This window comes from Haliotis rufescens, unplaced genomic scaffold, assembly GCF_023055435.1.
Source record: "Haliotis rufescens isolate VD_foot unplaced genomic scaffold, xgHalRufe1.0.p SCAF_4, whole genome shotgun sequence".
NCBI classification, from domain to species: domain Eukaryota; kingdom Metazoa; phylum Mollusca; class Gastropoda; order Lepetellida; family Haliotidae; genus Haliotis; species Haliotis rufescens.
In genome coordinates this window covers 59,780,853-59,852,941 of record NW_025964112.1, presented here as the reverse complement: position 1 = coordinate 59,852,941, position 72,089 = coordinate 59,780,853, and the positions used below count along the sequence as shown (strand labels likewise).

Genomic DNA, 72,089 nt, shown 5'->3' with positions numbered 1-72,089 from the left:
ATGTACCCATTATGTTCAGTATTGTGCAAAACACTTACAACAACCACCTTAACACTGTTCAGAGGCTACCTTAAGCTTTCCAAACACAGGGTCTGTATTTGTCGTGAATAAAGTCAACAATGTCAAACAAGTACTAGTATTCCAGTTATATTTTGGTGTGAAGATTACTCTCTCGATCTTATGCACACAACAATGCGTTTAATAACACACTAGAGCTAGTAAGCGGTCAAACAGAATATCCAGTCTTACTAAGGTTAATTCTGTACACATCTAAATACGTTTTCTGTGTTGACCTAAATGTTCAAACTGTAGCTCATGTTACTGTACGGTAACTTATATATAGTAAGACCTTTACACATATGGGAAACGGCTGACATCTAGTTCACACAGGAAAACTTTGGTTGCGGTAAGGGTAGAATTTGGTGTCTCCACACAGAAACAACTTTGCCATATATATATGGGTAATAATTACATTTATTTTTTTGTGAATTTTAATTTTGCAACTTAAATGTTATTTGACACAAGATTCAAATGTCTTAACAAATGCATTTTTTATTTGGTGAATAGTATATTTTGAAAAAAATCATATATTATAACCGTTCCCCCCTCGTCCCACTCGATTTTAGATATAAATATGTATGGTTTTGCTCTTCAACTTATACGGCGTATACAAAGGGAGACCACTCACATCTAGAGTATTAACTTAGATTACCAGCCCTTGAGTTATCCAAAAGGTCACGGGCGTCAGTATTTGCTTGCAGACAACTTACGTTTTTATCCATCACTATATCTTGCTACCAAAACCAATTAAAGTGCCACCACCCTGTTGGCCAATGTCTTTCTGAGTGTGTAAGTGCATGCTGTTTTCATTGGTAGAATACACAAACTGAAAAATAGGAAACAGAATTGGAATAAACTTAACGACACATGTAAGTTTGGAGCTGCGTGTAGTTACTAACAAGGCTTCAAATAACAAGAACATTACATGTTGGCAAAACAACATTATTGTTTGATCATAGAACTTGGTACAAGTGACAAATCTGATAATGTCACATAATTGGCCAGAATGTAACTGAGAAAGGAAATCGATGAAACTACGCATCAGTCCTATCAGCGCTTGGCCTGGATTTCTAAAGTCCAGAGAAGTCTGTACAAAAAGAGAACCGTGTCTCCCGCATTAACAATAATCCATAATGCAATCAAGGAACGGCTCTGTCAATATTCACAGAAGGTAAGTGTAATTAATACCATGTGGATTCTTAAACACTCAAAGGATTTGTTTGCATTTGCGCCATCTATCTTCAATGATCAGGACAACATATCCAAAAACTAATGTCATCTGATGTTTACTGAGAAAACAAGCTGATAACATCTCTGTAAAATCTTGGTGCAAGACATATAGGCAAGAAGTAGGCATCCTCGTGGGAACCAAATGTGCTCTGCTTCTTGCTGATCTATCTAAGATCTCAGGGAGTGTCAAACGACTCTTGTTCAAAATTAGTTTCATCCAGGTTTCACAATTTAAGGCCTCTATAAAGCTTTCAAAAAGTTGTATGGTTGACATCTGCAGGATGTTTTTTGTTCCTTTGTTTTTCAGGCGGTCAGTTGACTTGCCTGTCACGTGTTTGTGACGGGTGCCACCGGTGGGACAGGATATGCTCACCTTTATGCCAACGCCTAGTGTCATCATATTTAATACTGATAGATAGACACATGATCTTGATACAGTCGGAATCGTAAAATCGCCTCTGCTTTTGACAGATATTTCTGATGAATATAGAAAGGGCATGACGGCCTAGAGGGGACACCGCTTATCGCCTTTGATCACGGCCGCGATAAAGCGAGAACACGAGACGAGAAAGCGATAACACAAAACGAAAAAGCGTTATCACGAGACAAAAACAGCGACAACAAGAGATGAGAAAGCGATAGCACCAGACGAGAAAGCAATAGAGCACCTGACCAGAAAGCGGTAGCAACAGACGAGAAAGCGATAGAGAGATACGAGAAAGCGATGGAGCGATAATGGCCATAATGCCGTCCATTAAAAAGATTTTGCTGGTATTCAGTGATCCACTCCTATAATTTTCACAGGTATGTTGCCTTTTGTCCCAGAAAGTTTCAACTTTTTGTAGTAGATATATTTGTCAGATGTAGATACAGAATGCTATCTAGTTTGCATAAATTCACGTCTTTACGTTGTTGTATTGCAGTACAATAGCAAGAATCACACATACTACAAGGAAAAAAGTCTTCCACTTTTATGTGATTATACAAAAACTCCATAGAAAGTCTACGGATAATTTGCGATTTGTTGTTGAACCCAGTTGCCCATTTGATGGGAGTTACTAGCTTTTTTACTAGTCTTTTTGTTTATTAAACTGTCTGGTTGATCTGATTTGAGATGTGTAAATATCTACTACATACATACATACACACACAGTCGATGGAAACACACCCACGCACGCACACGCACACACACACACACACACACACACACACACACACATACACACACACACACACACATTGGAAGACTTTATTTTGCAACACCTACCAGCTGGGACAGATTAACCATCGTCATGTGAAAGAATCGGGTGTTCTTTTATTTCTTTTGAGGAGTATATATTTACATTTTAACCTCATCTATTTCGAGAGAATCCCATGACCCGCCACGCGCCATTCCTTTAACAATCAATTTCTTTTCGATTAAATCCATGGATTGTTTTAAAACCACATTCATCTGTGCAGTTGTTATGTTTAAGTGAATAGAGAGACAATTACAACATTCTGTCCATATGTAGAATTTGAAATGTGACTGGAAAATCAGAAAGAAAAGCACCCCAGACCCTGAAATAATAACATGACCCCCACCCCCCCCCACCCCCCACCCCCACACACATACACCACCAATAGAAACATCGACCCTGTAAATTTAAAAAACGTCAACGCCTGAGCATAACCCATCTCCATTATCAACAAAAAAGCAATTGATCCAGTAGCTCATTAACTATTGCTGAAAGTTGATATGGTTTGTAGATATAAAAAGGTAAAAACATGAAGGCTGCCATGTTGCCTGGATAATATATAACAATAAAAGATACACTTATATTTTTAACTCTTGATCAGTTGAGACATCTATTTTTCACATTGCCTGATGTTTGCTTTCAAAACCCTGTGCACACATCCTATTTCCGACATGAAGTTAAATGGACTCTCAGCGAAAACGGCATTTATCTCGTTAATGGAAACACAAATATAGTCAATATCAAGCTGTGTGACGTACTTTACTAGTTAGGCCAAAGCATATGAGAACCCTAAGTCGTTGCTGCACAGGACACCGCCATGTTGACATTCTCCTTGTTCTTCACTGGGTACATCGTGGCTAACATTGGCCCATTCTTGCCTGGTGTCACCCTCAAAGAAGGATGCGCACACGCCTGTGGAAACCATCCAAACTGCTCCTCATTCTTTTATGACGTCAACACTCATGAGTGCTACCTGGAGAAGTATGTGTACGTTGCAAGTCACCAGCTCGAGGGTCGGAGTGGTGTTCAATACTATTCTCTGAGGAACAGTAAGTGTGTTATCTTCCAAAATTGTATTCTTTTACTTCACAATTGTTAACATTTTCTACTGAAACGTACACATCAAACTGTTGGAAAAAAGGTGAAGCTAAACTACGTCACTGAAAGTACTTTTTTAATAACTCATTTCATTTCTACCTCTCATTTCTCCCTGTCCTCTTCACGTGGCCTTGAAACGCAGTATCTGAATGAACACCTGTGGTCTATGTTGGTCTTAATCAACAAGGGAAAGATACATGGAGGGTATTTTTCAAACCATTGAAAATGGACTGAAGCTTTAATATGACTTTTTAAACTTCTATTGTCATTATCGCGTTCATCAACAACACTGTCTAGCATGTTTTCTTAATGCCCGAAGTAGCCTTTGCAACGCCCTGTTGATACAGGATGACGGGTGGTTGTTGTAACCTTCTGGATACGAGACATAAACACGCTTGATTTAATTTCTCTATAGAAATAAAAAATAAGTATTTCTGACCATATTTAATCATTTGTAGCTTATGATTCAACTTAGCAACACTTCATCAGATATACGACAAGTTTTAGTGACCTCCCACAGATGCGTTCTGTCAAATATGCAAAAGGTTTAAGTGTGTTATCCGTCCTCTCTCCTTCAATCCGTCCGTTAGTTAACGTCTTCCCTTGCAGTCCTGCTGAAGAAATATTAGCGACACTTTGTGAAAATATCCTGCCAAGAAACCAGAAGGTCCAGGAATGTTAGCCATTGATATGGTGATCTGCAGCAGCTTTGGTTTCAGATTTGTTCATGCCAGTAAAATTCAAATAGAATAATGTAACTTAGAAAATATTTAAGAATCGTCTTATTATAAGAAACAACAATTCTATCATTTTTAGCAAAAAATGAAGACGTTTTCTTCAATTTTGGAAAATTTAAAGCATTATCTCCTCAGACACAAAGAGGCTCATCAAAATGATTTTAAGAGTTCAGATGTAATCCTGATTATTAGATCACGATTCTCATGAACAGATCCTGTACTTTTCAATACAGCACACTTTCCAAGATTGTTTATCAAGTCTAGACTAAAACAAGTTTAAAAGAACAAACCGAATTCTAATATGTCTTGCGAAGTTAAAACGTACATTTATGTTCCAATAAAGGATTTTCATCGTTTCAGGCATCTGGCGCACACGCAAATGACAGACCCATGATAATCAGTATTAAATGTCTGGACTTTGTTAACTCGTATTGCCGTCCAGCCATTCAATAAATGAAACATACCATTCGTAACAATATGTTCGTTTTGCATTGTGTTTCTAAAATGCGTCTAAAATACACATCTGTGCCTTACTTAAATGAATGAAACTTATTAATCTAGCGTTTATAAACTATATGGGGTTTCCTCGATATACAGTCAGCCAGTGCCAACTGTCTTCTTCCAGATGCTTGTCCCGCCACCTACATCTACAGTCGTTTCACAAACCAGTGTCTCAGGGGGCATACATCTTCAAGCATGCGTTTTCCAGACGCCAAGAAACTGTGTATGGAGAACTCAGGACATCTCGCCTTCATAAGATCTGAGGAGGACAACAAACAAGCTTCCATTGTTGCAAACGGTAAGTGCAACTCTTAATATCACCTGATCTCAATGTCGGTGTTGATTTTGTTCATGATTCTGTTCTGCTGGACGGTACAGAAATGATTGTCCACTAAGCGAAGTGCCATATCAAGTCGGCCCAGACTCAAGGAGAGGCTATCACGACCACTGCATCGAGATAATGTGCACTGTGTTGAGAAGATCACTTTGATGAAGTCGTCTGGCCTGAAAAATCAAACAGAAGGCTTTCTGTTTGCTGCTCAGGACCAGTCACTTCCTACTCGAAACCGTCAATGTGTGATTTTGCATCAAAATGTAAATATGAAATGTAGATTAAGTAATGATTTTAATGAGACTGTCCAACACATTGTCAGTGGATGCCCAGCTTTGGCACAAACACAGTATCTTAAACGACATGATGGTGTAGCTCGATCATTTTATTACCGTCTTCGCCATGCTTGTGGTTTTGACACAGAGGTCCGCCCATGGTACGACCCGGAATATGTAGAAGGCGTCATGGAAAATGATAAATACAAAATTCTTTGGAATAGGCCGATTTACAGTCTCAGACGTATCCAGGTCAAAAACCTGCTCTTGTCCTTTTTGATAAATCCAATGAAATCATATATATCATTGAATTTTCTGTCCCTTTGACACTAATGGGATTGACAGGATTGAGGAAAAACTTGGCAAATATGCGGACCTCGCTTTCGAAATGTCACGCTTGCATCCGAAGTACCACGTTGCCGGACTCTCCATTGTTCTCGGTGCCTTAGGTTTGGTACCTCCCAATCTGTTGACTTACATTGGGAGAGTACTCGGGTTTGCTACCAGGAATACAGGCCTTCTGACAATCTTGGTAATACAGAAGGCTGTAGTGTTGGGGAGTCTTCACATTCTCCGAAAAGTTTTGGGTGGGTTTGACAACACAACGCTGGGAGAAGTCCCATTCGCTGTCTGGGCTGCGTGTAGAGGGGGCAAGGGCCCTGAGCTGATGACGAGCCTAACCTGCCTGACTGTGCCAACATCACCCAAACCCTCTTTGCTGCATTTTTACAAATTGTAATCTGTAAGTAATAATGATAATAATATATGCAGTTGTATAGTGCAGCATTCCCTGTGCATAAGTGCTCTGTGCGCTGACATGGAATATACATACGGGACTCAATGGGACAATCCTGAGGCACTTTGTTTTTCTGTCACAGAGAATGGTTGTCAATACCCTCGTGACACGTGCTCATGTTTTGACTTATTATGTCACGTCATGTTAATCTACAAGGTGCACGTGTGTCACAAATGTAATTACCAAGTAGACCTTGTTCATTATGACGTTGCTGACTGTGGCGAAAAACAAAATCTTACATTATGTTTCTATCTGGTATGAGTGTACGATTACTAAGGTGAGCGATTTGCGATAATTCACTTCATTCAATTGTTACCTGGTACCATGACATGGATTTCATGCATGTTGCTTTATATGTACAACACAATATGGGCATTAAATCACAAATTCACAGCACGACTGTTTTTTTATGTCTACAGACAGAACTGTATGGATCGGTCTGGAGCGCGCTAACATCCATGTTGCTTGGCGCTGGACAAACGGACAGGCCCTTTGGTCATACAGCAACTGGAATCCCGAAATGGAGAATGCAACTGATCAGATTTATGGCAGGATGTTTGTTTCTGGCATATGGGGTGCCTATGGAATTATTGGGAAGTTACATGCTCTCTGTGAGATTGACGTTGAGGTGAATGACGATGCACCTTGGTGCATATAGATGCTCATGTATTATGTATGTATTGAATATAATATATCAACTACCAACCATGTCTGAAGATGGAGCGTTACAATTCTGTTTCTACAAACAGGGTAGTGATATATTATATAGCACAGAAAGCGTGATAACGAGTCTCGTACCCATTATGTTCAGTATTGTGCAAAACACTTACAACAACCACCTTAACACTGTTCAGAGGCTACCTTTAGCTTTCCAAACACAGTGTCTGTATTTGTCGTGAATAAAGTCAACAATGTCAAACAAGTACTAGTATTCCAGTTATGTTTTGGTGTGAAGATTACTCTCTCGATCTTATGCACACAACAATGCGTTCAATAACACACTAGAGCTAGTAAGAGGTCAAACAGAATATCCAGTCTTACGAAGGTTAATTCTGTTCGCATCTAAATTCGTTTTCTGTGTTGGTAAGAAGCATAACAATTGAAAAAAACATTTCTCACAGAACACACCACAGCGTACCTAACCCGATGTTGCTGTAGCAATGTATAGAACCCAACAGCGAATAGAACCCAAGTACAAAAGTGATGTAGGTTTCCTGATAATGGGATAGAATTGTTTGTAGTACCTGAAGTTGACCTAAATGTTCAAACCGTAGTACATGTTACTGTCACTTATATACAGTTAGACCTCTAACACATATAGGGAACGCCTGACATCTTGTTCACACACGAGAACATTGATAACGGTAAGGGTAAAATTTGGTGTCTCCACACAGAAACAACTTTGCTTGTGAGTGAGGTAGGGTAAATTCCGCTTTTTAAAACTATTCCATCCGTATCTCGTGGATCGAATGAAAAGGCTTCACACTTTGTGCCAACGTGGGGAATCAAATCAGGGCCTGGAGTGTGACTCCACTAGGCTGTTTCATCTCCCTGAAATACTCCCTGGGCATTCAGTATAAATTCAGTGTAAATTGAAGACCTCCTGGCCGAAGTTGTGAGAGAGTAGCCAATATATATATATATATATGGGTAATAATTACATTTATCTTTTTTTGTGAATTTTAATTGTGCTACTTAAATGTTATTTTACACAGGATTTAAATGTCTTAACAAATGCATTTCTTGTTTGGTGAATAGTATGTTTAAAAAAAATCATATATTATAACCGTTCGTCCCTCGTCCCACTCGATTTTAGACATAGAAAGGTATGTTTTGCTCTTCAACTAATACGGCGTATACAAAGGGAAACCACTCCAACGTAGAGTATTAACTAAGATTACCTGCCCTTGAGGTATCCAAAGGTCACGGGCGTTAGTAATCGCTTGCAGACAACTTACGTTTTTATCCATCACTTGATTAGTTGTTTCACACTTCTTTCAGCATTGAGTCAGTTGAGATTGATACTTTTAGCAATCGACTCAATAGTTATGTGGTTCACTATCGTAATAAACGGTATTTCTTTCGTTAATCTGTGGTGCATTCTTCGTTTTGTTGAAGTGTCGATTCGAATCATACAGTTTAACAAAATAATGAGGCAATATTTGAACGTAAAGAAGATCATTTGTGTCAAACAGACCATATCTAGCACGCCATTTAGTCAAGTTTATTCAGGAACGACAACGATCTTAGTGAGTAAAGATTGGTCCTGACCAATTGTAAATTTCGATTGTAGCTTACAATGTTCTCAGCCTACAACTGCTTTGTGCAAGAGGATGGTGATTGTAGCCGAAGCCTAAGATCGCGATTGTAAGGATTTACAATAATTGTAGCGCTAAGTTTGTTCTGTGCAGGTGGACCCTGGATTCCCTGGCTTTAATAGATTGCAAAACTGATACCATGCCTCAAGAAGCCATGCCTTAAGAGTTTCTACAGGGTCCTAGGACAACATGGATGCCCGTTGCCTGACGTGTGTGTGGCTTGACATAACATCTTAGTGCACGTGTGATGCCTTAACATCATCTGGAGCTTTCTGACTGGCTGAACCCAACTATATTAGGCGTGGATCTTCAGCTGTGTTTCTATTGAGACAACACCCCTATACGTAGCAATGTAATCAGCGCAGAGGCTTCTCATGGTGTTACCACTATATATTCCTACCAAGACCAATTAAAGTGCCCCCAACCTGTTGGCCAATGTATTTCTGAGTGTGTCAGCGCATGCTGTTTTCATTGGTAGAATACACAAACTGAAAAATAGGAAACGGAATTGGAATAAACTAAATGATACATGTAAGTTTGTAGCTGCGTGTAGTTACTAACAAGGCTTCAAATAACAAGAACATTACATGTTCGCAACACAACATTATTGTTTGATCATAGAACTTGGTAAAAGTGACAAATCTGGTCATGTCACATATATGGCCAGAATGTAACTGAGAAAGGAAATCGATGAAACTACGCATCAGTACTATCAGCGCTTGGCCTGGATTTCTAAAGTTCAGAGAAGTCTGTACAAAAAGAGAACCGTGTCTCCCGCATTAACAATAATCCATAATGCAATCAAGGAACGGCTCTGTCAATATTCACAGAAGGTAAGTGTAATTAATACCATGTGGATTCTTAAACACTCAAAGGATTTGTTTGCATTTGCGCCATCTATCTTCAATGATCAGGACAACCTATCGAAAAACTAATGTCATCTTATGTTTACTGAGAAAACAAGCTGATAACATCTATGTAAAATCTTGGTGCAAGACATATAGGCAAGCAGTAGGCATCCTCGTGGGAACCAGTTGTGCTCTGCTTCTTGCTGATCTATCTAAGATCTCAGGGAGTGTCAAACGACTCTTGTTCAAAATTAGTTTGATCAAGGTTTCACAATTTAAGGCCTCTATAAAGCTTTCAAAACGTTGCATGGTTGACATCTGCAGGATTTTTTTTGTTCCTTTGTTTTTCAGGCGGTCAGTTGACTTTATGCCAATGCCTAGTGTCATCATATTTAATACTGATAGATGGTACATGATCTTGATATAGTCGGAATCGTAAAATCGCCTCTGCGTTTCACAGATGTTTATGATGAATATGGAAAGGGCATGGCGGCCTAGAGGGGACACCGCTTTATCGCCTTTAATCAAGGCCGCGATAAAGCGAGAAAGCGAGAACATGAAACGAAAAAGCGTTATCACGAGACAAAAACAGTGACAACATGAGATGAGAAAGTGATAGCACCGGACGAGGAAGGGATAGCACTAGACGAGAAAGCGATAGCATCAGACGAGAAAGCGATAGAAAGATACGAGAAAGCGATGGAGCGATAATGCCCATAATGCCGTCCATCAAAAAGATTTGCTGGTATTCAGTGATCCTCTCCTATAATTTTCACAGGTATGTTGCCTTTTGTCCCAGAAAGTTTCAACTTTTTGTAGTAGATATATTTCTCAGACATAGATACAGAATACTATCTAGTTTCTCATGTCTTTACTTTGTTGTATTGCAGTACAATAGCAAGAATCACACATACTACAAGGGAAAAGTCTTCCACTTTTACGTGATTATGCAAAAACTCCATAGAAAGTCTACGGATAATTTCCGATTTGTTGTTGAACCCAATTGCCCATTTAATGGGAGTTACTAGTTTTTTTACTAGTTTTTTTGTTTATTAAACTGTCTGGTTGTTCTGATTTGAGATGTGTAAATATCTACTACATACATACACAGACAGATGGAAACACACACACACACACATTTGAAGACTGTATTTTACCACACCTACCAATTGGGACAGATCTATTTGGAGAGAATCCCATGACCCGCCACGCGCCATTCCTTTAACAATGAATTTGTTTTCGATTAAATCCATGGATTGTTTTAAAATCACATTCCTCCGTGCAGTTGTTATGTTTCAGTGAATAGAGAGACAATTACAACATTCTGTCCATATGTAGAATTTGAAATGTGACTGGAAAGTCAGAAAGAAAAAACACCCCAGACCCTGAAATAATAACATGCCCCCCACCACACACACACACACACACGCACACCACCACCCAACCCCACACACACCAATAGAAACATCGACCCGGTTCAAGTTAATTTAAAAAACGTCAACGCCTGAGCATAACCCATCTCCATTATCAACAACAACAAAAAATTGATCCAGTATAAGCACATTTATAAGCTATTTATGACGGTCCTAAGTCATTTCAAGCTCATTAACTATTGCTGAAAGTTGATATGGTTTGTTGATATAAAAAGGTAAAAACATGGAGGCTGTCATGTTGCCTGGATAATATATAACAATAAAAAATACATGTAACTCTTGATCAATTGAGACATCTATTTTTCACTTGCCTGATGTTTTCTTTCAAAACCCTGTGCACACATCCTATTTCCGACATGAAGTTAAATGGACTCTCAGCGAAAACGGCATTTATCTCGTTAATGGAAACACAAATATAGTCAATATCAAGCTGTGTGACGTACTTTACTACTTAGGCCACAGCATATGAGAACCTTAAGTCGTTGCTGCACAGGACACCGCCATGTTCACATTCTCCTTGTTCTTCATTGGGTACATCGTGGCTAACATTGGCCCATTCTTGCCTGGTGTCACCCTCAAAGAAGGATGCGCACAAGCCTGTGTAAACCATCCAAACTGCTCCTCATTCTTTTATGACGTCAACACTCATGAGTGCTACCTGGAGAAGTTTGTGTACGGTGCAAGTCACCAACTCCAGGGTCGGAGTGGTATTCTATACTATTCTCTGAGAAACAGTAAGTGTGTTATCTTCCAAAATTGTATTCTTTTACTTCACAATTGTTAACATTTTCTACTGAAACGTAAACATCAAACTGTTGGAAAAAAGGTGAAGCTAAACTACGTCACTGAAAGTACTTTTTTAATAACTCATTTCATTTCTACCTCTCATTTCTCCCTGTCTTCTTCACGTGGCCTTGAAACGCAGTATCTGAATGAACACCTGTAGTCTATGTTGGTCTTAATCAACAAGGGAAAGATACATGGAGGTTGTTTTTTTAAACCATTGAAAATGGACTGAAGCTTTAATATGACTTTTTAAACTTCTATTGTCATTATCGCGTTCATCAACAACACTGTCTAGCATGTTTTCTTAATGCCCGAAGTAGCCTTTGCAACGCCCTGTTGATACAGGATGACGGGTGGTTGTTGTAACCTTCTGGATACGAGACATAAACACGCTTGATTTAATTTCTCTATAGAAATAAAAAATAAGTATGTCTGACCATATTTCATCAATTGTAGCTTATGATTCAACTTAGCAACACTTCATCAGATATACGACAAGTTTTAGTGACCTCCAACAGATGCGTTCTGTCAAATATGCAAAAGGTTTAAGTGTGTTATCCGTCCTCTCTCCTTCAATCCGTCCGTTAGTTAACGTCTTCACTTGCACTCCTGCTGAAGAAATATTAGCGACACTTTGTGAAAATATCCTGCCAAGAAACCGGAAGGTCCAGGAATGTTAGCCATTGATATGGTGATCTGCAGCAGCTTTGGTTTCAGATTTATTCATGCCAGTAAAATTTAAAAAGAATAATGTAACTTTGAAAATATTTAAGAATCGTCTTATTATAAGAAACAACAATTCTATCATTTTTAGCAAAAAATGAAGACGTTTTCTTCAATTTTGGAAAATTTAAAGCATTATCTCCTCAGACACAAAGAGGCTCATCAAAATGATTTTAAGAGTTCAGATGTAATCCTGATTATTAGATCATGATTCTCATGAACAGAACCTGTACTTTTCAATACAGCACACTTTCCAAGATTGTTTATCAAGTCTAGACTAAAACAAGTTTAAAAGAACAAACCGAATTCTAATATGTCTTGCGAAGTTAAAACGTACATTTATGTTCCAATAAAGGATTTTCATCGTTTCAGGCATCTGGCGCACACGCAAATGACAGACCCATGATAATCAGTATTAAATGTCTGGACTTTGTTAACTCGTATTGCCGTCCAGCCATTCAATAAATGAAACATACCATTCGTAACAATCTGTTCGTTTTGCATTGTGTGTCTAAAATGCGTCTAAAATACACATCTGTGCCTTACTTAAATGAATGAAACTTATTAATCTAGCGTTTATAAACTATATGGGGTTTCCCCGATATACAGTCAGCCAGTGCCAACTGTCTTCTTCCAGATGCTTGTCCCGCCACCTACATCTACAGTCGTTTCACAAACCAGTGTCTCAGAGGGCATACATCTTCAAGCATGCGTTTTCCAGACGCCAAGAAACTGTGTATGGAGAACTCAGGACATCTCGCCTTCATAAGATCTGAGGAGGACAACAAACAAGCTTCCATTGTTGCAAACGGTAAGTGCAACTCTTAATATCACCTGATCTCAATGTCGGTGTTGATTTTGTTGATGATTCTGTTCTGCTGGACGGTACAGAAATGATTGTCCACTAAGCGAAGTGCCATATCAAGGACTCAAGGAGAGGCTATCACGACCACTGCATCGAGTTAATGTGCACTGTGTTGAGAAGATCAGCAATCCTGCAGAGTCCTTTGCTTGGATGAAGTCGTCTGGCATGAAAAGTGAAACAGAAGGCCTTCTGTTTGCTGCTCAGGACCAGTCACTTCCTACTCGAAACCGTCAATGTGTGATTTTGCATCAAAATGTAAATATGAAATGTAGATTAAGTAATGATTTTAATGAGACTGCCACATTCTTGGTGGATGCCCAGGTTTGGCACAAACACAGTATCTTAAACGACATGATGGAGTTGTTCGATCATTTTATTACCGTCTTCGCCATGCTTGTGGTTTTGACACAGAGGTCCGCCCATGGTACGACCCGGAATATGTAGAAGGCGTCATGGAAAATGATAAATACAAAATTCTTTGGAATAGGCCGATTTACAGTCTCAGACGTATCCAGGTCAAAACCCAGCTCTTGTCCTTTTTGATATATCCAATGAAATCATTTATATTATTGACTTGAATTCTGTCCCATTTGACACTAATGTGATTGACAAGATTGAGGAAAAACATGGCAAATATGTGGACCTCGCTTTCGAAATGTCACGCTTGCATCACCACGTTGCCCGACTCCCCATTGTTCTCGGGGCCTTAGGTTTGGTACCTCCCAATCTGTTGACTTACATTGGGAGAGTACCCGGGTTTGCTACCAGGAATACAGCCCTTCTGACAATCTGGGTAATGCAGAAGGCTGTAGTGTTGGGGAGTCTTCACATTCTCCGAAAAGTTCTGGGTGGGTTTGAAAACACAACGCTGGGAGAAGTCCCATTCGCTGTCTGGGCTGCGTGTAGAGGGGGCAAGGGCCCTGAGCTGATGACGAGCCAAACCTGCCTGACCGTGCCAGGATCACCCGAACCCTCTTTGCTGCATTTAAAAAAAGTTTAATCTGTAAGTAATGATGATAATAATATATTCAGTTGTATAGCGCAGCATTCCCTGTGCATGAGTGCTCTGTGCGCTGATATTTAAATACATACGGGACTCAATGTGACAATCCTGAGGCACTTTGTTTTTCTCTCACAGAGAATGGTTGTCAATACCCTCGTGACACGTGCTCATGTTTTGACTTATTATGTCACGTCATGTTAATCTACAAGGTGCACGTGTGTCACAAATGTAATTACCAAGCAGCCCTTGTTCGTTATGATGTTGCGGACTGTGACGAAAAACAAAATCTTACATTATTTTGTGGTATGAGTGTACGATTACTAAGGTGAGCGATTTGCATTAATTCATTCAATGGTTACCTGGTATCATGGCATGGATTTCATGCATGCTGCTTTATATGTACAACACAATATGGGCATTAAATCACAAATTCACAGCACGACTTTTTTATGTCTACAGACAGAACTGTATGGATCGGTCTGGAGCGCGCTAACATCGATGTTGCTTGGCGCTGGACAAACGGACAGGCCCTTTGGTCCTACAGCAACTGGAATCCCGCAATGGAGAATGCAACTGATCAGATTTATGGCAAGATGTTTGTTTCTGGCTTATGGGGTGCCTATGGCGTAAATGGGAAGTTAAATGCTCTCTGTGAGATTGACGTTGAGGTGAATGACGATGCACCTTGGTGCATATAGATGCTCATGTATTATGTATGTATTGAATATAATATATCAACTACCAACCATGTCTGAAGATGGAGCGTTACAATTCTGTTTCTACAAACAGGGTAGTGATATATATAGCACAGAAAGCGTGATAACGAGTCATGTACCCATTATGTTCAGTATTGTGCAAAACACTTACAACAACCACCTTAACACTGTTCAGAGGCTACCTTTAGCTTTCCAAACACAGTGTCTGTATTTGTCGTGAATAAAGTCAACAATGTCAAACAAGTATTAGTATTCCAGTTATGTTTTGGTGTGAAGATTACTCTCTCGATCTTATGCACACAACAATGCGTTCAATAACACACAAGAGCTAGTAAGAGGTCAAACTTCTGTACACATCTAAATTCGTTTTCTGTGTTGGTAAGAAGCATAACAATTGGGACACGCCTGACATCTAGTTCACACACGAGAACATTGATAACGGTAAGGGTAGAATTTTGTGTCTCCACACAGAAACAACTTTGCTTGTGAGTGAGGTAGGGTAAATTCGGCTTTTTTAAACTATTCCATCCGTATCTCGTGGATCCAATGAAAAGGTTTCACACTTTGTGACTCCACTAGGCTGTTTCATCTCCCTGAAATACTCTGGGCATTCAGTTTAAATTCAGTGTAAATTGGAGACCTCCTGACCGAAGTTGTGAGAGAGTAGCCAATATATATAAATTATATGGGTAATAATTACGGCTCTGTCAATATTCACAGAAGGTAAGTGTAATTAATACCATGTGGATTCTTAAACACTCAAAGGATTTGTTTGCATTTGCGCCATCTATCTTCAATGATCAAGACAACATATCCAAAAACTAATGTCATCTTATGTTTACTGAGAAAACAAGCTGATAACATCTCTGTAAAATCTTGGTGCAAGACATATAGGCAAGAAGTAGGCATCCTCGTGGGAACCAATTGTGCTCTGCTTCTTGCTGATCTATCTAAGATCTCAGGGAGTGTCAAACGACTCTTATCAAAAATTAGTTTGACCCAGGTTTCACAATTTAAGGCCTCTATAAAGCTGTCAAAACGTTGTATGGTTGACATCTGCAGGATTTGTTTTGTTCCTTTGTTTTTCAGGCGGTCAGTTGACTTGCCTGTGCACGTGTTTGTGACGGGTGCCACCGGTGGGACAGGATATGCTCACCTTTATGCCAACGCCTAGTGTCATCATATTTAATACCGATAGAAAGACACATGATCTTGATTATAGTTGGAATCGTAAAATCGCCTCTGCTTTTGACAGATGTTTCTGATGAATATAGAAAGGGTATGGTGGCCTAGAGGGGACATTGCTTTATCGCCTTTAATCACGGCCGCGATAAAGCGAGAACACGAGATGAGAAAGCGATAGCACCAGACGAGAATGCGATAGCACCTGACCAGAAAGCGATAGCACCTGACCAGAAAGCGATAGCACCAGACGAGAAAGCGATAAAAAATATACGAGAAAGCGATTGAGCGATAATGGCCATAATGCCGTCCATTAAAAAGATTTGCTGGTATTCAGTGATCCACTCCTATAACTTTCACAGGTGTGTTGCCTTTTGTCCCAGAAAGTTTCAACTTTTTGTAGTAGATATATTTCTCAGATATAGATACAGAATGCTATCTAGTTTGCATAAATTCATGTCTTGCATGTACAATAGCAAGAATCACACATACTACAAGGGAAAAGTCTCCCACTTTTACGTGATTATGCAAAAACTCCATAGAAAGTCTACGGATAATTTCCGATTTGTTGTTGAACCCAATTGCCCATTTGATGGGAGTTACTAGCTTTTTTACTAGTCTTTTTGTTTATTAAACTGTCTGGTTGTTCTGATTTGAGATGTGTAAATATCTACTACATACATACATACACAGACAGATGGAAACACACGCACGCACGCACGCACGCACGCACACACATTTGAAGACTGTATTTTACAACACCTACCAGCTGGGACAGATTAACCATCGTCATGTGAAAGAATCGGGTGTTCTTTTATTTCTTTTGAGGAGTATATATTTACATTTTAACCTCATCCATTTGGAGAGAATCCTATGACCCGCCACGCCCCATTCCTTTAACAATCAATTTGTTTCCGATTAAATCCATGGATTGTTTTAAAATCACATTCATCTGTGCAGTTGTTATGTTTAAGTGAATAGAGAGACAATTACAACATTCTGTCCATATGTAGAATTTGAAATGTGACTGGACCCTGAAATAATAACATGCCCCCCACCACACACACACACACACACGCACACCACCACCCAACCCCACACACACCAATAGAAACATCGACCCGGTTCAAGTTAATTTAAAAAACGTCAACGCCTGAGCATAACCCATCTCCATTATCAACAAAAAAACCAATTGATCCAGTATAAGCACACTTATAAGCTATTGATGACGGTCCTAAGTCATTTCAAGCTCATTAACTATTGCTGAAAGTTGATATGGTTTGTTGATATAAAAAGGTAAAAAAATGGAGGCTGTCATGTTGCCTGGATAATATATAACAATAAAAAATACACTTAACTCTTGATCAATTGAGACATCTATTTTTCACTTGCCTGATGTTTTCTTTCAAAACCCTGTGCACACATCCTATTTCCGACATGAAGTTAAATGGACTCTCAGCGAAAACGGCATTTATCTCGTTAATGGAAACACAAATATAGTCAATATCAAGCTGTGTGACGTACTTACTTAGGCCACAGCATATGAGAACCTTAAGTCGTTGCTGCACAGGACACCGCCATGTTCACATTCTCCTTGTTCTTCACTGGGTACATCGTGGCTAACATTGGCCCATTCTTGCCTCGTGTAACCGTCAAAGAAGGATGCGCACAAGCCTGTGTAAACCATCCAAACTGCTCCTCATTCTTTTATGACGTCAACACTCATGATTGCTACCTGGAGAAGTATGTGTACGGTGCAAGTCACCGGCTCCAGGGTCGGAGTGGTGTTCAATACTATTCCCTGAGAAACAGTAAGTGTGTTATCATCCAAAATTGTATTCTTTTACTTCACAATTGTTAACATTTTCTACTGAAACGTACACATCAAACTTGGAAGAAGATGAAGCTAAACTGCGTCACTGAAAGTACTTTTTTAATAACTCATTTCATTTCTACCTCTAATTTCTCCCTTTCCTGCCATTGAAAATGGACTGAATCTTTAATTAGACGTTTTAAAGTTTTAATGTCATTATCTCTTTCATCAAAAACACTTTCTAGCATGTTTACCTAATGTCAAATATAGCCTCTGCAACGCCCTGTTGATACAGGATGACGGGTGGTTGTTGTAACCTTCTGGATACGAGACATAAACACGCTTGATTTAGTATATCTATAAAAATAAAAAGGGTATTTCTGACCATATTTAATCAATTGTAGATTATGATTCAACTTAGCAACACTTCATCAGATATACGACAAGTATAAGTGACCTCCCACAGATGCATTCTGTCAAATATACAAAAGGTTTAAGTGCGTTATCCGTCCTCTTTCCTTCAATCTGTCCGTAAGTTAACGTCTTCACTTGCACACCCGCTGAAGAAATAATACTGACACTTTGTGAAAAGATCCAGCTTCATTTTCTGCGAAAAAACTGCAAGGTTCAGGAATGTTAGACATTGATATGATTTGCAGCAGCTTTGGTTTCAGATTTGTTCATGCCAGTAAAATTTAAATAGAATAATGTAACATTGAAAATATTTGAGAATCGTCTTATAAATAAACACAATTCTATTATTCTAAAAAAAATTTGAAAACGTCTTCTTCAGTTTTGGAAAATTTAAAGCCTTATCTCCTCATACACAAAGAGGCTAATTAAAATGATTTTTAGAGTTCAGATGTAATCCTGATTTTAGATCATGACTCTCATGAACAGAACCTGCACTTTTCAATACAGCACACTTTCCAAGATTGTTTATCAAGTCTAGACTAAAAACAAGTTTAAAAGAACATACCGAATTCTAATATGTCTTGCGAAGTTAAAACGTACAACTGTCTTCTTCCAGGTGCTTGTCCCGCCACCTACATCTACAGTCGTTTCACAAACCAGTGTCTCAGGGGGCATACATCTTCAAGCATGCGTTTTCCAGACGCCAAGAAACTGTGTATGGAGAACTCAGGACATCTCGCCTTCATAAGATCTGAGGAGGACAACAAACAAGCTTCCATTGTTGCAAACGGTAAGTGCAACTCTTAATATCACCTGATATATGTCAGTGAGTGAGTATGGTTTTACCCCCATTTTAGCAATATTCCAGCAATATCACGGCGGGGGACACCAGAAATGGGCTTCACACATTGTACCCATGTCGGGAATCGAACCCAGGTATTTGACGTGTCGAGCGAACGCTTTAACCAACAGGCTACGCCACCGCCCCCCTGATATATGTAATATACAGACGGGACTCAATGGGACAATCCTAAGGCACGTTGTTTTTCTCTCACAGAGAATGGTTGTCAATACCCTCGTGACACGTACTCATGTTTTGACTTATTATGTCACGTCATGTTAATCTACATGTGTCACAAATGTATTTACAAAGCAGCCCAGGTTCGTTATGATGTTGCTGAGTGTGGCGAAAAACAAATTCTTCTGGCATTATTTTTCTTTGTGGTATTGGTGAACGATTACTAAGGTGAGCGATTCGCGATAATTCACTTCATTCAATGGTAACCTGTTATCATGGCCTGGATTTCATGCATGTTGCTTTATATGTACAACACAATATGGGCATTAAATCACAAATTCACAGCACGACTTTTTTAATGTCTACAGACAGAACTGTGTGGATCGGTCTCGAACGTGCTAACATCGATGTTGCTTGGCGCTGGACAAACGGACAGTATCTTGGGCTCTACACCAACTGGAATCCCGCAATGGAGAATGCAACTGGTCAGATTTATGGCAAGATGTTTTTTTCTGGCGTATGGGGTGCCTATGCCGTAAAGGGGAAGTTACATGCTCTCTGTGAGATTGACGTTTAGGGGATTGACTAGGCGCTTTGGTGTCAAGATATATCGATGTTCATTATTCTGTATCTCTTCAATAGAATGTATACACTACTAAATATATCGTGTGAGTGAGTTGGGTTTAACGCCACTTTTAACAGTATTCCAGTTATATCACGGCGTGTCAGCTAAATGTGGGAGGAGAGTCCGAAGTGATGCAGGTCTCAAACGTTTATCACTTCGGTAAAACCCACCAGCACGGGTATGGTGCTGACAAACCTAGAAACATAATCGGGCCAAACAGGGATTCGAACCCACAATCATAGGTTTCTGGCGTGCATCTCTGCACAGGGAATCGCGGCGCCTTAGACGACTGGGCCACCTGTGCCCCCTAAATATATCTAAAGAAGGAAAGTTACAATTTTGTATCTACAAAGATGGTAGTGATAATATATTGTACAGAAGGCACGTGAGTCTCAAGAGTGTTGTATTTTCCTACTGTACTGGCCGGACTCACTCATTATGTTTAGTTTTGTGTAAAACACCTCAGCGAGCACAGTAACATTGTCCAGAGGCTGTCTTAGACATTCCAAATATCGTATTTGTAATTGTCTTCATTAAAGTGAACAATGTTGAAAACACATCACCTATTTCAGTTATGATTTTATGTGATAATCACTCTCTGGATCCCATGCACACATTAGAAATGCTGAAGTCTATAACACAAGAGCTGGTAAGATGCCAAACAGAACATTCAGTCTTAACGCCGGTTAATTCTGTACACAGCTAAATACCGTTTCTATGTTGGTTAAATGCTTAACAATTAAAAAACATTTCTCACAGAACACATCATTGCGCACCCAACCCGATATTGCTGAAGTAATGTATAGAACCCTTCAATCTACACAAGTGATGTACGTTTCATGATGGGATAGAACTGTTTGTAGTGCCTAAATTTTACCTAACTGTTCTAGCCGTAACTCATGTAACATAGCGATTGTCATACAAGCATGTTTGTCATACTGATTTTACGAAATTTGTGTCAGAATTCTTGTATTTTCCCAGCGAGAGCGGGGGTAATACATGAATTCTTAAACGAGTTTCCTTAAAGTTAGATCTGGCACATATGCGAGTGTAATAATTTCTTTATTACTCATTATTTCTGAATAAAGCTCCCCTTTAGAAAAAATTCACTGATCACGACCGCCGTCTTAGAAAACCACTATCTTCGAATGACGTATTATCCATGACGCCGTTTCTCGTGTGACGTTATTCCGACCTTTCGTCGCAATAAAATTCGAATGACGTCGGCAATGCCGCCCGGATGACGTCGACAATACACTCATGTACGTGAATTGATATTTACTCTAGCGCACATACGGTTTTATTTACTCGGTTATTTCTAACCTACATGTATGTGAAAAATGTAACTTATTAGATATTACAGACTTAATAAAAATCGTATGTGCACCAGCGCAAATATCAATTCATGTGCAGTACACTTTAGCTGATAGGTTAATACACTCTCCTACCCAGAGTTCCATGCGGCCGGCAGCCAGCTAGCATAGTACCTCTGCCACAGGCCAGCGCCATGTGACGATTCGTCACATCTTTCACAGTCCATTCAAGATATTGCATATGCTTTTCATCCGTTTCATGTTTGACAAGTCTACACATTTTCATAAACAAATGTTAAAGAATGGTTAACTTTTATTGAGAAAGTATGCAAATACGTAAAAATCTACTTGTTTTTGCGTAGTTATCCTATGTTTACATTGGTTGTACGGCTCCACGTGCTGTCATCGAAGCCCAACGGAGAGCTAGCGACACGGTCACTTTGATGCATAAATATATATTGTCATGCAACTCACTGTCGCAGTTGTAGTAGCATATCTATACAGTTATGCAAAACAATATGTAAAGCGCCCCCAAATACTTGCATTAGTCCGTTCTATACTGATTTCTGAAAAAGCGCGTTTGTTTACAAACAAGAGAAAAGTCCGGTCACGTGATACGCAAATTAGCCTGTGGCAGTGGTGTTATGCTGAGTCACCACTGCGACGGAGTGTGAGGTTAATAAGCATCTTTGACCCCAGCGACCCTGATGACGGACTACTTTCTTTTCATTCATAAAATGTTACTACAAACTAACGAAAATAGTTTTTTTCATTCATAACTTTGACAATCATATTAACGGGATGCCGGGATTGTCATTCTACTGGCCAGCCAGGAAAAGTTGAACTAACTCACAAAACGCGTTTGAGACAAGTAGGCGGTGCGCAGATTTTGGGTGAATATATTTGGTTGGTTAAGGGTAGAAAGGGTATGCACGTGCAGTGTATGCATTGATACGCTCCCGATTCTCCAAAAGATGTTTGATAGAATTTAATTACAAACAATAAACATGTCAAAGTAAGGTAAGCATGGCCAAATCATCCATTCTGAGTCTTGAGAATTTGCCTATAAATTCATTAATTACAAGGAGAAAGAATGGAAATTTAATTACAAAAAATAAACATGTCGAAGTAAGGTAAGCATGGCCAAATCATCCATTCTCAGGCTTGAGAATTTGCCTGTAAGTTCATAAATTACAAGGAGAAAGAATGTACGTGGGATTAATCAGTCAACTATTGCAGCCTCCAGCCTTGGAGGAATGACATGACACTATTCAGTAGTGTTCTCTGGGGTAAAAGAAAGCATACCCTTTTTGATGCAACGATTTCTCTTCATTGTCAGGGATACTTCTTAGTTGATGTTACCTGTGCTAAGTTGCTGTCACCGTAATCACACTCATCGGGTACGTCACATCAGCACGTACTATTACGTGCTATTGAACTCGCCACTAGAACTCTTTGTTAGCCGAGCACAAATCCATCGTACGTCTTTTCGCAGACCTTTCTTCACAATGGTACGCGCCAGTGGGCGGACCTCATACATAGTCATACGGGGTTAATTGTCAGGTCACAACTCATCTTATCCTGGCTAACCAGTAGGATTGAAGTACTTGATAAAACATGGTAACATTTAGTATATCTGCGAGTTTGTTGTATATTTTGTTAAACAAATATTTAAGTGAGAGTTGTTTACACTGGAGACGATAGTAGCAGTCGAAAATAGGGCTACACTTTCGCCTATTCATGTCATCTCTTTTATGAAAAATCATTGGAAAACAAAGGGAAGAGTTCTCAAAGTTATGCAACCGTTATTAGGATCGGTCTGTGACTTCGCGAATCGGACGAAGCCAGAACAATCATCCAAGTGTCCCGTTTTCGATTAATTTTACAATTGTGCCAGAGACAGCATCAATGACGTATGACAATAACGAATCTGGTGTAGATCAACAACAAAATGTGATTGACGATATCTTAAATGACGATTTTTTGATGGACCTAAACGAGAACCCAAAGATTTCGATAAAGGTCTGACGATCAATACATCGATCAAAACAAAATATGACACAAATCTAAGAAAATTAAAAGACCACTTTTGAAAAGGATTTCCGTGAACTTGAAACCATCCCAACTCAAGAACTGAATGTTTTTCTTTGTAAAGTTTTGTTTTTTGTTTGTTTGTTTGTTGTTTAACGCCGCACTCTGCAATATTCCAGCTATATGACTGCGGTCTGTAAAATAATCGAGTCTGGACCAGACAATCCAGTGATTGAGATCATGAGCATCGATCCACGCAATTGGGATCGATGACATGCATCAACCAAGTCAGCGAGCCTGACCGCCCGATCCCGTCAGTAGCCTTTTACGACAAACATAGTCGCCTACTGGAGTAAGTTAAACAAACAGACAAGAATATGAACCCACAAGCCTGAGATCCCTGCTATCGAGCTTTGATCGTTATCTCAGACAAAGGAATCTCTGTGTGTGTGTAAGGGCCTATTTTCGACAGTGTCTCGAAGTACTGACATCTAAACAGAAACAGAAACTGACATAAACAGAAGGCGAGGGCAACTTGCTGTACAATGCGGGAGCAATATCCGATGGTGAATTGGAAAACAAACTGTGGTCACCTGGTCAACTAGGTACATCCAATCCCGAATCCTTATTGAACCTGCTGTGGTGGAACAACATCGTATACCGAAATGCGATCGGTGATAACACATAGACAAAGGTATTGGGGAGACATTTGCGGTAAACGGATCGGGGACACTCATGGTACTGTTTCCATGGAGATGAATGAACGACAAACCAAAACGCGCACAGGATCAAATATCAGAGATGACCGGAAACTCCCTCCGTGTTTGGGCCATTCCTGATAATCCAGACCCGTGTCCTATTGAAGCATACATGAAATTCATATCAGTCAGACCAGCTGATTTCTGCAAGCCTCTAGACGGCCAAATATGGTTCAAACGACAGCAAGTTGGTCATAATAAGCTTGGCTCATGGAACATGCTTGAGGAACATGGTTGCGGATCCAATTTTGTTTCCGACAAGGGCAGCATCAACCACAGCAGTAGAAAGCATTTAAATAATAAATGCTGAAAAGTGACATTGCCCCGACTCGCATCATGTTGATGTCAGGGCATACAAACGTCCAAATTACCATTCTACCATTTCGGAATTCCAAGACAGAAATTAAAGTAACCTTTCGGTCAGTAGATCTACACGGTTGGGGGATTGATAAAGTGCTTCGACCACCTGTCGCCTTGAATCCGGTTTCCACTGCATCAGTCATGGCACAGTCGACTGCTTCGTCAGTTTCATCTGTCAGCAAAACTATCAAATCCCTATCGAGTGACATCGTTCACACTATGTTCTCCAGGCCAATGTAAAGAGGTGTACAAAATTGGGGTTATCATATGATCATCAGTTGTTTTGCTTTTTGAATAATTCTAGACGTTTAATTTTATTAGCAGGGAGTGATTCACAGCCCTGTTTCCATTCATACTTATCTTCAAGCCTGTGTAGAACGATTAACTTTGCACAATTTAGTGTATTTTTCAAACAATTTAAGTTTGGTTTACAATATTGTAGTACATGTTTGGAATCAAGTCACAAAAACGCAACTGCTACAGAAAAGCATAATTCAAGCTTTAATGCAAGCCCCATGCATTTCACTACCCAGGATGGGTATAAAAATATGTGCGTTAACGGGATTCCATATGCATTGTTAAGCATCGTGCTGACAACAACAAAATTACGCAATTATTCAACAACATTACGAAATGCCACGCCTGTCCGAAAATGAGCGTCTGCGAGCCATTGGTATGCTTGTTGCAGGATCGAGTCAACGTGATGTTGCAAGACAATTTAACGTCCACAGAAACACCATTTGGTGTTTATGGTAACGTTGGCAACAGACGAATGCAGTCAGAGACCATCCTTGGAGTGGCAGGCCACGCGTAACCAATAATCGACAAGACAACTGGATTCGAACAACACACCTACGAAATCGATTCCAGCCAGCAACAGTGACTGCAAGAAGCATCCCTGGCCTTCGACGAATATCTTTACAAACCGTACGTCGTCGCCTCAGATGTGCAGGGATTGTCGCCAGAAGAACCGCCAGACGTCCCGTTTTGACAGGAAACCACCGTCAAGCACGTCTACAGTGGCGCAGACAGCGTCTACGCTGGACGGCCATGCAGCGGGGACAAGTTCTATTCATTGACGAGTCTCGTTTTCACCCCAGCCACAGCGATGGACGGATTCGAGTGTACCGACGTCGAGGTGTTTGAAAGTTTCGAAGACAGAGCATGCTCGATTGTACCTCAAAAGTTGTGAAAAGTAACACACTGGAATATTGCTACACTCAAAGGGAAAGGTGACTGAGGGACATTTGAATATGCATAAAGAAACAGATCGCCAAGAAAGGGAGCACAATTGGTGCCGAGGGAAGGCCTACTTCTTGACATCTCCCCGAGGCAAGGGAGTTAACTGACTATAAAAGTCCAGTTTCCACCCTTGCCGAACTAGGCTGGTATTATGGAGTTACATTTTTGCTGGACTAACGAGTCTATGCATAGTCCAATCAAAATCGCCCACCGAAATCGAAATCCGTTTCGTAAACTGTCGTGCAGATTTCGGTCGAGAGGTGGAATCTGACTGATCAATGGGAGGGGCTTAGGAGGGACATAACTGGTAATAGCCACTGGTGGCGCTACGATCGAGCCCAGGAATTCCAGCCTCGTTCGACAAGGATGGAAACTGGACTTTTAGAGTCAGTTAACTCCCTTGCCTCGGGAAGATGACTTCTTGACTAAATGTCATATCCCCAAATTTTACACAGATGATATACATAAGGAAGTCCAGCCTTAGACATATTGTTTTTCCCAGTAAACGTCATTTGACATTTGCTTTCATTTTTGAATGGTGTTGTGGGATAAACAGCACTGCCAAGTTTAATGGAAGCGTCATTCCAAGAGTAATATGGTGTGGCACTAAAATATTGGATTTAAGGCAAATAGACCCTTGTGGCCCACTCTCCACTTGATCAAATTAATATTGCTGCTGCTTGTACTGACACACATTAATGTCACGCACATTTTGCTACCTGTGCAAGGTGTTAATTCCGAATGAGAGCACTCACCCAGCGGTGGCGGTTGGGGAGTTTGTGGTTGAAGCGTTCGTCGTCACGCGAAAGGCTCGTGTTCAATTCCGTACATGGGCACCATGGGTGAAGCCCAATTCTACAGAGAGTAGCCACACGTGTAGTCTGGAAGTGACTCCATGCAAAAATGCCAGCGGGTAGTCAAGCCGGAACCTTTCTTTCCCTTCGAAATGCTGTACAATATATATCTACTGGGGAATGACTACAAACAGATCTCTCGCCGTAAGCAATGCAAATATCACAGATATTGCGAAGCAGAATATGAATTTTGTATTTTTGTCAACAAGTCAACAAACTACATAAGTCCTTATTGATCATACTTTGAATTATTTGTATCTATTTGTTTGTTTGTTTGTTTGTTTAGCGCCTCACTAAGCAATATTCTGTCCTCCGAAGAAACAAGGTATGTCGCTTTGCAGAAAGTTTTAAAAATAGTTTAATTTTTAGGTTTCGCTCAAAGAACGGCCTCCCGTGCAACCTGTCATTATTTGGCTAGTTTTGTCAACGCACGTGCCTCTTTGCGTATTCAGGTATTTCATAATTGATACTGAACACGTTTCGCTCCCCCATTCTTTAGTGACAGGGTCACATTCTCGTGTGTTAGATGGCATGTACATGTCCTGATGTAATGCGAAAAGACTCATTTCATTAAACATTGTTTGTTTGTTGTTTAACGCCGCACTCGGCAATATTCCAGTTATATGACGGCGGTCTGTAAATAATCGAGTCTGGACCAGACAATCCAGTGATTTACATCATGAGCATCGATCCATGCAATTGGTATACGATGACAGGCATCAACCAAGTCAGCGAGCCTGACCCCCCGATCGGCTTTTACAAGTCAGCTTTTACGACTAGTAGGCTTTTGCGAAAAGCATGGGTTATATAATATTATGTATTCTTTATCTTACATACCATACACATATGTATGTGTAGAACATATGTATGTGTAGAACATATGGTATCTAAAAAGGCATGAAAATATCATGTTCAAACGCACGGTGTAATAAACATGTTATTGACGTGTATCGATCCTTTCCCCCCACTTTGAAATTCCTTCCTTCGGGCATGCAAGTAAATACGTTATGAAACGTAAGATCATTATCATGGTTATTTAACCTTGAGTACAGATTAAGGATAATATTCACAATATTTGCTGTGGTAGTCGTATTTCTGTGACGCTTCCTCTAAACGATTTTAATATTGACTTGTCGTTGCACGGAGCTACGGGCTGTTCCATCGTATTTTCCTAACAGGGGCGTAACTACCACTGTAGCAGAAAAGCAATTGCTTACACCTATAAAACACCCCCTACAAATGTATACCTAAAACAAACCACATTTTTAGCACATTTAAACCTCAGTTTACCATTTATGCAGTAAATTATTAATTCAAACTCTACACGGTCGAACGTGATATTTATTGTCTTACTTGAAAATCGGAATCTTTGCGCATTTTAGGATCTTATAGGTAGATGGTATGTGACGTAAGCAAACCGCGCTCTCACAATTATTTTCATTATAATGATAGGTCGGCTCGCGTTAAAATATGAAAAAATAAATAACCATCATATGCTACGAATGAACATGAAAATACACATTAAAAAAAGATTATCGATTATTTTAATGTTCAAATTTCATTTGTCATCATAGATTACCACATTTGTTTACAAATAAAATCTAACGCACACGGTCCCAAAATGCACGAATTAGAGCATCCAATTTTTTATGAATTCTTGGGGCGCGTATGACCCCAAACTCCCCTTGCGGTCCCTCGTGAAATTGGTTTTGCTTACAGTTAAAATAAGCCTAGTTGCTCTCCTGGACCCGTTCCACAAAGCTATCTTAGGGCTAAGTCAGTCGTAACTCCCATTCTTTAACACTGACTTACGACAGTCGTAGCACTAAGATCGCTTTGTGGAACGCGTCCCTGCCTTGTAGATCCCCATTAAAATCTGCATCGCACTTTATATGCTTTGGCAAAGTGCAACATGATTCATTACCAAAGGTGATAAGCTTCAAATACGTGCACATATATTTTAGATCGCGCAATAACATATTTAGTTATTGACTTTGAAACAGGACCTGTAAAAACGTTTTAGCCGCCATATAGGAATTTGGGAAATGTAAGGATAATGATTTGATATAATTATCTATATACATCTAAATATAGTATGTATGAACAACTTTATTAGCCAACGTAACTCCATAGACGTTTCGTTGTAGACTCTAATACCGCTCTCAAGTTAATCATCATTATCTCATAATTCGTCAGCTTATTTATATATAGAACATTTGTCTCTGCTTGTTAAATAACATGTTCTATCACATCAGTGACATGACAAAGTAGATGAGTGGCGGAACTGGTTCTACTCGCGCTATACATCTGTTACTATAAATAGCAATGTAGTTGTCCGCCATACTAATTGGTAAACACTACTAGTTGTGTTAACCGAACTAAAAACTAATAACCTTGTATGCAGGGACACAATTAGCATATTTTCAATAATGAAATACATAATGTAAAGAGAACGTGTCATTTTTAATCTGCCCAGATGAAATAGACACCTATCTAGGTTCCAAATAATATCTTCAACAGATATGCTGCCACATCAAACCTGACTAGCAGGTTATACTAGTCGATAAAGAAGGGAGCGCGGAAACGAGCTGCAAAAAGCAGCGAAGCGAAGCTTTCCCGTTAGATGTGTTGTGGAATGTGAACACAACTTGCCTGACATCCACCATGTCTGCACCGGCAGAACAAACGGAGAAACCTGCATCTCCCAAACGGAAGACTGCACTTGACGATACATTACTTCTGAATGTTGTAACGGAGTACTTCAAACTAGCCGGTCTCGCTTTAGTGGTATGGTTTGTTGGCTATTTCGCCTTCTCCCCAAGTTGGCTCCTCCTGGGTCTGGTGGTCTATGTTTGGAAGGAGAAGCACACTCGTGAAAAGAAACTGAAAATCGAGATCAACCAACGCACTGCCAGGGATGAAAAGAATGAGATATTGGCCAGAGTAGAAGATTTGCCATCATGGGTAAGTTGGAGAAAACATTGCATTATTGTTTCAAGGCTAACAGTAAACAGTTGGACAGGTGTTCGATTCGGTTACCTCAACCGCGGTAAAGGTATACTGATTGTCCACGTTATTATGGTTCAACCTCGTGCTGTTTTCTGTCCAACATATAAGAAGAATGGAGCATTTTTTTAATCACAGTTTTGGGTAATAGGTGAGTGGACATTTCGGATTGATGTGATTTCAAAGATTCTTCCGTGCACTGAAATCCATGGACCAGGGTCGTCCAGTCGAAAAGATGCCTGTTGTCACTAATTTCGTCACGCCCACTGACTGTGTGGGTGCATCGCGTTTTTGCATTCCTTACATGGCCGTCAAGTTGGTCGCCAGTAGATACTGATGGACGACATATTTATCCTATGTTGGTGTCAAGCGTGACAGCAGTAGCTGTCAGCAGATTAGGAAGTTAGGTCAAACTAACCCTCCAGGCAACTGAACGACAATACACTGGTAATGCTTGGCCGATCAAGGCATTGCCCAGTTTCCTGCCACAGGGAGTGATTATATCAAGGCCATGATTACGTACAGCAATTCCCAAATTTGTAAATGTTCCAAATGCAAAAAGTAAAAAACTGTAAACACAGCAATGTATGGCCATCATTGCAGTAAGTTTTGAAATAGAATGGATTGATTAATGTAACTTGTGACTGTAATAGCCAATCGATGTTGTAAAGCTATATGTGATGCACTGACACCTAGATCTTGAGTGAATCACTTGTAGCATGGTACGCTATATTATCGCGACGGTTAATTTATGATGGATCGTAATGGTGCACACTATTAAATAAGTCATACGCAAAATGTTTCTTGTTCTTTGTTCAACTTTTATAATACATCAAATATGATAGATCGATGCTGATTTTCTTTACCGAATTTGGTAAACAAAGTACCTGTAATTATCGACTTAAGGGCATGCAACTCTGTTATCGTGGTATGGCAATTTTGTGGTATGATATTGTGCTTTACATCACTTCCTGTTTGTGGATTATGCATAATCAGTATGCATACGACCTAGGTTGGGTTAAGGGACTTCGTCCAAACAAATGGGTTCTGTTTTAATCAATTACGAATGTAGGTAGAGGTAATTCCACTTTAAAAACATTCCAGAAACTAACTTAAAAAAGATAATCAGTGATAATGTGTATACTTACGCGTAAACAAGTTCTGTATTCAATCAAGCGATGACATGTTGTGCTTAGATTTGCTTAAGTAACCAGTCGACAGGGGGTGTAGATTACGAAATTTACCCATACCGCAATAAAATAGTGTCCGTGATATTATTGAGTCATACTATGTTATTGTTTCATGATCATGAGGATACAGTAGTAGATAAATAACTGAGAAACAGATCACTCATACATGTCAACTCACACACACAGCTGTGAGACTCAAGTATTTTTGTTCATAATCACACTGTTGATCTTATGCTAAAAATGTCAAATTTCATATCCTAAGAAAAAGATTATTTGTTTAGCAAATTTTATGACCATTTTATACTGAAGGACATGCCTCCAAGGGCCTCTAAATGTTGTCAATAACTGTGAAAGTTCTTATTGCCCCTCCTCAACTAGACCCCAATCAACTAGATGATCTGTGTCACAAAATACAACAATCATACGCAGTTAATTCCAAACAAAACATTTTGATACAATGCATATATTGCAGTGTTAGAAATTGCCATTAGTCCTGTAGTCCTTGCAAAACTGCCCAATGGTTAAGGTATCATAAGGACCAGTAGAAATTTGCATTTTTTAAGGGAGTTGCTATATGTTATCATTAAAAGGACTAGTAGACTAAAACGGTTAGTTTCTATCACTGTACTGTAGGGCTGGGATGGGTAATTCAGGTACTCGGGTCGGGTTGGTACTGATTAGGACCCGGGTACCCACAGGACTTCCTGGACCCGTGGTTAGTCACGTGATGTATTGTTCTATGACCAGAATTCACTAAAACCCCATAGATACCAGCTGGTTACACAACACTTATGTTTGCATTTCTTTCTGACTATGCACCCATTCCTTCTGACTTGTTAGTGTTCACTACAGTGTACGCATGACCAGATTGTTTTGTATGTGTATAACTAAATACCTTTTGCCAAGGCTCCAATAAAATGTAATTCCCAATCAGAGATTTTGTACCTAACTCTTGAGACCTACAGCGGGTACCTGGGTAGGGTCGGGTAATAGGGGGTCGGGTACCTGGGTAGTAAATTTGGACTTGTCCCACCCCTAATATATTGACCAATGGACATGAGCATCAGATTAAGTGCCAATGTTCGTACCCATGCAGAATTGATAAAGCATGTAAAGAAACTTCAGCTTTTATGAATGCTTTTGTTTGCCTCATTTGTCAATGGAATACTTATTTCTCTTGTCCTTGGAAACATAAAAGGTTGGTTTATCCCTCCATAGTTACATTTGATTGCTATATGCCTAACTGTATGAACCCAAGGTTTATGAACTCATATGTACTTATTTCCAAATGGCTGTACAAAAATCAAGTGTCACTAAGTTGTGGACAAGTGTTTCTCAGTGCAAAATGTCCGGGGGGTCTTGTTGTTGTTTGTTGTTTAATGCCGCACTCAGAAATATTCCAGCTATATGACGGCGGTCTGTAAATAATCGAGTCTGGACCAGGCAATCTAGTGATTGACATCATGAGCATCTATCCACGCAATTGAAATGCGATGACATGCATCAACCAAGTCAGCAAGCCTGACCACCCGATCCCCTTAGTCGCCTCTTACGACAAGCATAGTCGCTTTTTACGGCAAGCATGGATTGCTGAACATGCTGAAGATCTATTCTACCCCAGATCTTCACGGGTCTGTCAGTATACACATGTATTGACGGACATGAGTGAAAACACTGACATAATTTGTTGCTATTGTGACCACCACGCTCACCCTTACATCATTTGAACAATTTCAGAACATTTTGGAAAAGTATGTAATACATCAATTACAACAGGAAATGCATTAGACATTCTAGTCTGGCCCCATGAACATCCCAGTTAGAGTTGGTCTTCAGCATCCCATCCCATCCCATCCCACGAACAGGATCGGCGGTCAGACTCGCTGACTTGGTTGATGCATGTTATAATATCGTATCCCAATCTTGTAGGTCGAAGCTCACGGTGACAATCACTGGATTGTCGGGTCCAGGCTTGATTATGTACAGACCGCCTTCATGTAGCTGAAAAAAAGATAAAAACATGTACACATCTCCTCATCTTCAACATCAGCTTGAAAATGTCACTGTGATTACTGTGAACAAAGAATCTAAATGGGCCTTCAACCTCTTACCCTCGAACTTGTGTACAGAGGGATAGGGCATTTGTAGGGACTGGTCATACGACTCGTACAACAACTACTTAACAGGGAGGAGGTGGGGGAGGGGGCATGAAAAAGTGTTACATAGGGCCTAAAAAATAAAAGAATTGGTTCTCAGGCAGTTACTTTACTTTTGAAAATATAGTGTGGGCGGGTGGTTCCTTTCTCTTTTTCTTCTTCAAACTAGTATGTCGCCAGATAAACAGTTGTGTACCATCAACCTGGGAAAGGACCTCCCTACATAAACAAGCATACAAACTCCTCTTGCCACCATGACCATAACACGAGATGCACAGTACAGCAGGAAGTAACTGGATGCTATTTTGGATTGCATTGTTTTTAAGTATTAGATTTAGAAAATGAAAATGAAAACGAAACGTGCGTCAGACTTTAGGATGATGCGGGCGGTGCCTGAGAAACAAGACCTAATACGGGGTTTAGTCCAGCAAAATGTGTTCCAGTCCTAAGACCAATCCCACCAACCCACCCCCACCCCCCACCCCCCCCCTCCCTGTATAATATATAAGCAGTCATTTAGACATTTATAACAAAACTCATTTGGTTTATTTTGTCTGTTCTACAAATAGCATAACTACCAAACACACTTGTATGTTAATTGTGTTAACAAAATAGACCCCTCGTTTAAAAAATGGCTGTGCTTGTTCCTCAATGTTTTGACAAGACCCTTTGCATACTAAGCATAGTTGACGTATATTTCCTATGTCATTATCCCTGATGTTTGTTATGGGAGAATGATACATCTGTCATTGTGGGATGATGTGCTCCCCACGTCACCACCTGTTGCCGGATGCATCACCCATGGCTGATGATGTGATGTGTAATCCACATCCAGGTAATATTGATGTCAATAAAACTGTGTTTATACTTGCAGGTATGTTTCCCGGATGTCGAGAGAGCAGAATGGTTGAACAAGGTCAGTTTTCTGAAATCATTTGTTGTGCATTTGTAATGACGTGACATCTTTGTTACTCGAAGCTTCATTAAGAATGATATCCTGGTATTATTTGTGTACGAATCAAAGTCTATGATCAAATTGTAAAAAAATCTTATTAATATGAGATCTTAGTTCTCGCTACTGCTAAACAAAGATCTGAGAGGGGACCTTTATATTTGCAGCTATAGCGTTTTAATTTGAAGACCTCCTCAATCATAAACTTTTAACATTACACTTATGACAAAGTTTCTTTGACTTCCAAGTTCCATGTTATGTTTGAATGCCGCATATACTTTCTCATAATGAGATTCTTAATCCAGAAATTTTTATTGTGAAGTTCAGATATTTTCAGTTGCAAAGTCTCGAAAGCATGGCATTTACATATATTTAATTTGTTAGCTGTTGGGCAGAAACCATGGCGATGGGTGGTTTTCCCTGCGTTTTAAATTTCGACCATGATGACTGCTTGGTGTGAAAATCATCTTCATGATACATTGATGGGTATAGTTACTCTATACTGAGTGAAACCATTTCCGTCTCACTGCTCAGCTGTACATTTAGTATTTGTGAATGGTTTTAACAATGTATTTAGATGTAGTTATATGTTTTAAATTCTTTTTGAAACAGATGATCGACCAGTTGTGGCCATACATAGGGGATTATGTCGACAAACTTCTCAGAGAATCCATCGAGCCAAAAATTCGCGAGAGTCTTCCCGCATCCCTCTCGTCTTTCAAGTTCAGCAAGATCGACATCGGAGATATTGTGAGTCATATGACCATAAAAACCAGTTCACTTCACACTGTGGCACTGGCATTTAGCCTGTGAAGAGATGAAGTAGTATGTGGTATAACAAGTTATATTCACTATAATTCAGTGAATCTACTTCATCACTTTGAACATAACCAATTTTTCTGCTTGTACAAACAAATCTTTGCAGTTTACTTCAGTTGGAAATAACAAAGTTTTTAGCAATGCTACAGTGGAACCAGGAATTTATCAAGCATTCCAAACCAGGTGCCTTTAGCCGGCAAATCAGTAAAACATTGCTATTGTGTTCAATTTTTTGCGATGGTTCTTGAAATCCTATTTTCCTAAATTCAGGGGAATGTTGACATTGCAATCTATACAATAATGTAGGTACAATCATTGCATGCTCTCCCACTTTGTTGTCCTGTTAACAGGGGAAAACACGTCAACTTTACCAAGTTATCACATTGATTTAATGATTACAGCAGGAAGTGGTCAATTGGGAATTTTAACTGACATTTACTGCAGACTTAGGGCTGAAAATCAGCCACTGAGCAAGTCTAGATAAATCCCTGGGAACCTGCTTTTCGGGATCCCGGATACCCGTAAACCTTGCTTGGATGATGTTTATGTGAAACAAAATAAATACAACATAAAATAATTCTTTTGTCTAGAAATCTGGTTTCTATATCCGGACAGTGAATTTGAATTACCAACAAACTTGCAAAATACCGCATTCGACGTAATAAGCGCCCAGGTCGCTCTCAAAATTAGAAATAGGGGGTTCTTATTAGAATAATATTTTGGTGAAAAAACAGAGTTGAAAGATAAATTTCGTGGTTTATGCGGACAGCCTGAAATGTTTATATACAACATATATATTCTTCCAGAATTTAATTGCCCATAATTAAGGTTGCATAAAAGACACGAGTGCGTAATATACGCGAATTAATAAATTTTTTGTACATTGATCAATTGGAAGGGGTGCTGATTGGGATTGTTCACTAGCCAATATATTAAAATATATCACCGTGGGCGCTTATTAGAGCGGTACACACTATTGTGTCCTACTTACCGGACAGCAACCATGCTTCATGATGATTGTTTTGCATCTCATCACTGCGGCCAACATCAGAAGTATGGGGTGTATCATTGGATCACAGTTATTCAGTTACATGTCGCGATTGTTAGTTGGGCCGTCAATGTCATTTGACACTGAGGTGAAGATTGAGATAATTCCATCAATTTCCAACTTACTCATTAATTTAAAGGACTTACTGTTGGAAAACCTATAGCATAAGATGTTCTTTCTTGTTACGGTTGTAATCGTTCTGTTGTAGCCACCCAGGATTGGTGGAGTGAAGGTGTACACCCAGAATGTGCGGAGAGATGAGATCTACATGGACCTGGAGATTGTGTAAGTTCTTTAGCAGTGAATCCATTGTGGAATGTGGGGCAGAATATGTCCCTATGATCCTCCAGTGTTGTGGATATCAGGGTTGCAATATAAGTTGTAGCAGGATGATGATGGGTACATGGGGTTTTATGCGTTCCACATTAGGATTTTAACACGAGCCGGGGGGTTAGGTGCCGGGATCGAGTGGTATACATCCTGACCTTATCTCACCAACATGTTTTAATATGGCATTGTTAAAGAATTCAAACAAATTCACAATTGATTGAAAACAGCTGTTGCATTGAGCTGAGGTTAGCTTGCCCTATGTCAAGTGACATGGAACAATGCGGCTTTTTGCTTTGAAGCAGGGTATAAGGGATTTATTTTGCCTCTCAGAAATCCACGTGCAGCCTTACTTGCTTGTGATGGTGTATAAGAGATTTATTCCCCTGCTGAGACATTTATTCCCTTCCAAGGCGTGATACACAGTATTTTAACAAAATGATGTGGACCAATCAGATCTCATCATTCTGACATGGAGGTACAGTATTTTCTTGAGTAAAGTGTGCACCCATGTATAATGCACAACCCCTCTAGCGAATTCAATATTTTGGAAAAAAAGAAATTTGAATATTATGCGCAGAAAAAAATTACACCGTACCCCTTCAGCGAAGTCCGGCAAACGAACGGGTGATGAGAAATTTTGTCAGTACAAATTCGAAATTTGAGATAAAAAATCATTTAAATTGTATTTTTTGTTCAGCTAGGCATTGTTTTATATCCAGGGATTAAGATTACCATGTGTATTTTCTCGTAAACTAAGCCGGACACAGCAATCAGCTGTACACATGTTTTCTTGGAATCTACCGGTGATTCGGTCAAGACACACCCAATGATATAACTTTACAGTATTTTAATGCAAGGATCGGCAAAAGTTGTATCTGAAACTATTTTTTTATCAGGAATAATATATTCAAATATCTTGTTAATTTAGATGCAGCTTTTACTAAACATATTTAAAATAATAATAACCCTAAGCGAAGCAGCTGATCGCTATTGCCGGGTATTATTTTTTACATGGAACCAGTCTGACCAGTCACCGTCAAGGCTCCCGTGCACATGATCGCGCGATTGTGAGAATTACGTGTTGACATAGAATCGTCCAACAAAAACAAATATGACTTTTAACGAGTCACAGTATGGCATTTATGATATATGTATCCATTCTCTGTCAACTAAAGTTCGTTTCAAGGCGTCAATAGCGTTAATCTGACCGTGGTTGCTGTTAATAACGGTGAGTTGTGCGATCTTCCGATCGCTTCACACCCAGTTTCACCGAAATTAATTAAAACAATATAAAAAAGAATTTTGAATATAATTAATAAAATAAGTTACAAACATAAGTCCAGATATACAAAGAACACTTTTTATAGCCAGACAGTGTAATTACATGATTAATTTGCGTACTTCAGTATGGATTTGTTGACATGGTATTTCCGGTGTTACATGCTCGCGGTAATGTCTTTCCATGGGGGAAAATACATCAAAACTCATTAATTCGTGTATAATGCGCACCCCTTCTACACAGCTGTGTTTTTTTTTAAAAAAAAGTGTGCACTATACTCAAGAAAATACGGTATGATAATGGTTGATGGGTAGAGGAAGTGTGTGTATGGTTCATGTGTCCCTGTGGATCTTTGTTCAAGTTATCAACCACTGGTTCGGCAGGTCAGGTGATACTGTTGCCCGTGATCCACACCATACCCTCGTTTTTCATTTGAAAATTTACCTGACACTTTTCCTCACATAGATGTTTGCTTTCCTGGGTTGGGACTCCAGGTGAGAATATAGGTCCCCAGCAACTTCTGCTTGCCATAAGAGGCAACTGAATGGATCAGGTTGTCAGGCTTGGGAACTTCACTGATTGTAAGTCATCGCATTTCATGTTTGTGGATCGATGCTCATGATATCAGTCACTGGATTGTTTGGTCCAGATTTTATTATTCACAGACTGCCATAGGGGTGGTCGGGTAGCCTAGTGGTTAAAGCGTTGGCTCGTCACGCCAAAGACCCGGGTTCGATTCCCGACATGGGTACAATGTGTGAAGCCAATTTCTGGTGTCCCCCGCCGTGATATTGCTGGAATATTGCTAAAAGCGGCTTAAAACCATACTCACTCACTCACAGACTGCCATAGCTGGAGTATTGCTGAGTGCAGCATTAACAACAACAAAAATAAGAATTTTTGGTATCATTGCATATATACTACTCAAAAGAAGTTAAGGACCACCCGATTCTTTAACATTTTTATGGCTAATCTGTCCTGGTGTGACAGATTAACTGAAGTAATAGGAAACAATCAGGTGGCCCTTACTTTCTTCTGAGTAGTATATGTTGTAGAGGAGCTATTGTTAAGTCTAGGACAGTGTCTCGTTAGAACTGTACTCCAGGCATCTTTCAATATTTGCTCAGCATCTTTGATGTGTTTTAGGGGCGATGGGGTAGCCTAGTGGTTAAAGCGTTGGTTCATCATGCTGAAGACCCGGGTTCGATTCCCCACACGGGCACAATGGGTGAAACCCATTTCTGGTGTCCCCCACCGTGATATTGCTGGAAGCGGCGTAAAAACCACACTCACTCACTGTTGTGTTTTTAGAGGAGAGCTCTGATTGGTTCTTTCGGTTGTCGCTAGGTTAATCTCTGATTGGCTGGAACCATTCAGTTCATTGATATTGGATACTTCAGTGACATGTTGATACTTCTACCTCACAGGTACAGCAGCGATTCCAATGTGGCTGTTCAGGTGAAGGGGATCAATGCAGGCATCAAAGACTTGCAGGTGAGACAATGACCTGTTCAACCAGGCAGATGTTTATTGAAATAGTCAGTTACGACCAGAAGTGATTTTCTGTTGTATTATTGCTTAATATTAGGGTGACTATTGGTGTGGAAATCATTGTTGTGATAACTATTGATATTGAAAGAAACTATTGCGAGCACTATTGATATTGCAAGCAACTATTGCAATAAATATTGATAGTTTTCAGTGTATCATTTTAGATGGATTTTAGAGTTGAATTAAACCTTGGAACTGAAGTTTCCTTTGAATGTGATAACCATAGCAACAAATAAAAAGTGAAGTTTGGGATATTACCGATTTGTTTTTTCTTTACCCTAATAATTTAAGAAAAAGAAACTTCCACATTACCATGTGTATGTTACTACCACTCATGATCAAAAGAAAACAAATTTGAACAGCGTTACATCTATTTTATTGATATGGTAAATACAATCAAAACTATCGATATTCCTAACTGAAAACGATACCATTGATTGGAAACTGATTTAACAATAGATTTATTGACTTAAAGTGCTTACCAATAGCAATATATTGATATTTTGATTCATCGTGACACCCCTAGTTAATATGGTGAGAAGACACTACTCACTGTCAACAGGAATTCCTGTTTGTTTGTTTGTTGTTAAACACCGCACTCAGCAATATTCCAGCTATATGAGGGCAGGTAATTCCTTATCACCCTTCCAACAGATATTCTTACAAATTGACTTCAATATTTTGGGGAGGAACAAGTGGCCCAGTCATCTAAGGTGCGTGTCCCTTGGGCACACCAGAAACCTATGATTGTGGGTTCAAATCCTGGTTCACCCTGATTATGTTTCTAGGTTTGTCAGCACCATACCCGTGATTGTGGGTTTCACAAAGTGGTAAATGTCTGAGACCTGCGTCACTTCGACTTTCCTCCCACATTAAACTGACACGCCGTGATATAACTGGAATACTGTTCAAAGTGATGTTAAACCCATCTTCCCGAGGCTAGGGAGTTAACTGACTATAAAAGTCCAGTTTCCACCCTTGCCAAACCAGGCTGGTATTATGGAGTTAAATTTTGGCTGGGCTAACAAGTCTATGCATAGTCAAATCAAAATCGCGCAACGAAATCAAAATCCGGTTTATTTCCGTCGATTGCAGGATTTGCAAAGCAATTGCACCGCCAACTCCTTGTCAACAGATATTTTCCAAATCTTTTCATGATTTTAATCAAGGTGCTCACGTGATTTGATGCACTTCGTGATGTAAGACCTGTTTTATCACAATATAGATCTTGATTATCGATCAGATTTGTTTGAATCAAATGCAAGTGATATGACAGGTGGAATCTGATTGGTCCATAGGAGAGGTTTAGAAGGGACATAACTCGTAATAATCACTTGTGGCGCTACGATCGAGCCCAGGAATTCAAGCCTAGTTCGGCAAGGGTGGAAACTGGACTTTTAAAGTCAGTTAACTCTCATGCCTCGGGAAGATGCGTTAAACCCAGCTCACTCACTCAATATTTTTTGCGCTTATGGAGGAATTTTGGTAAAAATTGCAGTGCACACAGCCTTTTTTACCTGATACCTTATAAGTGCAAAACATTATTAAAGTCAATTCGTATAAGTAATCAAGTCAACAATAATAAGTTCAAGTCTGCTTATTTAAGCATTAGCACAAAAAGAAAAAGAAATCAGTGATGTTGTTCAAGAGAATAAAGCAAACCATGCCATGCCTACACAATTATCAGAACACAGTAGTCTTGTAGGCGACGTGGCCTAAAGGGAATATAAATGCAAAAGAATTGCCTATTTAGCCAGTCAAATACCGTGGAATCACTTGCAATTTATATATTATACATATACAGAGAAAGTTAACTTTGCATGTAGCTCAGACTTAATGCTACAAACCTGGCTTAGATGATGTTGACAGGTGTTTGTTTTTGTCTTCAGCTTCATGGAATCATGCGGGTCGTCTTCAAACCCCTCATCAGCAAGATGCCGCTGCTGGGGGGGATCTCCGTCTTCTTCCTCAACAACCCCGTGAGTGCAGCCCTGCAGCCTGACACTGCACCCATTCGTGAAGATATGTCTGTCGCGAAACATGCTGTATTTTTAGATGGGAAATGAATGCAATTTTTAATTAATCTTGTGAACATGGTTAAGATATATCCATAGGAAGTGAAAAGGGGCAGAAGAGATTGGCTTTATTTGGGTTCTCTATTTGCAATCGACTAAAACTTATGTCTCAAAACCTGTGCATAAAGGTTAAATCTTCATCAAGAATTGAGTCAAGAACATGTCGAAAAAATCACTTAAAGCATTGTTTGCTATTGAGTTAAATTGGCTGAACATGATGAGCTTCTCTACCTCTTGGTTGATATCTTTGTCAATACTGCCACGACTTGACTGAAGACATTGTTGGATGACATTTTTAAGCAAGAACCGGTTCTTCAAGTGTATGCACTTCCCTGTCGAGGTTGCAGCACAGGTCAGGTCCTCCTTGATGATGTGGATAGTTGCTCATGCTATCAACCACTAGTTTGCCTGGCCCAGAGTCAGTTATTTACAGCTGGAACCTTTCTGAATGGGGCATAAAACAGCATTCACTCACTCTTTCCTTATGAATTTTTTAATGTTTTTTCTATTATCTTGAATGACTTGTTATGACTTGTTTCCTTCTGTTGCCCAAAGGCCATGTGACTGATCTCAATAATTTGTAATATACGTCTGGACTTTGAGTCTGAGAATGTTTTGTTGTAAGTGATTGTCTTGTATTGCCTGTTTCATTTTCAGACTGTTGACTTCAACTTGACCAGCCTGGCCAATGCATTTGATCTTCCTGGTCTGAAGTATGTCCTCCTGGCTCTCTGTCCTCCTTTGTTTGCCCTGCCCTGCATGTATTTATGGCAGATTTCTATAATGACTTGGTGTGCAGTTCCATTCTAAAACCTCTAGACTTTGTGGGGGCTGTTTGGTGTTTCTTTGAACATAAAATTACTTCTAAAATCCTGTGACAGGCGTTCTGGGCTTTTAATTTGCAAACAGGAATTGGCAGGATGATGAAAAGATTTTTAGCATTGTTCCCCCGTTTTAGGAATCCCAGTGAATCTGTTAACCAAGCAGTATCTACCAGATCTTCGCATGTTACTTCTGTGTATGATAATTTTGGTCATGTAAACATAGTATGATAAACATATATGCTGTGATGCTTGTTTAAAAGGCTGTGATTTTATATTTATGGTCTTTCTTAATTGTTTGATTATATTTTGTAATCTAAATACCAGGTTTGCTATGGGTTACTTGAAATTGTCTGAGCATATTTCCCCTAAATTCTGCCTTGTTCTGCTTCATTGTCATTGGTCAACATCAGCCTTGGAGACTTTCATGAAAAGTCAAAAGATGTTATTCAGGTCTGCTTATGACAGCTAGTATGATGACCACTATGAAAACAAAATGATATCTGCTGAACATGTGTGGTCCAGCATGCATCCTCTGCACACACACACACACACACACACACACACACACACACGTGCCTTTATTTATATGTTCTAAGTCTTGTTTCTTTGTAGAAATGTTGCATGACATGTATGAGTGGGGTCAGTCAGTTCTTCACTGAAAGTTCTGCAGTCATATTTAACAACTACTCAATGCTGAAATAATACATGATTTTAAAGATCAATTATTTGAAAGTGAAGGTGAATTAAAAGTGATGATGGTCCATGGATATTTTTGGCTGTGCCTGTACATAGTATGCAGGGTATATCAAGTGCAGGGATTAACATCTAATTGTTGTCCGTAGTGACATGCTGCACACGATTGTGATCGAGCAGATCGCCAACATCATGGTGCTGCCAAACCGCATCCCCATCTCCATGGTCGAGGGCCTGAACCTCAACAAGCTCCGCTACCCACAGCCGCAGGTAAGGATCTCTTTTGTCCCCATTTGGGGAGGGACATTGACTTTGCTATTCTCTCTAGTTGTGTGTCAGGTGTGTTGACAATGTACCTGTTGTGTGTCAGGTGTGTTGACAATCTACCTGTTGTGTGTCAGGTGTGTTGACAATCTACCTGTTGTGTGTCAGGTGTGTTGACAATCTACCTGTTGTGTGTCAGGTGTGTTGACAATCTACCTGTTGTGTGTCAGGTGTGTTGACAATCGGCCTGTTGTGTTTCAGGGTGTGTTAAGGATCCATATCCTGGAGGCCAAGGAGTTGGTCAGGGCAGATATTGGGATGATGAAGAAGGGCAAGTCTGACCCATATGCCATTGCTGTTGGTGAGTTCTGGTTACCGTGGTTACAGTTACATTAGGTATGACAGCATTTGAAGTTTTTTTCTGATTTAATATTTTCACAGCAAAAAATATGAAAAGCTAGAATGCCTTTTCTCACTTTGCCTTTTGGTATTAAAAGTTTATTGATTCCTTCCAAAAATTCATTCATGTCATTTGTCTTGACCATGAGATTGTAGAACTCTGGGGGTAATGAGTGAGTGAGTATGGTTTTACGCCGCTTTTAGCAATATTCCAGCAACATCACGGCGGCTGGGGGTAATGAAATAATCTGAAAGTGCATATATGTAATTTTGCCTTTGATTATCTGGCATTACATTTAGGGCTCAATTTTCATTTCAGTTGGAGCCCAAACCTTCAAGACCAAAGCAATCAATAACACCATCTGCCCTAAGTGGAACATGACGTACGAGGTAAGAGTGGGGGACGATCTAAACCCTGATAACCGCTGTGATTCTGCACTTACTATGAACATGATCAATATTTGTATATTAGCAGTCTACATGGTCTAGGTAGGGTAGCCAAGCTGAGTTCACTTGTCATACCGACATGGTTTTGATACCCTACATGAAAATACAATGTGAAGCCAACTCGGTCAACTGTCGTAGTACGGATGGAATATTCCTGGAAGTAGTAGTGAACAATACCCACACTCTTATTCTTAATAGACGGTCCTCAATACGAAAGGGGTCCACAAGTCAGAAGCCTTTATTTTTTCATCTTAGTCAGTAAACAAACATTTGAATTGCGGACAAGCTCTCAAGTTGAGTTTAATATGTGAATGTTTGTCATCAGTCTCTCAGTAAGGAAACATGGGGACAGCCATCTTCCCGAGGAAAGCCTGTCCACTAGCCTATATCAAAGCCTAGTTTCTACCCTCGCCACGTCAAGGACACTTTCGACCCTGAGCCACCTCTCGTAGATCACGAGTTGTGACCCTTGTAATGAAAACGCGATATCCAATCAGATCGCTGTTCTTATGTTGTATGGCTTCACAAAGATGGTGACTACCATAGGCATGGACCTAGTCGATCAGCGAAAAAATGCATTTGCGATTTCATCCCTGACACAAAAACAAACATATTCGTGGTGTCAACAAAGACAGGCAGCGGTAAATCATTTTCATACGAATATGTACCAGTCGTGGATGTTGATTTTGTGAAAGGTTCTCTGATTGGTCTATCCATAGATATGCAATAGTCCAATCATTTTTAGCACAGGCAAGTGGGCTTGATGTGGAAAGGGCGAATACAAGACTTTGATAATAAGGCGAGTGGACGCTCTTGCCTATGGAAGATAGGGGACAGCTGGTTCTACTTTCGTTTTAGCATATTTAAGATACACAGTTAAGTTTTACTTTACGATTTTTATGAATGTTTTCTGATAATGTTTTATGATGACAATATGCTTCATTTTATGATTATGATTTTAGTTGTTATACTAACAGTATCTCCTGATCATTACAAAATGTTCAATTTGAAATGTGAACCTGAAACACTTGCTTTCCCACAGGCTATCGTGGATGTTGCTCAGGGACAGTGCCTGCAGGTTGACGTCTTGGACGATGACCCAGGGAGTAAGGATGACCCATTAGGAAAGTATGTCCTCCCACTGCAGCATATCCATGGGTTATCTTTCCAGATCACTGACATATAATAGACTTGAATCAGCTTTGAATGTGCCATGATATGTTTACAATCATACTTTAATCATATTAAGGGCGGTTGTTCTCGTACCATGGTTAATATGTTCACCTGTCATGTTGAAGACCTGGGTGCCGTTGTACAAAGAGATCTTAGCGCTAAGTTGAGCGTAACTCCTTTACCTTAACATAGACTTACGACAGTCATAGCGCTAAGGGTGTTTTGTACAACGGCACCCTGGGCCCACTTGCACAATGCGCTAAGATGATCATAACTTCCATACTTTAACATAGGCTTACGATAGTCTTAGCACTAAGATCACTTTATGCAAGTGGGCCCTTGGTTGGATTCCCGCTATGGGTACAGTTTGTGAAGTGCATTCTTATGAATCGTATCAAGAGCACCTTCAGGAATGAGAATTATCTGCTGATCGCCGCATTTCCATGGATTTTGTTACATCAGGGGTAACTTTTTTTATACATGCCGTTATTGTATGTATGCATATGCATATTGTCTCCCAGACCACTGGATAACTTTCAGCGTTCTTTAAAAAGGTGTTTCCATCACTGAGCTTTACTTGACATGTTTAAGTTTTACATTCCTGCGCGGGTGTGTATGGGATGGGAGGTCTCACAGGTGACATCTGATCATCTGACCATTTGATCTGTGGTGACAAACGGCACTGCATCTCAGTAGGCTAGAGACCCGTGAAGATTCCGGGGTAGAATAGGTCTTCAGCAACCCATGCTTGCCGTAAAACGTGACTATGCTTGTCGTAAAAGGCGACTAATGGGATTGGGTGGTCAGGCTCGCTGACTTGGTTGAAGCATGTCATCGATCCCAATTGCGCGGATCGATGCTCATGATATAAATCACTGGATTGTCTGGTCCAGACTCGATTATTTACAGACCGCCGTCATATAGCTGGAATATTTCTGAGTGCGGCGTAAAACAACAAACCAAACCAAACCAAAAACCAGCAGGCTAGAACTATAAACATATCATTAGACCAGAATATTATTACCGCCATACACATATCCATGCATGTTGCTATATAAGTGCATAAACGTGAAAGTGATTTTAAACCCCATTTCACCTCACCTCGCCTCGCCTCGCCTCGCCCCACCACACCTCACCTCGCCCCACCACACCTCACCTCACCTCACCTCACCACACCTCACCTCACCTCACCTCACCACACCTCACCTCACCTCACCTCACCTCACCTCACCTCACCTAGCCCCACCTCACCTCAGCTCACCTCCACCTCCATGTTAACATTGTACCTTCTTGTCCTTGCAGTGCTTCAGTTGACATATCTCATGTGTTTGAGAGGGGCATGGTGGATGAGGTAAGTTCAACTGCAAGGCACCTGCATCTTGCTGTCTCTGTGGAGAAATATACCTTCTTTCCCTCGTGGTGTTGAAGTGAGCAAATATTGTTTTACAATGAACTCATGATTATAGTAATTCACATTTAAGTGGGTTGATATTATTTCATGATACTTTTCTTCACTAAAGTGCTAAATTAAATTGAAGTTTTTCTTATTGATACGGTATCCTTATATTGGCACAACTCTAGCTTTAGGTGACATGGCAGTGCATCACTCTGAACTTACGACGGGTACAGGACATTGTTTCACTATGAACTTACAAAGGGTACATGAGTCTTTCACTATGAACTTACGAAGGTCACATGCCAGTCTTTCGTAATGAACGTACGAAGGGTACATGCCAGTCTTTCACAATGAACTTATGAAGGGTACATGCCAATCTTTCACTCTAAACTTACAAAAGGTACATGAGTCTTTCACTATGAACTTCCGAAGGGCACATGCCAGTCTTTCACAATGAACTCACGAAGGGTACATGCCAGTCTCTTATGAAGGGTACATGCCAGTCTTTCACTCTAAACTTACAAAGGGTACATGAGTCTTTCACTATGAACTTACGAAGGGTACATGCCAGTCTTTCACAATGACCTTACAAAGGGTACATGAGTCTTTCACTATGAACTTACGAAGGGTACATGCCAGTCTTTCACAATGAACTTACAAAGGGTACATGCCAGTCTTTCACTCTAAACTTACAAAGGGTACATGAGTCTTTCACTATGAACTTACGAAGGGCACATACCAGTCCTTCACAATGAACTTACGAAGGGTACATGCCAGTCTTTCACTATGAACTTACAAAGGGTACATGAGTCTTTCACTATGAACTTACGAAGGGTACATGAGTCTTTCACTATGAACTTACGAAGGGCACATGCCAGTCTTTCACAATGAACTTACAAAGGGTACATGAGTCTTTCACTATGAACTTACGACGGGTACATGCCAGTCTTTCACTCTAAACTTACAAAGGGTACATGAGTCTTTCACTATGAACTTACGAAGGGCACATGCCAGTCTTTCACTATGAACTTACGACGGGTACAGGACATTGTTTCACTCTAAACTTACAAAGGGTACATGAGTCTTTCACTATGAACTTACGAAGGGCACATGCCAGTCCTTCACAATGAACTTACGAAGGGCACATGCCAGTCTTTCACTATGAACGAACGAAGGGTACATGCCAAACTTTCACTATGAACTTACGAAGGGTACATGCCAGTCTTTCACTATGAACTTACGAAGGGTACATGCCAGTCTTTCACTATGAACTTACGAAGGGTACATGCCAGTCTTTCACAATGAACTTACAAAGGGTACATAATGTTGTTTCAGTGGTTGCAGTTGGAGAACGTGAAGACGGGGTTTGTCCATGTCCGCCTGCAGTGGCTGTTTCTGGCCAACGACCCACTGGAGTTAGACAGGGTCAGTGTTCAGTGTTATGTTATAACTGTTGTACACTGTTACATCCTACAAAAACAGAAATACCAAACACCGCTACAGCTTATAACAATATATATATGATTGCTTTAAGATTATCTATTATTGAAATTAATCATATGCTTAAGAAACATTTAATAATTCACACCATTTCGCCCAAAGTTTTTGTGCAGTTAATTATTGAGATTTCTTTCTAGACTGATTGAGATTTCAGGAATGATACAAATGCAACACTGTCACAAGCTGTATTTAAGCTGAAGCTACAAGCTCTTACAGTCTCGTTAAAATGAGATCTTACTTTCTCCGATTCGCTACCTTTCTCCGTCTAGATCTTCTGTTCAGGTGAACCTTGAGCAAATTTGGACCACCTAATCAAAATGAAGGATTGATAGGTTCCTAGCACATTAGATGTCAGCTTCCTAAAACTATTTGGCTTCCTTTCTTTACCATCTTAAATCAGAAATTTTAACCTTTATGCAAAAGAAAGCCCACACGGAACACAAATGATCCCTCAATAGTAAACGCGATCCATGGTGCTCAGATACAATGTGAGAACAGCATGACCTTTACTATTCTCCATTCAGAACTGCCTCCTTACATTCATTTTGGAGACACAGAAAGCAAAAGAAGCTGTTCAAAATGCTTCCTTCGCTTGTACTGACAATTTAGAAGCATCCACAATGATGATGAGGTGCAGTTCACCTGACACGACCTCCTATTCCCAATGGTGGGCTTGTTAGATCTTGACCGATAAGTATCAAATTGGAGTAAAAGATCTGATTTTAGTGAGATTTCCCCAGAGAATCCACAGTGTGTACATACTGGCAGTAGAGGGTAAACCAGGAGCTTGTGTGCATGAGTGTAGGTAGTCTGCATAGTGGGACCTCCCCATCAGGCTAAAGATCCTGAGCATTTTATCCTTCCTGAAACAATTGCTATCAGAAAAAAATACTTATCCCCTAATTATCTGTAAGGTGGAAAGAGCATTGAAGTTATTTAATGTTTTCTTTTCCTATTTCCTTTTTTCTAATTGAATTTCTTCGTACTTGATGAGATATTTTGATGTATCGGTAATGAATTCTTAGGAAAGGAATATCAAAACTTCAGTGTATGTCCACTGATTTCAGAGCTTTGATTTTCCACACCCCTGATTTGCAGTCAGTAAATGTTTCAGTCTGGACTCAACGTATTGTACACAACTACTTACTTTTAAGCAAGTACTATTGAGTGCAGTGTATGTCCGCTGATTTCAGAGCTTTGATTTTCCACACCCCTGATTTGCAGTCAGTAAATGTTTCAGTCTGGTCTCGACATAGTGTACACAACTACTTACTTTCAGGCAAGTACTATTGATTCAAAGCCCCCATTGGGATGCCAGGGAGTACGTACACAGGAACCTCCACTGGTCATAACATCTAGAGGCAGCTATATGAGTCAGTGTTGAGGTGCGGTAACTTGGCTCATTGTGTGTCATCGTGTTCCGACTAAGTGGGACATTATATCTGTCACGGGTTTGCCTGTCCAAGCTGTGATTGTTTACAGGCTGTCAATATATAGCTGGAATATTGCTGAGTGCGGTGTATAAAAAAACAAACAAATAACAAAGTCAAAGTTAAGGTTTGTATGTGCAGACAAGAGTTATCTCCCCTTCTGGTTCAGACAGTACAAGAAAGGTGGACTCCACACATAAGTAGGGTTGAGAGGGAGTAGAGTGTCCAGTAGAGTGTTGTGGCCCCCATTATGTAATCCTGTTACTGTTTTATTTGTAGTTTAGTATAGATGAGTATTATGTAGAGCACTGCCCAGAACTTGTACCTGCTGTACTGTGTTATGTACTGCACATATTTATTTTGTTTTTTGTTTCCTCTGCGTCACACAACACTTCTGCTTGTGTCTTGTGGTAAGTTATGTTATCACGTGTGATTGCTTGCCCATGATTTCATCTCATTCACTTCAAGTTTATTGCACTGTTATAATGCTTTAACTGTATGCAGCCATTATTGGAGTGGACAGGGTACTTACTGTAGCTGCTATAACAAAGAACAGTTGATCTTACATCATGTGCATGATATTCTTACTATCCAAATATTTTCTTGACTTTGAACATGCATTAAGGCCATGACTCTCCCAGAACAGGGAATTTGTTCTCAATTTTATCAATTTTGTGTAATGATTTATCAGATCTATTTCTTTATGCATGATAAATGTCTATATATATTATAAGTGGTTAGTTTCTTATGATTTAAATTGTAGAACTATGTTATTGCACTCCAAAGTGAAACTTGATACTAGCTCGATCGCTCAAGTCAGTTTGCCTAATGTTAAATGTGTCCTAAGGACGAGTAGAATTTTCTTTGCTTTTGGGGGGCTAGTACAAGTTGTATTCCTGATGGTCACTCCAACAATGCTGCTACTGTACATCATTACTGCTTGGTAATTTACATGCAAACCTAATTGTCTTGTTTCTCGTGCTAACATCAAGCAGTCACTTGTGTCTTTTATGTCATGAATCATTGTTAATTTGCTAAAAAAGCCTTTATCATGTTTATCCCAGATTATTTTTAGTTTATTATTTGAAAAAATAGCTGTAGTGGATAGATGTTGACCAGCTTTTATTTTTTTGTGGTATCCTTGAAAGTATGAGGTGGACAATATTTGTTTCATGGCGATAAAGCGACGTAGCCTCATAGTTTCATGGATTTTGTAGTTATTTATGTTAATAATGTAGGAATTAGATCCAGATGTAGTCATAGAATTAAACAATTCATGAAAACAAGCACAAAATATTGTTAATTTTACGTGGGTCATATGATGTCCCCGATTGATTTTCTCTTACCGACTTACATGTAAGGATGGTGGTCACAGGTTTAAACCAATGAGATCAAGAATGTGTATCATGATGCGTACCAAACTGTTACAGAGTGAGGCAGTTAGACCATAGAATGGTCTGTGTCTGATCCAGAAGATGCAAACATCTGTGCCATGTGGTGATCTACAAACAGTAAAATAACCTACAAACAGTTGAATGAAATGTAGACACCAGTAGGACATTTAAACTAGCTACATGCCGAGCATTGACTTCAAAATTAAACAAACGGCACAAAATGACAGGTTAAACCAGATGCCACTAGATGGTGAGGTGTGATCACAAGGACATTGTGCTCAGTCAGATGATTGACATCTAGGTCGGTCATGACTCAGTAGAGATACAGCAGCAGGCCATAGCCAGACAGCCATCTCGCATCCCAACAGATATACCTGACATGCTTGTAGGATGTGCTTGGAAGATCTTTAAAGCTATACACTTCAATCACACAGTTGAGCAGGTGCTTGTAAGCATCATATTGATTTTCCTGTGGTTGTATATCTCATATAACTGCTGATACTAAACATTGATTATCAGTTATTCAGCTGACATGAGATAAGTGTTTGTCTGAAGCCTGTCAGTTACTCTGACATGAGGAAGCATTTTTGACCAAATTGTAACTTTGTGACATGGAAATAACCAACATTAATTTTAGGTGTTATATTCTTGATGTTATTTTCTAGGACAGATTGAATAAAACTGATATTAACCCAGTCCTACGGCATGAAAGCATTATTATCCATGAGCCTGTGTTTGACCACACCTTGATGTCCAAGATAAACAACTGTTGGCGGGGAATGAAGCCCTCCACTCTGCTCCATCCAGATAATGTCTGGAGCTGACAGTCCACTGTATCATGTTGTGTATCATTGCATGTATCACAAGGAAAAATATCATAATATCCTGTACACACACGTGATACAACAACCTTCTACACTTCTTTTTCTATTGCTTTACGGATCCGCTGAATAATTTTGTTTAAATGGAAAAGAATACTTCTCAATTTGGTCTGGTGTTTTTTATCCTGCTGATAAACTGATAGCATATTTCACCCAAAAAGCATTTTCTAAACAAGGACCCACTATTAATTATTTCGCATCAATCTTAAGAAACAAACAAGATTTTCGTGTATAAATGTAAAGAATTTCTATGTGTTTGCTACGATCGATATAAACATTATTCAGACTCCCAGCGCCCTGACAAAACAGGCAAACAATGAACTATCATATACATTATTGAATGAGGGAAGGGAGGTTACTCCAATTCCCTTTGCTGATCAGCACTGTTTGTCACTCTTCTGACAGTCATGTTTTTCAAACAGGAATCGAAATTTTTAAGAAATGGCCCAGGTGGAGGCAGAATGCACTTCAGTTGGTAGTTGTATAAGTGTCCTCTTAATTTCCCGCAACATGAACAATCTACAAATTCAAGACATTTTGGTTTGCGAGAGGTATGTGGCTGTATCTCCGGACAAATCATGTTCAGGTTGTCATAAATTTTGAAACAAATATGTATTTGTGACTGTACTGATAGTGCAGACAATAACTCTCTAAAGTCCAAACAGTGTTCCTGCTTGACTCGTCAGGTTTGCATTGCTTAAAGAACAAGCTGTGTTGCAGCTCTCCTCACACATTAAACCCTTTTTGTTTTTTTTATAGCAGCCGACCTGTAAAGGAGAAAACTAAAAAGAAATTATTAATTTCCATTTTTTATTCCACCTGTGTGTAATTTGATGTGTTACTGCACGTGTGATATAACATGTCCCAACATCCTGGCTGTATCATGTATATGTGAGACATAAATAGAGGATAGTATATGAGTGTTCATGTCATACCATGTTTACGACACAAGTGTCTAAATACCGGAATTTTGGCACGAGTGACGTAAACATCGTATGACATGAACATGAGTATAATGTTCGATTAATTACCGAAGAAGATGTCTATATATAGAGACGAATTAAGAAAATATTTTGCACTGATCACCACCACTGTCTTAGAAAACCACAAATCGTCAAATGACATCAACAATCTTCAGCTATGTTGTCGTTTCTAGTGTGACGTCATTCTGACCTCACGTCACGATAAGATTCGAATGTCAACAAAGCCGTCCTGATGACGGAAACAATACTCTGTTGTCTCATGACGTGATATGACCCTAGGGCACATGATTTTTATGAACCCTGATATGTTTGCCCTTGTTGGTAATAATACAGTGCATGACATCAGACAGACAGTGCCATGTAGTGTATCATTACACATCTCACATGACCTGTCATATGATCCTGCCTGCATGTGGGATACGACACAGACAGTGTGTGACATAAAACAGACAGTACACATGTGGCATGTGGTATATTATTGCATATATAATGCGACATGTCAAACCATATAAGTAGTTTTACCCAGTATGTGACATTTAAGGACAACAACTCACTATCATATGTATATTCTGTCTGGTGTATCATTGCATGGATCACACAATAACATGTCATACCATCCTGCCTACACTCAAGTCTCGTTAATCCGTCCTGTTAATCCGACACAAATGATGGGAACCGATCAAATCAGTGCTATTTAGACCCGTTAATCCGACAGTCTCGCTCTCCGGCTCCAACACACCCAATTTGCAACGAATTGCTGATATCACTCATTAATCAGTCTTGTTAATCCGACACAGTGATCAGCGTACTCCGTGGTCATCTGCTCGCGAGTACACAGCCTCGTGTTTTGATGCGAGACGAGTTTGCGAGTAGCTGCATATTTCAATGGCTGCAGAGATAAACTTCCTTCACAATAAACAATTTCTGCTTTAAAAGAACAAAATAGGATTAATCACATACCAAGATTACCTCAATCTCATTAAAGTCAATTACAAGTTCTCGCTACCGCTGAGGACATCCCATTAAAGGTCACGTCAGAAGGACCTGTTTGAATCGTTATCTATCGTGTAGTTGTCCAATTTTCGATCACTGACGTCAAACGTTGATACTACCTATTTCCGTTTATCCGACATACTCGTTAATCCGACATAATTTTAAGCAACCAACAATGTCGGATTAACGGGATTTGACTGTATATGTGTGATCTAACACCCACTGTTATCAGACAAACAGTTCACTGCCATGTAATGTATCACTGCAGATATCACACCATTGTACCATCCCACCTATGTATGAGATGTGCCATGTGATATACTATTGGACAGATCACACATTTCATACCATCCTGCGTGATATATGCCATATAGCACAGACAGTGTATGACATAAGACAGTCAGTACAGTCTGTGGCAAGTGGTATATTATTGCACATATCACATTTCATACCATCCTGTGTGATATATAACAATCTAACACAGCACTTGTGTGACATCACAATGACAGTAATAAATCTGACACAAGTAATGTTAATTATAACCTGAGTACCTGAGTACCAGAGTATGCATATTTAAGAACAATATTTGATTAATTTGATGAAGATGATCAACATGATCAATAGACTGTTATTGTTGATAAACTTTGGAAAAATGTATATATCATTATATTTATATTTATGTCATTTAATAGTTTATGCCAAACATTTATTCTTTTTCCGTTGGGAGAAAAATTAATTAGAATTCCAATTTGAAGTATATTTTTCTAATTCCTTTTATGATTTGTCTTTATTTTGTTGTGTTTTAAAGTTTTAAAGATATATTTGCAACAGGCTTTAATTATATTTTAATTTTTTATTTATATTAATTGGGACAGTAAATGAGGTGGTTCTTTTAAACATTTTACTTATTTATGGTAGGAGAAATTGAAAAAAGACAAACTGCTTTTCATGTCTGTCAACAGATTTCAATTTTTGTGAGTTGGCTGACTCATATGCCAAGTTTTAATACAGTCCCACATTACTGTTTCACAGTGTTTGGATGAACCTTGTTTTGAGCGTTCTTTTGACTTCATTGAAGAAATCATATTGAATATTTTCATTTTTTTGATTATATGGGTTTAATAGAAATTAATTTGTTATTATTTTTGGTACTTGTGTAAAGTTTACATGCTTATTGACATTGGAATTTTGTTTACACATTCTTACTACACATCATTTTCGTACCCAATGCACTCGCATACTTTCCTTGAATGAGTACCGGTACACACAATGCATTCAGACAATTTCGGTATTTGTAGATCTTCCATTTATCATAAAGCATGGGTACAATTGTGGAGGCAGTTCTTCCCGCAACTGTGACATGGGTATTCTCATTGTGAAATGATCTATTATCTCACTTGCTTTGGTGTCATGGCCAAGAAATTAGTTTGTGGACATGTTTATGCAGAATAAAATACCAATAATATATTTTGTTTTCTCTATCTTCAATTGTCTGAAAGATTTGGCATCAATGTTTCTCTTTACAATGTCAGTGAAGGTATGAAATTAATTATAAACTATACAAACTGTTTCATTATGATAATAGTTATATTTTTAGCATGTTTAACTAGAGAATAGTTTATACAAAATGATATAGCATCCTTTTTAGTCAGAGTGACCTAACCCAATTATTAGCACTGGTACTTGTCTTAATGACCGATTTGAGTAGTTCTTTCCAACATGTTATCTAGTTAGCTTCAGATGAACATCAGACAGCTATGTTTAGTTTCTGCCATATAACATGAAATTGTCACAGTAACCATGGTTACCATAAAGTCCTTTCCAGTGACCCTTTCACTGACCCTTTTTCTCTGTCTCGGCACAGAGAAGTCAGCTGGTTACTTGGACAAGAGACCCGTGAAGATCCGGGGTAGAATAGGTCTTCAGCAACCCATGCTTGTCATAAGGGGCGACTAACGGGATCGGGTGGTCAGGCTCGCTGACTTGTTTAATGCATGTCATCGTATCCCAGTTGTGTGGATCGATGCTCATGATATCAATCACTGGATTGTCTAGTCCAGACTCGATTATTTACAGACCACCGTCATAAAGCTTGAATATTACTAAGTGCGGTGTTAAACAACAAACAAACAAATAAACTTAAACAAGACCCAGTGGGGATTCTGGTGCAGAATTGATCCCCTGTACGCCATGCATGTCAAAAGAGCCGATCAAAATTAGACAGCATGTGACCTAATGATTGAGTGTCATGAGGTACCTGGACAGACTGGATTGTTGCTCATGCTATCAATCACAGCTATCACACAGCTTTACTCAGACTATTCAGTCACTCAGTGTGTGGTACAAACTTCACTTGAGAATTAAGTAAACTGTATTTGACAGTGCTGGATTTAATTCAAATATACAACAATAACAATAATAAACATGAAGTACAGACATTGAAAAATGGAAATATTCTGTCTTCAAATAGTGTGTAAGAGTAAACACAGTAATATAAGTATTGGTTACCACACTTGTTGAATACATTCATGATTTTCTTGCATGTTAAAGTAGTATTAGGAGGGAAAACTGAAAAGAATGAGATTTTTGTGAGGTGTGGCTGCAAGAATAGCAGTAACACTTTGTATCACAGGAATTAGGAACAGTGTATCTGTAAAAATGTCACATTGGACCAGTATGGTTGTGGTTTAGTAATATGTCAACAGCAACATTGTGTCTGTTTGGTTGAGGAACAGTGTATCCACATGCTAGGTACAGCAACTGTTTTTGTATATCAACATATTTTTCGATTGTGTAAGATAACATTTTTTTTCAGTATGATTGCAATAGCCACATTGTTTCGAAACAGATTACAGCAACATTGTCTTGGTGTCATTGTGTTACTATGGTATCACTCAGTAGGATGTTGCAGCATCAACAATGTGTAAACCACCATCTTGTATCTGCCTCCAGATGGTCCAACAGGTGCAGGAAGAGAACAAGGATGATGAGAGCGTGTCCTCCTGCATCCTGCTGGTCAACCTCGACTCCGCCCGGGACCTTCCAGTAAGTCTCATCAACCTTGCTCATATTCTAGTATTCCCTCAGTAAATGTTGCTTCTGTTCCTAATCAATCTCATTAAAATCAGATCTTAGTTTACGCTACCGCTAAACAAAGACCTGAGGACATCCAATTACGGGTCACGTCAGAACGACCTCTTGGGAACATTGACCGATCAATGAAAAGACTGACAAGTAATCAATATTAGCCAATCAGAAGGTAGCTTTCTTGAGCTTTACGACACTAGTTTCAAACTGGCGACTACGCTTCGAAACATATTTTGACGTATTCTCGGTTAAGATTTTTAAAACTGATAAAAAGAACATTCTGGAATGGCTTACAGATGGCCTAGATTGTATGGATAAAATCATAAAACCTGTAACTGTCGTTCAGAATACCCTCTGTTAAATATTTCAAGTTTGCATGATCAGAAAACACATTCCGTCTGTCACTTTCATGATCTGGTAAGCGACGCTCTGATTGGTTGGATGAAAGGTCGTTCTGACGTGACCTGTAATGGGTTGTCCCCAGATCTTTGTTTAGCCAAAGCGAGAAGTAGGATCTGATTTTAATGAGATTGGTTCCTAATAGTTATACCACAATTCTACAGTGTAATGCCTGTTGAAGCATGTAACTTACATTGTCAGCAATATAACCTAGGTCATGTAGCCAAATGTGCTTTGCCTGACCTTTGAACTAATCCTCTCGGAAGTATTTATCACTGAGAACACTTCTTTTATCTAACTGTAACTTTTGTTCACCCTTGATAGAAAGTGTCTGAATCCAGGCCTGAATTTTTGAGGCCTGATCGTTTATTGGTAAGACTACTGATGCATTGCTAGGCCCAATATAACTAGACATACAGTGCTTGGGTATAACACATTGCAATAATATTAATAGTAGAATACAGTCACACATTCCTGCTGTTGCTAACTTGTATACTGCTCAAAAGAAGTTTAGGCCATCCCAATTCTTCAAAACAGATTAACTATGGTAATGTGAAAGAATTGGGTATCCCTTACTTCTTTTGAGCAGTACAGATGACTTTCTGTCGCTCTCACGTTTCTTTCTTTTCTGCTATTTTTAAAGGATGTAATGATACACTGTATCCCAATTTGTTTCAGCAACGATCCTCTCTTTTTACGATATATTAATCTTGATAGTTAGGTCCTGATACAACACACAATATGAAACATAAAAACTCAACACTTTTCACAAACTTTCATTTAAAGAAATGACCACAGATGTCCAAACAATATTTTTTCGTTGACTTAGTCATGTAAACCAATCGTGCTTTGAGATTTCTCGCTAAATGATACAAGTTTACAATTCAAATGCCTGATAGAATGTCCTACTAGTATTTTGTAGGGATATTTGACATCAAGCTGCCCAAATAGCGGCACACAATATTGTAAAGCAGTGATACTTTAATAAATTGTTGCAGCCCCGCTTAGTCACTTTTTACATCATCCCTTGAAAAAAAAACACAAATTATTTATGTTAATACAGTGTGTTGGTAGATATCAAACTAACAACCATCTCCATGTTGTATCCTGTAACAAAGTTGATAACATTTAGTGTGGTATGTTTCCCGGCATGGACGATGTTTTTGTGGTCGAATGGTCACCGTATTAAATCATTCCTTGTTTGTATATTGTTTTTTGAGATGACCTTGACCCCACTAACTTGACCTTTGTCTGCAGGGCAGCCCTAAGCGAGATGGGTATTGGGTAAATGTTGTGTTCAGTTCTTGACTAACCTGAACTTGTTGTATTGCTGTGTTTAACAGTTGTTGAAATGATCATGCAAATATTTTTGTGCTAATGTGAGTTTGTTGTTGGACTGGCACATTCACATTAGTTCCATTGCTATGTGGCATTCCTAAGCTGGATGGTCACCGTAGAAACACACTGCCAGTAGGAACCAGATTGTCCACTTGAAATCGTTGTTTTATTTCGCACTGGAGACTTACTACAGAGAATGCATATTACAAGTCAGTTCAAATTTGTTCATGTATTGAAAATTGATGATTGTGATTTTAGCATCAGCGTGCAGTTGAGTTTTCTTGTCAGAGTTGCCACATGTTTGTGTTGCTGAATGTGTGTTTGTTGAAGAAATATTCAGTGTATCAAGTACAAATTACTTCAGTAATATTGTTTTTGTTTCTTTGACCGATTTTAGGAATAAGTAGCTTTGCCTGAGTTTATGTTATTATGCTGCTAAAATCAGTGTTAGGCACTGTGCATTATGTTAGACCTACACCATGAGCTCACATGGTTGCTCAGCGTTACACACAACCAAATGTTTTCCCATAGACTTCTAGAGTAACGTAATATTTTTTTAAAATTATCTAAGCATTCAACAGCTTTTACCTGTACCTGTGTGCACAATTTGGCCTTAGAGCTGCAATAAAAACAAAAGAAATGACCAGCTTAGCCAGCTCCTTTTCCGAGTACAGGAAGCTCAACACACCACCCCCATTTTCGCACCAAATGTCACCTACTTGAAAATAGCTGTGGTCACATTCAGCATAAGTCATCATGTTGAAAAAGACAGTACTAAATATAGAAAAACATGGTCAGTTTTAATAACTGGATGGATGTACATTTAAAAGACATAAAAATCTTACACAATATCCTCCAATCACAGCCTACAGATATCTCTCGATCTGCACTTAAGACTCCCTACGAAAACCGCACTGTCCCAACTGATTCTGATTTGGTGTAGTAGAACCTCAGGTCTTCATGTGCTTTACCATGCTCAACAGCAGTTGTCTCCCCTATATGTAGTAGGTTCCTTTACTATAAAACAAATGAATGGGGATGTTACGGGATGTTTCACTGAACCAACTACTCATCACAATCCTACCTAACCTAACAGAAAGCATTGTAAAGCTGATTTGAGCTATTGCAAGAGGGGGAGGAAGTCCTTATGCAACAAGGCTGTGGCTGTATTTGAGATGTCACTGAAAAGTCATGTTGATTATTGATGACTGGTATGCTAACTTCAATCATGATAGTGAGTGAGTGAGTGAGTATGGTTTTACGCCGCTTTTAGCAATATTCCAGCAATATCACGGCGGGGGACACCAGAAATGGGCTTCACATATTGTACCCATGTCGGGAATCGAACCCAGGTCTTCAGCGTGACGAGCCAACACTTTAACCACGAGGCTACCCGACCGCCCCTCAATCATGATAGAACGGTGTAATTTAATTGGATGCCTATGTTGAGCATCGTGTCATTTGGGACTTATGACAAACTAAAATGGCAAATGAGGGTATGGGGTATTTATCATAACAGAAAGGAGATATTATTCACTGGATAATCAAAAATGAGCTCTCAGGCTGATTTGACAATGAAGCTGGGGAGGTATATATGCAAGATTATTGTCAGTGTGTGGTAAAATGTTTAACCAACACTTGTGTGTGAGTTAGAAAAGGAATGTAACGATACAATGATGGTGAAACTTTCTTGATACAATACTTAACTTGCAGGTAGGCCTGTATGTATCCCTACATTTTGTTGTTATGCAAGATATGTCTTACGAATACAGTCACAGTGACACGCTACAATGAACTGAAACTGAACCTTGTGATGTTTCATCATTAAAGAGGTTATAAAAGACCCAACCAAACCAAATTTTGTCAATGAACAATAAATAACAATGATTTCAGAACTGTTGTAAATACTTTCAGTTTATATTTTCATGCTGAATAATATATCCTTGTGTTATCTATTTTATCCTACAGTTTGTTTTGTATCAATACATGGCCTCACAATGCGGTACTTATATCACTGCAAAGAGAATGGCGATACCATAAAACCTAGGGACAGACTATTCTATATTCTAAGGGGGTACTTGATTATTTGTTTCAGAAGTTTGTACTCCAGTAAATATTTGGGACCCAAAACACAGAATTTTCAGAAAAGCCAGCATGCCCAGGGAAAATATTTTGTTTGTAAACAGGAGGACAAATGTTCTTTTTACAATTTTGGGGTACAGATTATTTTTTTAAATTCTAGATTATGATCTAGGTAATATTATTATGGTTGGACCCATATGTTTATAGCTCAAGGGTTACCATAATTATACCAAGAACAGTAGTTTGTATTTATTATGAAAAGTATTTTAAGAAGAAATAATAAGATCAAACAGTATGCATCGAATGAAACATGGTTTCAGTCAAGCATATTCTGTGAAAGGTACTCTCTACATCACAATCTACTATAGAAGAAGCATCACAGTTTGTATCATATTGCCAATTCACTGTATCGTTACACACCTGATGTTAGCGTTGTGTGCCACATGTTGAACAAAGCACTTTTATCTTTGATTTCAGGCTGTAGTTTATACTCCAGAAAATTCGAAAGTGTGGAATAAGTTAGTGAGTGGACTGTGAGGTCTTGAGGTGGACATGGGTGGTGATCTGGCAGGTCTGTGGGAAAACAACAATTTGTGTGTGTGTATTGGGGCTATCCCTCGCTGTGTGTGTGTTGGGGCTATCCCTCGCTGTGTGTGTGTTGGGGCTATCCCTCGCTGTGTGTGTGTTGGGGCTATCCCTCGCTGTGTGTGTGTTGGGGCTATCCCTCGCTGTGTGTGTGTTGGGGCTATCCCTCGCTGTGTGTGTTGGGGCTATCCCTCGCTGTGTGTGTGTTGGGGCTATCCCTCGCTGTGTGTGTGTTGGGGCTATCCCTCGCTGTTTGTGTGTTGGGGCTATCCCTCGCTGTGTGTGTGTTGGGGCTATCCCTCGCTGTGTGTGTGTTGGGACTATCCCTAGCTGTGTGTGTGTTGGGGTATTCCTTGCTGTGTGTGTCAGGGCTACCCATCACTGTGTGTGTGTTGGGGCTATCCCTCGTTGTGTGTGTTGGGGCTATCCCTCGCTGTGTGTGTGTTGGGGCTATCCCTCGCTGTGTGTGTGTTGGGACTATCCCTAGCTGTGTGTGTGTAGGGGTATTCCTCGCTGTGTGTGTCAGGGCGACCCATCACTGTGTGTGTGTTGGGGCTATCCCTCGCTGTGCCAGAGACCTAAAGGCACAATAGGGAGCTGTGGTGTGAGGCTTACGATCTACATGCTGTTGTTTTCCTTGGCAGACCTGGCAGTGTGAGTGAGAACTCCCTGACTGTGGACTGGAGGCTGGGCTTCCTAGGGCTGCAACTGTTCACCACAATGTCATACTGTCATGTTGAGCAGCACAAATCAGGATACACTTTATCTCAACTCACATTAAGATACTAGCTTCTCATTGGTTAAGGAGTTGGCAAACTGAAATATCATAATATATACTTATACTTATTGGACTTTATATCACTGACCAAAGTTTTCAATCTGCTGAAGTATCCCAGCATTAGAGTTGTTTCGAATCAGGGAGTACACGAGCTATACCATCCCTCATTGTATAGAAGCTATACCATCCCTCATTGTATAGAAGCTATACCATCCCTCATTGTATAGAAGCTATACCATCCCTCATTGTATAGAAGCTATACCATCCCTCATTGTATAGAAGCTATACCATCCCTTGTTGTATAGAAGCTATACCATCCCTCATTGTATAGAAGCTATACCATCCCTCATACAGAGGCTATACCATCCCTTGTTGTAAAGAAGCTATACCATCTCTCATTGTATAGAAGCTATACCATCCCTCATTGTATAGAAGCTATACCATCCCTCATTGTATAGAAGCTATACCATCCCTTGTTGTATAGAAGCTATACCATCCCTCATTGTATAGAAGCTATACCATCCCTCATACAGAGGCTATACCATCCCTTGTTGTAAAGAAGCTATACCATCTCTCATTGTATAGAAGCTATACCATCCCTCATTGTATAGAAGCTATACCATCCCTCATTGTATAGAAGCTATACCATCCCTCGTACAGAAGCTATACCATCCCTTGATGTATAGAAGCTATACCATCCCTCATACAGAGGCTATACCATCCCTTGTTGTAAAGAAGCTATACCATCCTTCATTGTACAGAAGCTATACCATCCCTTGTTGTATAGAAGCTATACCATCCCTCGTTGTATAGAAGCTATACCATCCCTCATTGTATAGAAGCTATACCATCCCTCATTGTATAGAAGCTATACCATCCCTCATTGTATAGAAGCTATACCATCCCTCGTACAGAAGCTATACCATCCCTTGATGTATAGAAGCTATACCATCCCTCGTACAGAAGCTATACCATCCCTTGATGTATAGAAGCTATACCATCCCTCATTGTATAGAAGCTATACCATCCCTCATACAGAGGCTATACCATCCCTTGTTGTAAGAAGCTATACCATCCTTCATTGTACATAAGCTATACCATCCCTTGTTGTATAGAAGCTATACCATCCCTTGTTGTATAGAAGCTATACCATCCCTCCTTGTATAGAACCTATACCATCCCTCGTACAGAAGCTATACCATCCCTCATTGTATAGAAGCTATACCATCCCTCATTGTACAGAAGCTATACCGTCCCTCATTGTACAGAAGCTATACCATCCCTCATTGTATAGAAGCTATACCATACCGTATTGTGTAGAAGCTACACTCCCAGCTTAAACCAACACTGACACTTGACTTATCAGAAAGTAATCACGTTAATTAAAGGTTGCCTTTGTTAATCTTCTCATGTTCCAACCAAACTATCTGGTGATATGTATGGTATTGTGATCTAGGTGAAACGTTTCAGCCCTAGTGTAAACAGCATGACACTGTAAAGCCACATTTATCAGATCTCAGCCACTGACAACATGGACACTGGTAGGGTCCTCCTGTTGGCAGTTGCTGAGAGGGTCCAGCAGTGTGAGCTGGTCTCTGGGCATCCTCAATCATCCAGTGTATTTTCTCTCCATTCCCCTAGGACACATACCCAGGACCCACTCAACACCACAGCTACATTTGCAAGTGACATCACTACCTACATCGGTCATATCTCTAACCTAGCACAGAATTTCTTTTGCTCAGGACAGTAGTTTGATTGGACTGCTATTTTTAGCATCATGCCATTCAAATAAGGTTCAAAACAGCTGTGGTAGTGAATGGGTCCTGGGTATGTGTTATAAGAGAATATAATACCCTACATAACTGAGGATGGTCTCCGGTGGAGTATTGTCATGTGGAGGGGTTGGCAGCTGGTCCTATGATGTAAGCATGACAGGATGTGACACTTGGTCCTATGATGTAAGCATGACAGGATGTGAATGTGGTTGTTGCAGCAACAGGACAGGAACGCACTCCCTTTCCTCCCCCTTACCCATGCTTGCCGTAAAAGGCGACTATGCTTGTTGTAAGAAGTGACTAACGGGATCAGGTGGTCAGGCTCGCTGACTTGGTTGAAGCATGTCATCGATCCCAATTGTGTGGATCGATGCTCATGATATCAATCACTGGCTTGTCTGGTCCAGACTCGATTATTTACAGACCACCGTCATATAGCTTGAATATTGCTGCGTGCAGCGTAATACAACAAACCAAAACCCTCCTTCTTCCCCATCATCCGATATACGGTGACTTGTGTCTGCTTTGGTGATGGTCCTCCTCCCCCCTGCCATGGCTAGGTGTTGAATCTTTAAACATATTGGCAATAACTGTGTGGTTTGGGAACTTTGAAAAATTGGTTAATGTGTAAATGAATATTTTCCACAAAACCTTATTCTGAAAGTATCAAGTCTCCTATAATGTGTTTCCAATAATGATATGCACAATTTCTTTTTTGTACGTATATCTGGTGTATCTGCTTGTTTGTTCTGTTGCTTTGTGCAAGCTGTTAGTCATGATTTATGTACTTATTCTTTAATGTGTGCACAGAAAACTGTTCAGTAACTCTTTATCATGCGGGGTAAACCACATAAATGTTTGCTTTGATTCTTTGAGGTCGTTCAGTTTGTAGTTATTGGCTTTTTCTTTTAATTTGCTTTTTGTCATTAAGTAACAGTTAACAAGTGACTTTAAACCAAATTGCACCAACTTCTATTCCATTTTCAGCAATTGACTAATGTTTGTACCATGTTTATTTCAATGGCAATGGCCACCAGGTACACTGTGTACTGCTGTCAATGGCCATCAGTTCCATAATGTGTTAGCCTCACTTTGATATATGTCAGCCTCACTCTGATAATCTCATCACTCTGCAGCGAGGGAAGAAGACACTGTCTGAACCGTCTCCCCAAGTGAACCTCTATGTGGGCCAGAGCAAGCACAAGAGCGGGATCAGGGCTAACACTAATGAGCCCCGCTGGGAGGAGAACTTCCGCTTCCTCATCCACAACCCCAACTACCAGAACTTGGATGTTGAGGTGAGAGAGCATGGAGATAATTCTTGGTCTTTGTCTTGATATCTTGTACCTTTGCTGAGGTAAGTGGGCTAGGGTGAAGATGTCAAGTGTTTATGTGAAATATTCTGCTGGTGTGGCGGTGAGCTATCTGCCATCTGATGATTAGATCTGTAGCTTTTTTAAATATTTTATATCAGTGTTCTGCAAATCTGAGTAATAACAATTTGAATAAAATTGTATTTTTCCTACGCAATTTACTTAAACTATGTTTCAAGGGGACACAGGTGACCCAGTTGTCTAAGGCACCACAATTCACTGTGCATAAGTGAGTGCATTGGGCACAACAGAAACCTTTGATTTTTGGTTCGAATCCTCATTTACCCCGACTATGTTTCTAGGTTTGTCAACACCATAACCGTGCTTGTGGGTTTCATATAGTGGTAAACGTATGACCTGCATCACTTCAGGCTTTCCTCCCCATGAAGCTGACGTGCTGTGATAAAACTGGAATACTGCTAAAAGCGGAGTTAAACCTAACTCACTCAATCACTCAATCACTCAATCACCATGCCTCAAGGACCCCCTGGCCCCCTTAGTATTGAACACTGCTTAATACATAAGGATATCAGCTTCTTTATTGATGTAGTGGGTGAACCTAAGGGATAAAGTCCTCACATGAACATCCCCATGATCGTTGCCTCCCACGTGGTTGTAGGTGCGGGACAGTAAGAATGACAAGGTGATCGGTGCCGCCACCATCAAGCTGAAGGAACTGCTCTCAGCCTCAGACATGGTACTGGACCAGAAGTTTGACCTGAAACAGAACGGGCCTGCCGGAGTTCTGAACATGAGGCTGGCTCTCAGGGTGAGATTATGCACTGTGTTGTAAACTGTTGTACACACTGTTTTATACACTGTTGTATACACTGTTACATACACTGTTGTATACTGTCATATACACTGTTGTATACACTGTCATATACATTGCCATATACACTGTCATATACACTGCCATGTACACTGTCATATACACTGTTGTATACACTGTCATATACACTGCCATATACACTGCCATGTACACTGCCATATACATTGCCATATACACTGCCATTTATATTGCCATGTACACTGCCATACACACTGCCATACACACTGCCATAAACATTGCCATATGCACTGCCATACACACTGCCATACACACTGCTATATATACACTGCCATGTACACTGCCATATACACTGCCATATACATTGCCATACACACTGCCATATACATTGCCATATACACTGCCATGTACACTGCCATATACATTGCCATATACATTGCCATACACACTGCCATATACACTGCCATGTACACTGCCATGTACCCTGCCATACAAACTGCCATATACACTGTCATATACACTGCCATACACACTGCCATACACACTGTCATACACACTGCCATACACACTGCCATATACACTGTCATATACACTGCCATACACACTGTCATATACACTGCCATACACACTGCCATACACACTGTCATACACACTGTCATACACACTGCCATACACACTGCCATATACACTGTCATATACACTGCCATACACACTGCCATACGCACTGCCATACACACTGTCATATACTCTGTCATATACATACAATATGCTCACAATAAGGGTAAGATAATGACTAACTGTTAATTAATGAGCTTATGACTAAAGAAGTAATCAATTAGCTCTTCTTCATGAAATAATTTGGTTTTAAGGCTTTGTGGAGTCGGACTTCCCTGTAAGTGATTTACTTTCTTTAGAATTAAAGAAGCAGTTATAGAATCATGTTTATGTTGCAGGTGCTGACCCCCAACTCAAACCCTGACTGGCTGGATGAATGTGAGCCCCTTATCACCGAGCCACCCCCCAAGAAGGAGGGAGAAGGGAAGGAGGGGGCAGGGGATGCAGGCGGGGCACCTGCGGGGAAGAAGCCTGAGGGGACATCTGTGGACAAGCCATCTCAACCCTCTCAGCCTGCTCCTGCAGTGGATGAAGTTATTCCACCCGCCTCCAGCTCCGTGGATGCTGAGAGTAATCTCCGACAGAGGAAAGCACCTGCACAACAGAAGTGAGTTCATGAGATCAAGGCATGCAGTAACTATCCTGTTACAACTGCTATTGGAATTGAAGTGTAGTGTTGTGTTATCAGGAACAAAAGAATGTTGTGTCAGCCATGTTTCTCATGAGAAGATCCGCGGTAGAATAGGTCTTCAGTGGCCCATGCTTGCAGTGAAAGGCAACTACCCGGTATGCGTGTCTTAAGAGGCGACTATAGGGATCGGGTGGTCAGGCTCGCTTACTTGGTTGATCCATGTCATTGTATCCCATTTGCGTGGATCGATGCTCGTCATGTCAATCACTGGATTGTCTGGTCCAGACTCGATTATTCACAGCCCGCCGTCACATAGCTGGAACATTGCTTAGTGCGGCGTTAAATGAACAAACAAACAAACAAATCTCATTAGAAACATATTTTGGATAATGAGTTACCTGTGTCAGTGATGTGTGTACAGGATGTTACAAGCTGAATGGGCTTGTACACCACGAGACAGTAGGTTGAAGGATGTAAATGAATGTTCAGCTCATAAAATCCCAACAACACCCTACAAAGAACACATGTAACATATTTACACTGCGTCTTCACAAGTACAGAGACTTATTTTCGGTATGGTGACTCTAATTGTAAACAGGGTCAAGTCTGACATGAGAAGCAGATGATGTCATTTGAAACACTATGGCATCATGATGTCTGCACAGGCCAGCCAACCGATGTGTGTGGGTTTTTACAGATGGAGTCTGGCCAATCAAATAGCTGGATTTTACTACGAGTAATGATATTGCTTTGCAATGGTATAAGGATCTATACCGAAACATCGCATCATAATAGAATATAATATACCACATTTTTGTATTGGACATTCAAAGTTTTTGATCAATGTTAACATTCATGTTTTACATGGTATGTTTGAAAATGACTTACACAAGGGTGATCACCTTTTTTAAAACCTTTTTATTTGCTTTCTATTTCCCTGCTTGTAAGGTGGATGTTGTATCTTTGCAGAGTTGTGGACACGAAGGGGGAGTTTGGAAATGGACGTATTCAGATGACGTTCCGATACAGCGCCCAAAGACAAACTCTTATCATTGTCGTGCACAAATGTGTGTAAGTAGACCACACTCTTGTCTTTCCTCAAATGTCCCCCTGTGTAATGGTTTTATTAAACACACACAAGCAGATTGAAGCACATGTAAATTTAACACACTGATGAAACCAGATCTCAAGCACACCCAAACACATTGGAGATTTGAACTAAAAGTTTGACAAAACGATCACAGCGCCCAAAGACAAACTCTTATCATTGTCGTGCACAAATGTGTGTAAGTAGACCACACTCTTGTCTTTCCTCAAATGTCCCCCTGTGTAATGGTTTTATTGAACACACACAAGCAGATTGAAGCACATGTAAATTTAACACACTGAGGAGCCTGGATCTCAAGCACACCCAAACACATTGGAGATTTGAACTAAAAGTTTGACAAAATGATCACAATATTAAGGTAGATCTTGTTTGTTGACAGGAACCTGCTGCCACTGGACAGCAACCATCTGTCAGACCCCTATGTACGTATGTACCTGCTGCCTGAGAAGTCCAGCTCCTCGCGGAGAAAGACGCAGGTTATCAAGGACAACCTCAATCCTGTATTTGATGAGACGTGAGTATACCGTGATATGCTCAGTATATGCAAGCTTACAGCAGTTACATAGCCCATATGTGACTGTTTAGAAAAACTTGAAATTAATGTTTGGATTATCATGATTATATCAGCTGGATGGCTTTTGCATCTTGTCAGTTCAACCAGAGTTCACAAGAAAACACTCTGTTAAGTAGAGAACCTCACTTGTGTGTCTTCCATGATCAAATATGTCACAGGGGTGAGAATTTTGTGAGATCCACAAATTTTGAGCCCAAGATTTATTAAAATCTGGTGGCTTCAGGGAGCCAAGCGGCCCTGAACGTCCATAAACACCTCCAACTTATGGACCACGGTCCATTGAAAAGAAGTTTCAGCTGAAAAGGAAAATACTCATTCTCATCCCTAATGTCAGTATTGTTTGAAAAAACTTGCTTGCTGGGGATAGTTGTACTGTTTTCGATAAGTGTTGACATATTTGAGTTTGGAAGTCTTTGAAAACTGTTACAGCTATTAATTTCTTTCTCCTTTGATTTGTTTGGTCAGCAATGTTCCAGCTGTACGACAGTGGCATGTAAATATTAAAGTCTGGGCCAGACCAACCTGTGGTTGATATTATGAGCAACTTCACACACTGTTGCCGTATGTTGAGCACAAAGAAGCTGGTCATTGGATTGCCTGGTATCTTGGGTTTAGTTCTTTGAAAAAGGGAGATTGTTTGGCACTATCAAAAGATGATAAAAAAGATGATATGTGGTACTTCTTCAAGTACTTTACAGCCTAGAAATAAAAAGGCATGTTACTTCATTTCAGAGTAATTTTATGTGGATCATACGGCCCTCTATATCTGATACTTGGCCCATCATTATTCCATGGTTCACTTCAATCTGTAGGTTTTACTGACATGGGCTTTATGAACCATTCACTATTTCACTGGGTACTGTTTTTCTATTGCAGGTTTGAATATCCAGTAGGTCCTTCCGAGTTGCCCAGCCGGTCGCTGGAGATCTGTGTGAAGAATGAGGTTGGGGTGTTCTCCAGCAGCAAGAAGATCATGGGTGTCGTCAACCTTGACCTTAAGAACCTGGACACTTCAAAGGCAATTACAGAGTGGTGAGTTACCTCCCTTTAGTAGACTCTCCAATCTGGATATGTGTGACCTCAGCTGGTTTGAGGGTCTCTCTCTCTCTCCCTCTCTCTCCCTCTCACTCTCTCTCTCTCTGTCTGTCTGTCTGTCTCTCTCTCTCTCTGTCTCTCTCTTTATCTGTCTGTCTCTCTCTCTCTGTCTGTCTGTCTCTCTCTCTCTCTCTCTCTGTCTGTCTGTCTCTCTCTCTCTCTGTGTGTGTGTCTCTCTCTCTCTGTCTGTCTGTCTCTCTCTCTCCCTCTCTCTCTCATTTTCTCTGTAATTTCTTATTTTTCATATATCTCTTCAATGAGCCATAGCATCCATATGCTATTACATATCTTGGACAGTGATATGGCAAGTTTAAAGTAAACCCATGTGAGGAATGAAACCCAGCCTGACAAGCGAACACTATAACCACTAGGCTATCCCACTGCCCCAAGTACACCAGAAGGATGGTACGAGTCCATGTTCGGAACATAACAGTTTTACAAATTACATCCCTGCACTTTCTTGTGTCCTCAGGTTTGACCTGCGTCCCGAGGATAACACTGAGAAGATTTCACTGGTGGAGTCTGACGTGTGACTTGCAACACCTTGAAGTAAAGTGCTGAGGTGATTTTCATTTTTATTACTTGGTTCACGGATCTGACTCGAAATTAGAAATAAATTTAAATTTAGATTATGATTTTTTTAATTCTTACCAAGTCAAATTTAAATAAATAATTTGCAATAAAAATCGTGACAAAAAATCTGTAAACCAAGTAATTAAATGGAAATGCCTAAGGTGAATACTCTGTGGCGAACACAATGCTTCGAACAGTCTGTCAAGTGCTGCTACGCTGCTACTGTTAATAATACTCCACACCTCTACAAGTGTTGATAGCCAAGCTGCACTGGTTCTCTATGTGGCCTACTTATCAATGAATGCTATTTTCCTGAGGACATTTCTATATAGCACTAGTATGTGGCGGATGTCTGGTGGTAGGATGGGAATGTACCTGATTCAGACAACGTTGTTGTGTTGGAACCATACATATAGGTCGCCATGTCTTGGGTTTATCTCAGATTCCAAGCCAAGCGCCATTGTCAGACAAATTGGGGGAAAAAGCTTATTTTGTTACTTACTGGTATTTGTTGAGGGGTTCGTAAAGACTTCCTTCAAAGCATATTGTAAAATTAAAACATGAAGCCTCTTCCTGTTTGTCGGACCTGTTATCTGTGGGATGCAAGACACCTCTGCAAAACAATAACATAAGTTATTACAAAAAATAACATGACTTGGCAAATACTTAATTCCAGTTTGGGAATTTTGACTGACATTTGGTTCTGATTTGGGGCCGAAAATCAGCCTCTGAGCAGGCCTAGATAATCCATGCATGTAAAAGTAGAACAGGTCTTGTACTGACCGGAAATAGGAAGCAATATGTTTGAGTAGGACAGCCGTGTTCCATTTCTAGTAGATTCTGCTTTAGAATGTGGTTCTGTCTTTATCAGTGCAATTGTGTGCAGTTCAGCGTTGTGGTTATTTATATCTTACAAGGAAATATCTGTACTGTCATTCAACGATTTAGTAACTTTCATACCACTGCTACTGTGAAGTTGCAAAATGTCGTTTAAAGGCATCGATACATTTATTGTTGTGATAAAACATGCCTCAGTGTCAGAAGAATTATTACGAATTTGAAAAATGATTTTATATAGATAAGTATTCTTGTGTATCAAGTTCATGTGAGGGGTTTCGACAAATATGCTGTTCCAATGGATAGACACAATTACAATATAAAAGGACCAATTTTTAATCGAGATGGGCAAAATGACATTTGGAAAATATGAATATTCTGTTACTTTAGTTTGTTTATTTAAAGAAAGCAGGACATAACTTTGAAGAACATATTTTTCAATGTATCAAATGTTCTGTGGGCCCAGTCACCTGCCTTTCTGTGAGGCTGGTCCTGTTGCCAGGTTGAAAACATCACACTTGTCGAACCCTGACTGCAGTGGACACTTGGGACTGTGCGGATAAATACTGACTGATGTCCTCTAATTGAACATGGTTCATGCGCACAGACTTAGCCTTGGGTGTGTGTAACTGCTGCGGTAGGTTCTCGGTATTTTATTACGTAGTGCTGCCATCTTATATAATTGCACAGAATGTTCACCATCATAATATTTCATGTGTACTTTAGATCTGTATGATGTTAGATTTTATATCTATTTTTGTTTCATTGTCTATTTTCCTTGATGCTGGTTGTCATTGTTGCAATTATGATGAATATAAACTGTTCATGCATCTGTCTGCATTATTTAAGGCTAAAAAAATAATCGTCTTGGTTCTCAGGCACCGCCTGCATCATCATAAAGTTCCCTGCAGGTTTTGTTTTTATTTCCATTTAAAAAAAACACACCAAAAAATCCTTAAATATTCCAAGTCTAACGGTAGTCAAATACTGAATTCCAGTATTTTACTCATCAAAAAATACATTTCTGTAGGGAGGCCCATTTACCAGGTTGATTGTACACAACTGTTTAATGTTTACATACTAGTTTAAACAACC

General features: G+C 39.8%; 4 protein-coding genes across 7 annotated transcripts; all 4 read left to right on the top strand.

Moving 5' to 3' along the window:
- The first annotated feature begins 3,045 nt into the window (after window positions 1-3,045).
- Window positions 3,046-7,097, top strand: LOC125372301 (collectin-12-like). The gene is made up of 3 exons (XM_048381630.1): window positions 3,046-3,577; window positions 4,989-5,162; window positions 6,686-7,097. The coding sequence occupies exons 1-3, from the start codon at window positions 3,346-3,348 to the stop codon at window positions 6,922-6,924; spliced, it is 645 nt and encodes a 214-aa protein (XP_048237587.1). The 5' UTR covers window positions 3,046-3,345; the 3' UTR covers window positions 6,925-7,097.
- A 5,921-nt stretch (window positions 7,098-13,018) lies between these two features.
- Window positions 13,019-15,130, top strand: LOC124115674 (lectin BRA-3-like). The gene is made up of 2 exons (XM_046476746.2): window positions 13,019-13,185; window positions 14,702-15,130. Exons 1-2 carry the CDS (start codon window positions 13,083-13,085, stop codon window positions 14,938-14,940), a joined length of 342 nt encoding a protein of 113 aa, XP_046332702.2. The 5' UTR covers window positions 13,019-13,082; the 3' UTR covers window positions 14,941-15,130.
- A 2,589-nt stretch (window positions 15,131-17,719) lies between these two features.
- LOC125372242 (collectin-12-like) lies at window positions 17,720-20,119 on the top strand. The gene is made up of 3 exons (XM_048381529.1): window positions 17,720-17,951; window positions 18,984-19,157; window positions 19,754-20,119. Exons 1-3 carry the CDS (start codon window positions 17,720-17,722, stop codon window positions 19,960-19,962), a joined length of 615 nt encoding a protein of 204 aa, XP_048237486.1. The 3' UTR covers window positions 19,963-20,119.
- A 9,023-nt stretch (window positions 20,120-29,142) lies between these two features.
- On the top strand, window positions 29,143-71,104 carry LOC124113554 (extended synaptotagmin-2-like). 4 transcript variants are annotated; one of them, XM_046473965.2, is made up of 22 exons: window positions 29,143-29,532; window positions 33,795-33,836; window positions 34,485-34,622; window positions 35,948-36,024; window positions 38,776-38,842; window positions 40,789-40,878; window positions 41,632-41,687; window positions 42,641-42,761; window positions 43,017-43,116; window positions 43,474-43,544; window positions 44,644-44,729; window positions 46,077-46,125; window positions 47,506-47,595; window positions 56,316-56,396; window positions 58,095-58,121; window positions 64,535-64,696; window positions 65,391-65,540; window positions 66,515-66,783; window positions 67,777-67,878; window positions 68,295-68,429; window positions 69,366-69,521; window positions 70,057-71,104. In XM_046473965.2, exons 1-22 carry the CDS (start codon window positions 29,233-29,235, stop codon window positions 70,115-70,117), a joined length of 2,430 nt encoding a protein of 809 aa, XP_046329921.1. In that variant the 5' UTR covers window positions 29,143-29,232; the 3' UTR covers window positions 70,118-71,104. The 4 variants fall into 4 exon arrangements, with proteins under 4 accessions (XP_046329921.1, XP_046329913.1, XP_046329943.1 ...); XM_046473957.2 differs by having other exon boundaries at window positions 56,304-56,396; XM_046473987.2 differs by lacking the exon at window positions 58,095-58,121 and having other exon boundaries at window positions 29,144-29,532.
- Window positions 71,105-72,089: the final 985 nt, after the last annotated feature.

What these genes read in the sequence shown, in the direction of transcription:
- LOC125372301 (XM_048381630.1), top strand. Translation starts at nt 3,346, where the DNA reads ATGTTGACATTCTCCTTGTTCTTCACTGGGTACATCGTGGCTAACATT. An exon ending in ATACTATTCTCTGAGGAACA is followed by an intron (nt 3,578 to 4,988) that starts GTAAGTGTGTTA and finishes GTCTTCTTCCAG; the next exon opens with ATGCTTGTCCCGCCACCTAC. An exon ending in AGCTTCCATTGTTGCAAACG is followed by an intron (nt 5,163 to 6,685) that starts GTAAGTGCAACT and finishes TTATGTCTACAG; the next exon opens with ACAGAACTGTATGGATCGGT.
- LOC124115674 (XM_046476746.2), top strand. Translation starts at nt 13,083, where the DNA reads ATGCGTTTTCCAGACGCCAAGAAACTGTGTATGGAGAACTCAGGACAT. An exon ending in AGCTTCCATTGTTGCAAACG is followed by an intron (nt 13,186 to 14,701) that starts GTAAGTGCAACT and finishes TTATGTCTACAG; the next exon opens with ACAGAACTGTATGGATCGGT.
- LOC125372242 (XM_048381529.1), top strand. Translation starts at nt 17,720, where the DNA reads ATGTTCACATTCTCCTTGTTCTTCACTGGGTACATCGTGGCTAACATT. An exon ending in ATACTATTCCCTGAGAAACA is followed by an intron (nt 17,952 to 18,983) that starts GTAAGTGTGTTA and finishes GTCTTCTTCCAG; the next exon opens with GTGCTTGTCCCGCCACCTAC. An exon ending in AGCTTCCATTGTTGCAAACG is followed by an intron (nt 19,158 to 19,753) that starts GTAAGTGCAACT and finishes TAATGTCTACAG; the next exon opens with ACAGAACTGTGTGGATCGGT.
- LOC124113554 (XM_046473957.2), top strand. Translation starts at nt 29,233, where the DNA reads ATGTCTGCACCGGCAGAACAAACGGAGAAACCTGCATCTCCCAAACGG. An exon ending in TAGAAGATTTGCCATCATGG is followed by an intron (nt 29,533 to 33,794) that starts GTAAGTTGGAGA and finishes TTATACTTGCAG; the next exon opens with GTATGTTTCCCGGATGTCGA. An exon ending in ACCAGAACTTGGATGTTGAG is followed by an intron (nt 64,697 to 65,390) that starts GTGAGAGAGCAT and finishes ACGTGGTTGTAG; the next exon opens with GTGCGGGACAGTAAGAATGA.